Consider the following 70,739-nt stretch of genomic DNA (forward strand, 5'->3'; position numbering starts at 1 on the left):
TCTTGGGAGATGCAAGACGATCCTGCATTCAAGTCAGTGCAGGGATATCCGGCCTGATTTCGAGTCAGGGCATCGCGGTGTCCATTCCACTTGAGGCCGCAAACTCAGGGTCCCTCTCACATACCTAGAGCTGAGAGAAGCCTCCTCTTGAGGTGCTTGTGGTAAGGTGGTATTCCTCTGGAGTCGAAGTCAGGGACTAAACTCTCATCTCGTGTTGATTTTTGGTCCACGGAGCTCTTTCGTGTTGCTACAGTGACCTCAGTTTCCCTCTAGCCTTGAAACAGTGTTCTTGGGGTTTCTCTGGTGTGCCATCAAGGAAATCAAGGCTCCTTTCATGTGTGATGTGCAACACGGAATTGCTCTGCACGCAGTGCAGGGGAATTGGGCCTCATGTCGCGGCGAGGGGGAAGTCTCATGGTTTTTCTCGAGTTGCGGCGGGAACCTGGGATATATTCTCGAGTTACGACGGGGATGGCCCGTCCACCCACGTGTTTCTTCAGCGACGTCAGGACTCCTGCATAGTTGCGACGGACAACTCGGAATACTCCTCGAAGCTTGACAGGACAAGTGGGACGCCTCTCCAGCTGAGGTGGGAGACCAAGGGTCCCTTTCCACGTGCCACAGGAATCCTGGGACTCCTATCAAGTTTCACGAGGAGTCAGGGATCGTCTCCTTTGGAGGAAATGATCTCCGCGTACCTCTGGAGTTTGCAAAGGATGTGAGGCCTCCGGTCGCGATGAGGTGGGGAACTAGGTCTTACTCTGTGGTCTCCACAGGGGATTCAGACATCCTTTCGTCTTGGGAGATGCAAGACGAGCCTGCATTCAAGTCACTGCAGGGATATCCGGCCTTATTTCGCGTCAGGGCATCGCGGTGTCCATTCCAGTTGAGGCCGCAAACTCAGGGTCCCTCTCACATACCTAGAGCTGAGAGAAGCCTCCTCTTGAGGTGCTTGTGGTAAGGTGGTATTCCTCTGGATTCGAAGCCAGGGACTAACCTCTCATCTCGAGTTGATTTTTGGTCCACGGAGCTCTTTCGTGTTGCTACAGTGACCTCAGGATCTCTCTAGCCTTGAAACAGTGTTCTTGGGGTTTCTCTGGAGTGCCATCAAGGAAATCAAGGCTCCTTTCATGTGTGATGTGCAACATGGAATTGCTATGCACGCAGTGCTGGGGAATCAGGCCTCATCTCGCGGCGAGGGGGAAGTCTCATGGTTTTTCTCGAGTTGCGGCGGGAACCTGGGGTATATTCTCGAGTTACGACGGGGATGGCCCTTCCACCCACGTGTTTGTTCAGCGACGGCAGGGCTCCTGCCTAGTTGCGAGGGACAACTCGGGATTCTCCTCGAGGCTTGGCAGGGCAATTGGGACGCCTCTCCAGCCTAGGCGGGAGACCAAGAGTCCCTTTCCACGTGCCACAGGAATCCTGGGACTCCTATCAAGTTTCACGAGGAGTCAGGCATCGTCTCCTTTGGAGGCACTGATCTCCACGTACCTCTGGAGTTTTCAAAGGATGTGAGGCCTCCGGTCGCGATGAGATGGATAATTTGTTCTTTCTCTGTGGTCTCCATAGGGGATTCAGACATCCTTTCGTCTTGGGAGATGCAAGACGAGACTGCATTCAAGTCACTGCAGGGATATCCGGCCTTATTTCGAGTCATAGTATCGCGGTGTCCATTCCACTTGAGGCCGCAAACCCAGGGTCCCTCTCACATACCTAGAGCTGAGAGAAGCCTCCTCTTGAGGTGCTTGTGGTAAGGTGGTATTCCTCTGGAGTCGAAGCCAGGGACTAACCTCTCATCTCGAGTTGATTTTTGGTCCACGGAGCACTTTCGTGTTGCTACAGTGACCTCAGGATCCTTCTAGCCTTGAAACACTGTTCCTGGGGTTTCTCTGGAGTGCCATCAAGGAAATCAAGGCTTCTTTCATGTGTGATGTGCAACACGGAATTGCTCTGCACGTAGTGCAGGGGAATCGTGCCTCATCTCTTGGCGAGGGGGAAGTCTCATGGTTTTTCTCGAGTTGCGGCGGGAACCTGGGGTATATTCTCGAGTTACGACGGGGATGGCCCTTCCACCCACGTGTTTGTTCAGCGACGTCAGGACTCCTGCCTAGTTGCGAGGGACAACTCGGGATTCTCCTCGAGGCTTGGCAGGGCAACTGGGACGCCTCTCCAGCTGAGGCGGGAGACCAAGGGTCCCTTTCCACGTGCCACAGGAATCCTGGGACTCCTATCAAGTTTCACGAGGAGTCAGGCATCGTCTCCTTTGGAGGCACTGATCTCCGCGTACCTCTGGAGTTTTCAAAGGATGTGAGGCCTCCGGTCGCGATGAGGTGGGGAACTAGGTCTTTCTCTGAGGTCTCCACAGGGGATTCAGACATCCTTTCGTCTTGGGAGATGCAAGACGAGCCTGCATTCAAGTCACTGCAGGGATATCCGGCCTTATTTCGCGTCAGGGCATCACGGTGTCCATTCCACTTGAGGCCGCAAACTCAGGGTCCCTCTCACATACCTAGAGCTGAGAGAAGCCTCCTCTTGAGGTGCTTGTGGTAAGGTGGTATTCCTTGGAGTCGAAGCCAGGGACTAACCTCTCATCTCGAGTTGATTTTTGGTCCACGGAGCTCTTTCGTGTTGCTACAGTGACCTCAGGATCTTTCTAGCCTTGAAACAGTGTTCTTGGGGTTTCTCTGGTGTGCCATCAAGGAAATCAAGGCTCCTTTCATGTGTGATGTGCAACACGGAATTGCTCTGCACGCAGTGCAGGGGAATTGGGCCTCATGTCGCGGCGAGGGGGAAGTCTCATGGTTTTTCTCGAGTTGCGGCGGGAACCTGGGATATATTCTCGAGTTACGACGGGGATGGCCCGTCCACCCACGTGTTTCTTCAGCGACGTCAGGACTCCTGCATAGTTGCGACGGACAACTCGGAATACTCCTCGAAGCTTGACAGGACAAGTGGGACGCCTCTCCAGCTGAGGTGGGAGACCAAGGGTCCCTTTCCACGTGCCACAGGAATCCTGGGACTCCTATCAAGTTTCACGAGGAGTCAGGGATCGTCTCCTTTGGAGGAAATGATCTCCGCGTACCTCTGGAGTTTGCAAAGGATGTGAGGCCTCCGGTCGCGATGAGGTGGGGAACTAGGTCTTTCTCTGTGGTCTCCACAGGGGATTCAGACATCCTTTCGTCTTGGGAGATGCAAGACGAGCCTGCATTCAAGTCACTGCAGGGATATCCGGCCTTATTTCGCGTCAGGGCATCGCGGTGTCCATTCCAGTTGAGGCCGCAAACTCAGGGTCCCTCTCACATACCTAGAGCTGAGAGAAGCCTCCTCTTGAGGTGCTTGTGGTAAGGTGGTATTCCTCTGGATTCGAAGCCAGGGACTAACCTCTCATCTCGAGTTGATTTTTGGTCCACGGAGCTCTTTCGTGTTGCTACAGTGACCTCAGGATCTCTCTAGCCTTGAAACAGTGTTCTTGGGGTTTCTCTGGAGTGCCATCAAGGAAATCAAGGCTCCTTTCATGTGTGATGTGCAACATGGAATTGCTATGCACGCAGTGCTGGGGAATCAGGCCTCATCTCGCGGCGAGGGGGAAGTCTCATGGTTTTTCTCGAGTTGCGGCGGGAACCTGGGGTATATTCTCGAGTTACGACGGGGATGGCCCTTCCACCCACGTGTTTGTTCAGCGACGGCAGGGCTCCTGCCTAGTTGCGAGGGACAACTCGGGATTCTCCTCGAGGCTTGGCAGGGCAATTGGGACGCCTCTCCAGCCTAGGCGGGAGACCAAGAGTCCCTTTCCACGTGCCACAGGAATCCTGGGACTCCTATCAAGTTTCACGAGGAGTCAGGCATCGTCTCCTTTGGAGGCACTGATCTCCACGTACCTCTGGAGTTTTCAAAGGATGTGAGGCCTCCGGTCGCGATGAGATGGATAATTTGTTCTTTCTCTGTGGTCTCCATAGGGGATTCAGACATCCTTTCGTCTTGGGAGATGCAAGACGAGACTGCATTCAAGTCACTGCAGGGATATCCGGCCTTATTTCGAGTCATAGTATCGCGGTGTCCATTCCACTTGAGGCCGCAAACCCAGGGTCCCTCTCACATACCTAGAGCTGAGAGAAGCCTCCTCTTGAGGTGCTTGTGGTAAGGTGGTATTCCTCTGGAGTCGAAGCCAGGGACTAACCTCTCATCTCGAGTTGATTTTTGGTCCACGGAGCACTTTCGTGTTGCTACAGTGACCTCAGGATCCTTCTAGCCTTGAAACACTGTTCCTGGGGTTTCTCTGGAGTGCCATCAAGGAAATCAAGGCTTCTTTCATGTGTGATGTGCAACACGGAATTGCTCTGCACGTAGTGCAGGGGAATCGTGCCTCATCTCTTGGCGAGGGGGAAGTCTCATGGTTTTTCTCGAGTTGCGGCGGGAACCTGGGGTATATTCTCGAGTTACGACGGGGATGGCCCTTCCACCCACGTGTTTGTTCAGCGACGTCAGGACTCCTGCCTAGTTGCGAGGGACAACTCGGGATTCTCCTCGAGGCTTGGCAGGGCAACTGGGACGCCTCTCCAGCTGAGGCGGGAGACCAAGGGTCCCTTTCCACGTGCCACAGGAATCCTGGGACTCCTATCAAGTTTCACGAGGAGTCAGGCATCGTCTCCTTTGGAGGCACTGATCTTCGCGTACCTCTGGAGTTTTCAAAGGATGTGAGGCCTCCGGTCGCGATGAGGTGGGGAACTAGGTCTTTCTCTGTGGTCTCCACAGGGGATTCAGACATCCTTTCGTCTTGGGAGATGCAAGACGAGCCTGCATTCAAGTCACTGCAGGGATATCCGGCCTTATTTCGCGTCAGGGCATCACGGTGTCCATTCCACTTGAGGCCGCAAACTCAGGGTCCCTCTCACATACCTAGAGCTGAGAGAAGCCTCCTCTTGAGGTGCTTGTGGTAAGGTGGTATTCCTTGGAGTCGAAGCCAGGGACTAACCTCTCATCTCGAGTTGATTTTTGGTCCACGGAGCTCTTTCGTGTTGCTACAGTGACCTCAGGATCTTTCTAGCCTTGAAACAGTGTTCTTGGGGTTTCTCTGGAGTGCCATCAAGGAAATCAAGGCTCCTTTCATGTGTGATGTGCAACATGGAATTGCTCTGCACGCAGTGCAGGGGAATCGGGCCTCATCTCGCGGCGAGGGGGAAGTCTCATGGTTTTTCTCGAGTTGCGGCGGGAACCTGGGGTATATTCTCGAGTTACGACGGGGATGGCCCTTCCACCCACGTGTTTGTTCAGCGACGGCAGGACTCCTGCCTAGTTGCGAGGGAAAACTCGGGATTCTCCTCGATGCTTGGCTGGGCAATTGGGACACCTCTCCAGCTGAGGCGGGAGACCAAGGGTCCCTTTCCACGTGCCACAGGAATCCTGGGACTCCTATCAAGTTTCACGAGGAGTCAGGCATCATCTCCTTTGGAGGCACTGATCTCCACGTACGTCTAGAGTTTTCAAAGGATGTGAGGTCTCCGGTCGCGATGAGATGGATAACTTGTTCTTTCTCTGTGGTCTCCATAGGGGATTCAGACATCTTTTCGTCTTGGGAGATGCAAGACGAGCCTGCATTCAAGTCAATGCAGGGATTTCCGGCGTTATTTCGTGTCAGGGCATCGCAGTGTCCATTCCACTTGAGGCCGCAAACTCAGGGTCCCTCTCACATACCTAGAGCTGAGAGAAGCCTCCTCTTGAGGTGCTTGTGGTTAGGTGGTATTCCTCTGGTGTTGAAGGCAGGGACTAACCTCTCATCTCGAGTTGATTTTTGGTCCACGGAGCTCTTTCGTGTTGCTACTGTGACCTCAGGATCCCTCTAGCCTTGAAACACTGTTCTTGGGGTTTCTCTGGAGTGCCATCAAGGAAATCAAGGCTCCTTTCATGTCTGATGTGCAACACGGAATTGCTTTGAATGCAGTGCAGGGGAATCGGGCCTCATCTTGCGGCGAGGGGAAAGTCTCATGGTTTTTCTCGAGTTGCGGTGGGAACCTGGGGTATATTCTCGAGTTACGACGGGGATGGCCCTGCCACACACGTGTTTGTTCAGCAACGTCAGGACTCCTGCCTAGTTGCGAGGGACAACTAGGGATTCTCCTCGAGGCTTGGCAGGGCAATTGGGACGCCTCTCCAGCTGAGGCGGGAGACCAAGGGTCCCTTTCCACGTGCCACAGGAATCCTGGGACTCCTACCAAGTTTCACGAGGAGTCAGGCATCATCTCCTTTGGAGGCACTGATCTCAGTGTACCTCTGGAATTTTCAAAGTATGTGAGGACTCCAGTCGCGATGAGGTGGGGAACTAGGTCTTTCTCTCTGGTCTCCACAGGGGATTCAGACATCCTTTCGTATTGGGAAATGCAAGCCGAGCCTGCATTCAAGTCACTGCAGGGATATCCGGCCTTATTTCGAGTCAGGGCATCGCGGTGTCCATTCCACTTGAGGCCGCAAACTCAGGGTCCCTCTCACATTCCTAGAGCTGAGAGAAGCCTCCTCTTGAGGTGCTTGTGGTAAGGTGGTATTCCTCTGGAGTCGAAGCCAGGGACTACCCTCTCATCTCGAGTTGATTTTTGGGCCACGGAGCTCTTTCGTGTTGCTACAGTGACCTCAGAATCCCTCAGGCCTTGAAACAGTGTTCTTGGGGTTTCTCTGGAGTGCCATCAAGGAAATCAAGGCTCCTTTCATGTGTGATATGCAACACGAAATTGCTCTGCACACAGTGCAGGGGAATCGGGCCTCATCTCGCGGCGAGGGGGAAGTCTCATGGTTTTTCTCGAGTTGCGGCGGGAACCTGGGGTATATTCTCGAGTTACGATGGGGATGGCCCTTCCACACACGTGTTTGTTCAGCGACGTCAGGACTCCTGCCTAGTTGCGAGGGACAACTCGGGATTCTCCTCGAGGCTTGGCAGGGCAATTGGGAAGCCTCTCCAGCTGAGGCGGGAGACCAAGGGTCCCTATCCACGTGCCACAGGAATCCTGGGACTCCTATCAAGTTTCACGAGGAGTCAGGCATCGTCTCCTTTGGAGGCACTGATCTCCGCGTACCTCTGGAGTTTTCCAAGGATGTGAGGCCTCCGGTCGCGATGAGGTGGGGAACTAGGTCTTTCTCTGTGGTCTCCACAGGGGATTCAGACATCCTTTCGTCTTGGGAGATACAAGACGAGCCTGCATTCAAGTCATTGTAGGGATATCCGGTCTTATTTCGAGTCAGGGCATCGCGGTGTCCATTCCACTTGAGGCCGCAAACTCAGGGTCCCTCTCACATACCTAGAGCTGAGAGAAGCCTCCTCTTGAGGTGCTTGTGGTAAGGTGGTATTCCTCTGGAGTCGAAGCCAGGGACTAACCTCTCATCTCGAGTTGATTTTTGGTCCACGGAGCTCTTTCGTGTTGCTACAGTGACCTCAGGATCCCTCTAGCCTTGAAACAGTGTTCTTGGGGTTTCTCTGGAGTGCCATCAAGGAAATCAAGGCTCCTTTCATGTGTGATGTGCAACACGGAATTGCTCTGCACGCATTGCAGGCGAATCGGGCCTCATCTCGCGGCGAGGGGGAATTCTCATGGTTTTTCTCGAGTTGCGGCGGGAACCTGGGGTATATTCTCGAGTTACGACGGGGATGGCCCTTCCACACACGTGTTTCTTCAGCGACTTCAGGACTCCTGCCTAGTTGCGAGGGACAACTCGGGATTCTCCTCGAGGCTTGGCAGGGCAATTGGGACGCCTCTCCAGCTGAGGCGGGAGACCAAGAGTCCCTTTCCACGTGCCACAGGAATCCTGGGACTCCTATCAAGTTTCCCGAGGAGTCAGGCATCGTCTCCTTTGGAGGCACTGATCTCCGCGTACCTCTGGAGTTTTCAAAGGATGTAAGGCATCCGGTCGCGATTAGGTGGGGAACTAGGTCTTTCTCTGTGGTCTCCACAGGGGATTCAGACAACCTTTCGTCTTGGGAGATGCAAGACGAGCCTGCATTCAATTCACTGCAGGGATATCCGGCCTTATTTCGAGTCAGGGCATCGCGGTGTCCATTCCAGTTGAGGCCGCAAACTCAGGGTCCCTCTCACATACCTAGAGCTGAGAGAAGCCTCCTCTTGAGGTGCTTGTGGTAAGGTGGTATTCCTCTGGAGTCGAAGCCAGGGACTAACCTCTCATCTCGAGTTGATATTTGGTCCACGGAGCTCTTTCGTGTTGCTACAGTGACGTCAGGATCCCTCTAGCCTTGAAACAGTGTTCTTGGGGTTTCTCTGGAGTGCCATCAAGGAAATCAAGGCTCCTTTCATGTGTGATGTGCAACACGATATTGCTCTGCATGCAGTGCAGGGGAATCGGGCCTCATCTCGTGGCGAGGGGGAAGTCTCATGGTTTTTCTCCAGTTGCGGCGGGAACCTGGGGTATATTCTCGAGTTACGACGGGGATGGCCCTTCCACCCACATGTTTGTTCAGCGACGTCAGGACTCCTGCCTAGTTGCGAGGGACAACTCGGGATTCTCCTCGAGGCTTGGCAGGGCAATTGCAACACCTCTCCAGCTGAGGCGGGAGACCCAGGGTCCCTTTCCACGTGCCACAGGAATCCTGGGACTCCTATCAAGTTTCACGAGGAGTCAGGCATCGTCTCCTTTGGAGGCACTGATCTCCGCGTACCTCTGGAGTTTTCAAAGGATGTGAGGCCTCCGGTCGCGATGAGGTGGGGAACTAGGTCTTTCTCTGTGGTCTCCACAGGGGATTCAGACATCCTTTCGTCTTGGGAGATGCAAGACGAGCCTGCATTCAAGTCAATGCAGGGATATCCGGCCTTATTTCGAGTCAGAGCATCGCGGTGTCCATTCCAGTTGAGGCCGCAAACTCAGGGTCCCTCTCACATACCTAGAGCTGAGAGAAGCCTCCTCTTGAGGTGCTTGTGGTTAGGTGGTATTCCTCTGGAGTCGAAGCCAGGGACTATCCTCTCATCTCGAGTTGATTTTTGGTCCACGGAGCTCTTTCGTGTTGCTACAGTGACCTCAGGATCCCTCTAGCCTTGAAACAGTGTTCTTGGGGTTTCTCTGGAGTGCCATCAAGGAAATCAAGGCTCCTTTCATGTGTGATGTGCAACACGGAATTGCTCTGCACGCAGTGCAGGGGAATCGGGCCTCATCCCGCGGCGAGGGGGAAGTCTCATGGTTTTTCTCGAGTTGCGGCGGGAACCTGCTTTATATTCTCGAGTTACGACGGGGATGGCCCTTCCACACACGTGTTTGTTCAGCGACGGCAGGACTCCTGCCTAGTTGCGAGGGACAACTCGGGATTCTCCTCGAGGCTTGGCAGGGCAATTGGGACGCCTCTCCAGGTGAGGCGGGAGACCAATGGTCCCTTTCCACGTGCCACAGGAATCCTGGGACTCCTATCAAGTTTCACGAGGAGTCAGGCTTCGTCTCCTTTGGAGGCACTGATCTCCGCGTACCTCTGGAGTTTTCAAAGGATGTGAGGCCTCCGGTCGCGATGAGGTGGGGAACTAGATCTTTCTCTGTGTTCTTCACAGGGGATTCAGATATCCTTTCGTCTTGGGAGATGCAAGACGAGCCTGCATTCAAGTCAATGCAGGGATTTCCGGCGTTATTTCGCGTCAGGTCATCGCAGTGTCCATTCCACTTGAGGCCGCAAACTCAGGGTCCCTCTCACATACCTAGAGCTGAGAGAAGCCTCCTCTTGAGGTGCTTGTGGTTAGGTGGTATTCCTCTGGTGTTGAAGGCAGGGACTAACCTCTCATCTCGAGTTGATTTTTGGTCCACGGAGCTCTTTCGTGTTGCTACTGTGACCTCAGGATCCCTCTAGCCTTGAAACACTGTTCTTGGGGTTTCTCTGGAGTGCCATCAAGGAAATCAAGGCTCCTTTCATGTCTGATGTGCAACACGGAATTGCTTTGAATGCAGTGCAGGGGAATCGGGCCTCATCTTGCGGCGAGGGGAAAGTCTCATGGTTTTTCTCGAGTTGCGGTGGGAACCTGGGGTATATTCTCGAGTTACGACGGGGATGGCCCTGCCACACACGTGTTTGTTCAGCAACGTCAGGACTCCTGCCTAGTTGCGAGGGACAACTCGGGATTCTCCTCGAGGCTTGGCAGGGCAATTGGGACGCCTCTCCAGCTGAGGCGGGAGACCAAGGGTCCCTTTCCACGTGCCACAGGAATCCTGGGACTCCTACCAAGTTTCACGAGGAGTCAGGCATCGTCTCCTTTGGAGGCACTGATCTCAGTGTACCTCTGGAATTTTCAAAGTATGTGAGGACTCCGGTCGCGATGAGGTGGGGAACTAGGTCTTTCTCTCTGGTCTCCACAGGGGATTCAGACATCCTTTCGTATTGGGAAATGCAAGCCGAGCCTGCATTCAAGTCACTGCAGGGATATCCGGCCTTATTTCGAGTCAGGGCATCACGGTGTCCATTCCACTTGAGGCCGCAAACTCAGGGTCCTTCTCACATTCCTAGAACTGAGAGAAGCCTCCTCTTGAGGTGCTTGTGGTAAGGTGGTATTCCTCTGGAGTCGAAGCCAGGGACTACCCTCTCATCTCGAGTTGATTTTTGGGCCACGGAGCTCTTTCGTGTTGCTACAGTGACCTCAGAATCCCTCAGGCCTTGAAACAGTGTTCTTGGGGTTTCTCTGGAGTGCCATCAAGGAAATCAAGGCTCCTTTCATGTGTGATATGCAACACGAAATTGCTCTGCACACAGTGCAGGGGAATCGGGCCTCATCTCGCGGCGAGGGGGAAGTCTCATGGTTTTTCTCGAGTTGCGGCGGGAACCTGGGGTATATTCTCGAGTTACGATGGGGATGGCCCTTCCACACACGTGTTTGTTCAGCGACGTCAGGACTCCTGCCTAGTTGCGAGGGACAACTCGGGATTCTCCTCGAGGCTTGGCAGGGCAATTGGGAAGCCTCTCCAGCTGAGGCGGGAGACCAAGGGTCCCTATCCACGTGCCACAGGAATCCTGGGACTCCTATCAAGTTTCACGAGGAGTCAGGCATCGTCTCCTTTGGAGGCACTGATCTGCGCGTATCTCTGGAGTTTGCAAAGGATGTGAGGCCTCCGGTCGCGATGAGGTGGGGAACTAGTTCTTTCTCTGTGGTCTCCACAGGGGATTCAGACATTCTTTCATCTTGGGAGATGCAAGACGAGCCTGCATTCAAGTCACTGCAGGGATATCCAGCCTTATTTCCCGTCAGGGCATCGCAGTGTCCATTCCACTTGAGGCCGCAAACTCAGGGTCCCTCTCACATAAATAGAGCTGAGAGAAGCCTCCTCTTGAGGTGCTTGTGGTAAGGTGGTATGCCTCTGTAGTCGAAGCCAGAGACTAACCTCTCATCTCGAGTTGATTTTTGGTCCACGGAGTTCTTTCGTGTTGCTACAGTGACCTCAGGATCCCTCTAGCCTTGAAACAGTGTTCTTGGGGTTTCTCTCGAGTGCCACCAAGGAAATCAAGGCTCCTTTCATGTGTGATGTGCAACACGGAATTGCTCTGCATGCAGTGCAGGAGAATCGAGCCTCATCTCGCGGCGAGGGGGAAGTCTCATGGTTTTTCTCGAGTTGCGGTGGGAACCTGGGGTATATGCTCGAGTTACGACGGGGATGGCCCTTCCACCCACGTGTTTTTTCAGCGACGACAGGACTCATGCCTAGTTGCGAGGGACAACTCGGGATTCTCCTCGAGGCTTGGCAGGGCAATTGGGACGCCTCTCCAGCTGAGGCGGGAGACCAAGGGTCCCTTTCCATGTGCCACAGGAATCCTGGGACTCCTATCAAGTTTCACGAGGAGTCAGGCATCGTCTCCTTTGGAGGCACTGATCTCCGCGTACCTCTGGAGTTTTCCAAGGATGTGAGGCCTCCGGTCGCGATGAGGTGGGGAACTAGGTCTTTCTCTGTGGTCTCCACAGGGGATTCAGACATCCTTTCGTCTTGGGAAATACAAGACGAGCCTGCATTCAAGTCATTGTAGGGATATCCGGTCTTATTTCGAGTCAGGGCATCGCGGTGTCCATTCCACTTGAGGCCGCAAACTCAGGGTCCCTCTCACATACCTAGAGCTGAGAGAAGCCTCCTCTTGAGGTGCTTGTGGTAAGGTGGTATTCCTCTGGAGTCGAAGCCAGGGACTAACCTCTCATCTCGAGTTGATTTTTGGTCCACGGAGCTCTTTCGTGTTGCTACAGTGACCTCAGGATCCCTCTAGCCTTGAAACAGTGTTCTTGGGGTTTCTCTGGAGTGCCATCAAGGAAATCAAGGCTCCTTTCATGTGTGATGTGCAACACGGAATTGCTCTGCACGCATTGCAGGCGAATCGGGCCTCATCTCGCGGCGAGGGGGAAGTCTCATGGTTTTTCTCGAGTTGCGGCGGGATCCTGGGGTATATTCTCGAGTTACGACGGGGATGGCCCTTCCACACACGTGTTTCTTCAGCGACTTCAGGACTCCTGCCTAGTTGCGAGGGACAACTCGGGATTCTCCTCGAGGCTTGGCAGGGCAATTGGGACGCCTCTCCAGCTGAGGCGGGAGACCAAGAGTCCCTTTCCACGTGCCACAGGAATCCTGGGACTCCTATCAAGTTTCCCGAGGAGTCAGGCATCGTCTCCTTTGGAGGCACTGATCTCCGCGTACCTCTGGAGTTTTCAAAGGATGTAAGGCATCCGGTCGCGATTAGGTGGGGAACTAGGTCTTTCTCTGTGGTCTCCACAGGGGATTCAGACAACCTTTCGTCTTGGGAGATGCAAGACGAGCCTGCATTCAATTCACTGCAGGGATATCCGGCCTTATTTCGAGTCAGGGCATCGCGGTGTCCATTCCAGTTGAGGCCGCAAACTCAGGGTCCCTCTCACATACCTAGAGCTGAGAGAAGCCTCCTCTTGAGGTGCTTGTGGTAAGGTGGTATTCCTCTGGAGTCGAAGCCAGGGACTAACCTCTCATCTCGAGTTGATATTTGGTCCACGGAGCTCTTTCGTGTTGCTACAGTGACGTCAGGATCCCTCTAGCCTTGAAACAGTGTTCTTGGGGTTTCTCTGGAGTGCCATCAAGGAAATCAAGGCTCCTTTCATGTGTGATGTGCAACACGATATTGCTCTGCATGCAGTGCAGGGGAATCGGGCCTCATCTCGTGGCGAGGGGAAAGTCTCATGGTTTTTCTCGAGTTGCGGCGGGAACCTGGGGTATATTCTCGAGTTACGACGGGGATGGCCCTTCCACCCACATGTTTGTTCAGCGACGTCAGGACTCCTGCCTAGTTGCGAGGGACAACTCGGGATTCTCCTCGAGGCTTGGCAGGGCAATTGCAACACCTCTCCAGCTGAGGCGGGAGACCCAGGGTCCCTTTCCACGTGCCACAGGAATCCTGGGACTCCTATCAAGTTTCACGAGGAGTCAGGCATCGTCTCCTTTGGAGGCACTGATCTCCGCGTACCTCTGGAGTTTTCAAAGGATGTGAGGCCTCCGGTCGCGATGAGGTGGGGAACTAGGTCTTTCTCTGTGGTCTCCACAGGGGATTCAGACATCCTTTCGTCTTGGGAGATGCAAGACGAGCCTGCATTCAAGTCAATGCAGGGATATCCGGCCTTATTTCGAGTCAGAGCATCGCGGTGTCCATTCCAGTTGAGGCCGCAAACTCAGGGTCCCTCTCACATACCTAGAGCTGAGAGAAGCCTCCTCTTGAGGTGCTTGTGGTTAGGTGGTATTCCTCTGGAGTCGAAGCCAGGGACTATCCTCTCATCTCGAGTTGATTTTTGGTCCACGGAGCTCTTTCGTGTTGCTACAGTGACCTCAGGATCCCTCTAGCCTTGAAACAGTGTTCTTGGGGTTTCTCTGGAGTGCCATCAAGGAAATCAAGGCTCCTTTCATGTGTGATGTGCAACACGGAATTGCTCTGCACGCAGTGCAGGGGAATCGGGCCTCATCCCGCGGCGAGGGGGAAGTCTCATGGTTTTTCTCGAGTTGCGGCGGGAACCTGCTTTATATTCTCGAGTTACGACGGGGATGGCCCTTCCACACACGTGTTTGTTCAGCGACGTCAGGACTCCTGCCTAGTTGCGAGGGACAACTCGGGATTCTCCTCGAGGCTTGGCAGGGCAATTGGGACGCCTCTCCAGGTGAGGCGGGAGACCAAGGGTCCCTTTCCACGTGCCACAGGAATCCTGGGACTCCTATCAAGTTTCACGAGGAGTCAGGCATCGTCTCCTTTGGAGGCACTGATCTCCGCGTACCTCTGGAGTTTTCAAAGGATGTGAGGCCTCCGGTCGCGATGAGGTGGGGAACTAGATCTTTCTCTGTGTTCTTCACAGGGGATTCAGATATCCTTTCGTCTTGGGAGATGCAAGACGAGCCTGCATTCAAGTCAATGCAGGGATTTCCGGCGTTATTTCGCGTCAGGTCATCGCAGTGTCCATTCCACTTGAGGCCGCAAACTCAGGGTCCCTCTCACATACCTAGAGCTGAGAGAAGCCTCCTCTTGAGGTGCTTGTGGTTAGGTGGTATTCCTCTGGTGTTGAAGGCAGGGACTAACCTCTCATCTCGAGTTGATTTTTGGTCCACGGAGCTCTTTCGTGTTGCTACTGTGACCTCAGGATCCCTCTAGCCTTGAAACACTGTTCTTGGGGTTTCTCTGGAGTGCCATCAAGGAAATCAAGGCTCCTTTCATGTCTGATGTGCAACACGGAATTGCTTTGAATGCAGTGCAGGGGAATCGGGCCTCATCTTGCGGCGAGGGGAAAGTCTCATGGTTTTTCTCGAGTTGCGGTGGGAACCTGGGGTATATTCTCGAGTTACGACGGGGATGGCCCTGCCACACACGTGTTTGTTCAGCAACGTCAGGACTCCTGCCTAGTTGCGAGGGACAACTCGGGATTCTCCTCGAGGCTTGGCAGGGCAATTGGGACGCCTCTCCAGCTGAGGCGGGAGACCAAGGGTCCCTTTCCACGTGCCACAGGAATCCTGGGACTCCTACCAAGTTTCACGAGGAGTCAGGCATCGTCTCCTTTGGAGGCACTGATCTCAGTGTACCTCTGGAATTTTCAAAGTATGTGAGGACTCCGGTCGCGATGAGGTGGGGAACTAGGTCTTTCTCTCTGGTCTCCACAGGGGATTCAGACATCCTTTCGTATTGGGAAATGCAAGCCGAGCCTGCATTCAAGTCACTGCAGGGATATCCGGCCTTATTTCGAGTCAGGGCATCGCGGTGTCCATTCCACTTGAGGCCGCAAACTCAGGGTCCCTCTCACATTCCTAGAGCTGAGAGAAGCCTCCTCTTGAGGTGCTTGTGGTAAGGTGGTATTCCTCTGGAGTCGAAGCCAGGGACTACCCTCTCATCTCGAGTTGATTTTTGGGCCACGGAGCTCTTTCGTGTTGCTACAGTGACCTCAGGATCCCTCTAGCCTTGAAACAGTGTTCTTGGGGTTTCTCTGGAGTGCCATCAAGGAAATCAAGGCTCCTTTCATGTGTGATGTGCAACACGGAATTGCTCTGCACGCAGTGCAGGGGAATCGGGCCTCATGTCGCGGCGAGGGGGAAGTCTCATGGTTTTTCTCGAGTTGCGGCGGGAACCTGGGATATATTCTCGAGTTACTACGGGGATGGCCCGTCCACCCACGTGTTTCTTCAGCGACGTCAGGACTCCTGCATAGTTGCGACGGACAACTCGGAATACTCCTCGAGGCTTGGCAGGGCAATTGGGACGCCTCTCCAGCTGAGGCGGGAGACCAAGGGTCCCTTTCCACGTGCCACAGGAATCCTGGGACTCCTATCAAGTTTCCCGAGCAGTCAGGCATCGTCTCCTTTGGAGGCACTGATCTCCGCGTATCTCTGGAGTTTTCAAAGGATGTGAGGCCTCTGGTCGCGATGAGGTGGGGAACTAGGTCTTTCTCTGTGGTCTCCACAGGGGATTCAGATATCCTTTCGTCTTGGGAGATGCAAGACGAGCATGCATTCCAGTCACTGCAGGGATATCCGGCCTTATTTCGAGTCAGGGCATCACGGTGTCCATTCCACTTGAGGCCGCAAACTCAGAGTCCCTCTCAAATACCTAGAGCTGAGAGAAGCCTCCTCTTGGGGTGCTTGTGGTAAGGTGGTATTCCTCTGGAGTCGAAGCCAGGGACTAACCTCTCATCTCGAGTTGATTGTTGGTCCACGGAGCTCTTTCGTGTTGCTACAGTGACCTCAGGAACCCTCTAGCCTTGAAACAGTGTTCTTGGGGTTTCTCTGGAGTGCCATCAAGGAAATCAAGGCTCCTTTCATGTGTGATGTGCAACACGGAATTGCTCTGCACGCAGTGCAGGGGAATCAGGCCTCATCTCGCGGCGAGGGGGAAGTCTCATGGTTTTTCTCGACTTGCGGCGGGAACCTGGGGTATATTCTCGAGTTACGACGGGGATGGCCCTTCCACCCACGTGTTTGTTCAGCGACGGCAGGACTCCTGCCTAGTTGCGAGGGACAACTTGGGATTCTCCTCGAGGCTTGGCAGGGCAATTGGGAAGCCTCCCCAGGTGAGGCGGGAGACCAAGGGTCCCTTTCCACGTGCCACAGGAATCCTGGGACTCCTATCAAGTTTCATGAGGAGTCAGGCATCGTCTCCTTTGGAGGCACTGATCTCCGCGTACCTCTGGAGTTTTCAAAGGATGTGAGGCCTCCGGTCGCGATGAGGTGGGAAACTAGGTCTTTCTCTGTGGTCTCCACTGGGGATTCAGACATCCTTTCATCTTGGGAGATGCAAGACGAGCCTGCATTCAAGTCACTGCAGGGATATCCGGCCTTATTTCACATCAGGGCATCGCAGTGTCCATTCCACTTGAGTCTGCAAAATCAGGGTCCCTCTCAAATACCTAGAGCTGAGAGAAGCCTCCTCTTGAGGTGCTTGTGGTAAGGTGGTATTCCTCTGGAGTCGAAGCCAGGGACTAACCTCTCATCTCGAGTTGATTTTTGGTCCACGGAGCTCTTTCGTGTTGCTACAGTGACCTCAGGATCCCTCTAGCCTTGAAACAGTGTTCTAGGGGTTTCTCTGGAGTGCCATCAAGGAAATCAAGTCTCCTTTCATGTGTGATGTGCAACACGGAATTGCTCTGCACGCAGTGCAGGGGAATCGGGCCTCATCTCGCGGCGAGGGGGAAGTCTCATGGTTTTTCTCGAGTTGCGGCGGGAACCTGGGGTATATTCTCGAGTTACGACGGGGATGTCCATTCCACCCACGTGTTTGTTCAGCGACGTCAGGACTCCTGCCTATTGGCGAGGGACAACTCGAGATTCTCCTCGAGGCTTGGCAGGGCAATTGGGACGCCTCTCCAGCTGAGGCGGGAGACCAAGGGTCCCTTTCCACGTGCACAGGAATTCTGGGACTCCTATCAAGTTTCACGAGGAGTCAGGCATCGCCTCCTTTGGAGGCACTGACCTCCGCGTACCTCTGGAGTTTTCAAAGGATGTGAGGCCTCCGGTCGCGATGAGGTGGGGAACTAGGTCTTTCTCTGTGGTCTCCACAGGGGATTCAGACATCTTTTCGTCTTGGGAGATGAAAGACGAGCCTGCATTCAAGTCACTGCAGGGATATTCGGCCTTATTTCGAGTCAGGGTATCGCGGTGTCCATTCCACTTGAGGCCGCAAACTCAGGGTCCCTCTCACATACCTAGAGCTGAGAGAAGCCTCCTCTTGAGGTGCTTGTGGTAAGGTGGTATTCCTCTGGAGTCGAAGCCAGGGACTAACCTCTCATCTCGAGTTGATTTTTGGTCCACGGAGCTCTTTCGTGTTGCTACAGTGACCTCAGGATCCCTCTAGCCTTGAAACAGTGTTCTTGGGGTTTCTCTGGAGTGCCATCAAGGAAATCAAGGCTCCTTTCATGTGTGATGTGCAACACAGAATTGCTCTGCACGCAGTGCAGGGGAATCGGGCCTCATCTCGCGGCGAGGGGGAAGTCTCATGGTTTTTCTCGAGTTGCGGCGGGAACCTGGGGTATATTCTCGAGTTACGACGGGGATGTCCCTTCCACCCACGTGTTTGTTCAGCGACGTCAGGACTCCTGCCTAGTTGCGAGGGACAACTCGGGATTCCCCTCGAGGCTTGGCAGGGCAATTGGGATGCCTCTCCAGCTGAGGCGGGAGACCAAGGGTCCCTTACACGTGCCACAGGAGTCCTGGGACTCCTATCAAGTTTCACGAGGAGTCAGGCATCGTCTCCTTTGGAGGCAGTGATCTCCGCGTACCTCTGGAGTTTTCAAAGGATGTGAGGCCTCCGGTCGCGATGAGGTGGGGAACTAGGTCTTTCTCTGTGGTCTCCACAGGGGATTCAGACATCCTTTCGTCTTGGGAGATCCAAGACGAGCCTGCATTCAAGTCACTGCAGGGATATCCGGCCTTATTTCGCGTCAGGGCATCGCAGTGTCCATTCCACTTGAGGCCGCAAAATCAGAGTCCCTCAGACATACCTAGAGCTGAGAGAAGCCTCCTCTTGAGGTGCTTGTGGTAAGGTGGTATTCTTCTGGAGTCGAAGCCAGGGACTAACCTCTCATCTGGAGTTGATTTTTGGTCCACGGAACTCTTTCGTGTTACTACAGTGACCTCAGGTTCCCTCTAGCCTTGAAAGAGTGTTCTTGGGGTTTCTCTGGAGTGCCATCAAGGAAATCAAGTCTCCTTTCATGTGTGATGTGCAACACGGAATTGCTCTGCACGCAGTGCAAGGGAATCGGGCCTCATCTCGCGGCGAGGGGGAAGTCTCATGGTTTTTCTCGAGTTGCCGCAGGAACCTGGGGTATATTCTCGAGTTATGACGGGGATGGCCCTCCACCCACGTGTTTGTTCAGCGACGTCAGGACTCCTGCCTAGTTGCGAGGGACAACTCGGGATTCTCCTCGAGGCTTGGCAGGGCAATTGGGACGCCTCTCCAGGTGAGGCGGGAGACCAAGGGTCCCTTTCCACGTGCCACAGGAATCCTGGGACTCCTATCAAGTTTCACGAGGAGTCAGGCATCGTCTCCTTTGGAGGCACTGATCTCTGCGTACCTCTGGAGTTTTCAAATGATGTGAGGCCTCCGTTCGCGATGAGGTGGGAAACTAGGTCTTTCTCTGTGGTCTCAACAGGGGATTCAGACATCCTTTCATCTTGGGAGATGCAAGACGAGCCTGCATTCAAGTCACTGCAGGGATATCCGGCCTTATTTCGCGTCAGGGCATCGCAGTGTCCATTCCACTTAAGGCCGCAAACTCAGGGTCCCTCTCACATACCTAGAGCTGAGAGAAGCCTCCTCTTGAGGTGCCTGTGGTAAGGTGGTATTCCTCTGGAGTCGAAGTTAAGGACTAACCTCTCATCTCGAGTTGATTTTTGGTCCATGGAGCTCCTTCGTGTTGCTACAGTGACCTCAGGATCCCTCTAGCCTTGAAACAGTGTTCTTGGGGTTTCTCTGGAGTGCCATCAAGGAAATCAAGGCTCCTTTCATGTGTGATGTGCAACACGGAATTGCTCTGCACGCAGTGCAGGGGAATCGGGCCTCATCTCGCGGCGAGGGGAAGTCTCATGGTTTTTCTCGAGTTGCGGCGGGAACCTGGGGTATATTCTCGAGTTACGACGGGGATGGCCCTTCCACCCACGTGTTTGTTCAGCGACGTCAGGACTCCTGCCTAGTTGCGAGGGACAACTCGGGATTCTCCTCGAGGATTGTCAGGGCAATTGGGACGCTTCTCCAGCTGAGGCGGGAGACCAAGGGTCCCTTCCCACGTGCCACAGGAATCCTGGGATTCCTATAAAGTTTCACGAGGAGTCAGGCATCGTCTCCTTTGGAGGCACTGATCTCCGCGTACCTCTGGAGTTTTCAAAGGATTAGAGGCCTCCGGTCGCGATGAGGTGGGGAACTAGGTCTTTCTCTGTGGTCTCCACAGGGGTTTAAGATATCCTTTCGTCTTGGGAGATGCAAGACGAGCCTGCATTCAAGTCACTGCAGGGATATCCGGCCTTATTTCGAGCCAGGGCATCGCGGTGTCCATTCCACTTGAGGCCGCAAACTCAGGGTCCCTCTCACATACCTAGAGCTGAGAGAAGCCTCCTCTTGAGGTGCTTGTGGTAAGGTGGTATTCCTCTGGAGTCGAAGCCAGGGACTAACCTCTCATCTCGAGTTGATTTTTGGTCCACGGAGCTCTTTCGTGTTGCTACAGTCACCTCAGGATCCCTCTAGCCTGGAAACAGTGTTCTTGGGGTTTCTCTGGAGTGCCATCAAGGAAATCAAGGCTCCTTTCATGTGTGATGTTCAACACGGAATTGCTCTGCACGCAGTGCAGGGGAATCGGGCCTCATCTCGCGGCGAGGGGGAAGTCTCATGGTTTATCTCGAGTTGCGGCGGGAACCTGGGGTATATTCTCGAGTTACGACGGGGATGGCCCTTCCACCCACGTGTTTGTTCAGCGACGTCAGGACTCCTGCCTAGTTGCGAGGGACAACTCGGGATTCTCCTCGAAGCTTGGCAGGGCAATAGGGACGCCTCTCCAGCTGAGGCGGGAGACCAAGGGTCTCTTTCCACGTGCCACAGGAATCCTGGGACTCCTATCAAGTTTCACGAGGAGTCAGGCATCGTCTCCTTTGGAGGCACTGATCTCCGCATACCTCTGGAGTTTTCAAAGGATGTGAGGCCTCCGGTCGCGATGAGGTGGGGAACTACGTCTTTCTCTGTGGTCTCCAAAGGGGATTCAGACATCCTTTCGTCTTGGGAGATGCAAGACGAGCCTGCATTCAAGTCACTGCGGGGATATCCGGCCTTATTTCGAGTCAGGGCATCACAGTGTCCATTCCACTTGAGGCTGCAAACTCAGGTTCCATCTCACATACCTAGAGCTGAGAGAAGCCTCCTCTTGAGGTGCTTGTGGTAAGGTGGTATTCCTCTGGAGTCGAAGCCAGGGACTAACCTCTCATCTGGAGTTGATTCTTGGTCCACGGAGCTCTTTCGTGTTGCTACAGTGACCTCAGGTTCCCTCTAGCCTTGAAACAGTGTTCTTGGGGTTTCTCTGCAGTGCCATCAAGGAAATCAAGGCTCCTTTCATGTCTGATGTGCAACACGGAATTGCTCTGCACGCAGTGCAGGGGAATCGGGCCTCATCTCGCGGCGAGGGGGAAGTCTCATGGTTTTTCTCGAGTTGCGTCGGGAACCTGGGGTATATTCTCGAGTTACGACAGGGATGGCCCTTCCACCCACGTGTTTGTTCAGCGACGTCAGGACTCCTGCCTAGTTGCGAGGGACAACTCGGGATTCTCCTCGAGGCTTGGCAGGGCAATTGGGATGCCTCTCCAGCTGAGTCTGGAGACCAAGGGTCCCTTTCCACGTGCCACAGGAATCCTGGGACTCCTATCAAGTTTCACGAGGAGTCAGGCATCGTCTCCTTTGGAGGCACTGATCTCCGCATACCTCTGGAGTTTTCAAAGGATGTGAGGCCTCAGGTCGCCATGAGGTGGGGAACTAGGTCTTTCTCTGTGGTCTCCACAGGGGATTCAGACATCGTTTCGTCCTGGGAGATGCAAGACGAGCCTGCATTCAAGTCACTGCAGGGATATCCGGCCTTATTTCGAGTCAGGGCATCGCGGTGTCCATTCCACTTGAGGCCGCAAACTCAGGGTCCCTCTCACATAGCTAGAGCTGAGAGAAGCCTCCTCTTGAGGTGCTTGTGGTAAGGTGGTATTCCTCTGGAGTCGAAGCCAGGGACTAACCTCTAATCTCGAGTTGATTCTTGGTCCACGGAGCTCGTTCGTGTTGCTACAGTGACCTCAGGATCCCTCTAGCCTTGAAACAGTGTTCTTGGGGTTTCTCTGGAGTGCCATCAAGGAAATCAAGGCTCCTTTCATGTGTGATGTGCAACACGGAATTTCTCTGCACGCAGTGCAGGGGAATCAGGCCTCATCTCGAGGCAAGGGGGAAGTCTCATGGTTTTTCTCGAGTTGCGGCGGGAACCTGGGGTATATTCTCGAGTTACGACGGGGATGTCCCTTCCACAAACGTGTTTGTTCAGCGACGTCAGGACTCCTGCCTAGTTGCGAGGGACAACTCGGGATTCTCCTCGAGGCTTGGCAGGGCAATTGGGACGCCTCTCCAGCTGAGGCGGGAGACCAAGTGTCCCTTTTCACGTGCCACAGGAATCCTGGGACTCCTATCAAGTTTCACGAGGAGTCAGGCATCGTCTCCTTTGGAGGCACTGATCTCCGCGTACCTCTGGAGTTTTCAAAGGATGTGAGGCCTCCGGTCGCGATGAGGTGGGGAAATAGGTCTTTCTCTGTGGTCTCCACAGGGGATTCAGACATCCTTTCGTCTTGGGAGATGCAAGACGAGCCTGCATTCAAGTCACTGCAGGGATATCCCGCCTTATTTCGAGTCAGGGCATCGCGGTGTCCATTGAACTTGAGGCCGCATACTCAGGGTCCATCTCACATACCTAGAGCTGAGAAAAGCCTCCTCTTGAGGTGCTTGTGGTAACGTGGTATTCCTCTGGAGTCGAAGACAGGGACTAACCGGTCATCTCGAGTTGATTTTTGGTCCATGGAGCTCTTTCGTGTTGCTACAGTGAGCTCAGGATCCCTCTAGCCTTGAAACAGTGTTCTTGGGGTTTCTCTGGAGTGCCATTAAGGAAATCAAGGCTCCTTTCATGTGTGATGTGCAACACGGAATTGCTCTGCACGCAGTGCAGGGGAATCGGGCCTCATCTCGCGGCGAGGGGGAAGTCTCATGGTTTTTCTCGAGCTGCGGCGGGAACCTGGGGTATATTCTCGAGTTACGACGGGGATGGCCCTTCCACCCACATGTTTGTTCAGCGACGTCAGGACTCCTGCCTAGTTGCGAGGGACAACTCGGGATTCTCCTCGAGGCTTGGCAGGGCAATTGGGACGCCTCTCCAGCTGAGGCGGGAGAACAAGGGTCCCTTTCCACGTGCCACAGGAATCCTGGGACTCCTATCAAGTTTCACGAGGAGTCAGGCATCGTCTCCTTTGGAGGCACTGATCTCCGCGTACCTCTGGAGTTTTCAAAGGATGTGAGGCCTCCGGTCGCGATGAGGTGGGGAACTAGGTCTTTCTCTGTGGTCTCCACAGGGGATTCAGACATCCTTTCGTCTTGGGAGATGCAAGACAAGCCTGGATTCAACTCACTGCAGGGATATCCGGCCTTATGTCGAGTCAGGGCATCGCGGTGTCCATTCCAGTTGAGGCCGCAAACTCAGGGTCCCTCTCACATACCTAGAGCTGAGAGAAGCCTCCTCTTGAGGTGCTTGTGGTAAGGTGGTATTCCTCTGGAGTCGAAGCCAGGGACTAACCTCTCATCTCGAGTTGATATTTGGTCCACGGAGCTCTTTCGTGTTGCTACAGTGACGTCAGGATCCCTCTAGCCTTGAAACAGTGTTCTTGTTGTTTCTCTGGAGTGCCATCAAGGAAATCAAGGCTCTTTTCATGTGTGATGTGCAACACGGAATTGCTCTGCACGCAGTGCAGGGGAATCGGGCCTCATCTCGTGGTGAGGGGGAAGTCTCATGGTTTTTCTCGAGTTGCGACGGGAACCTGGGGTATATTCTCGAGTTACGACGGGGATGGCCCTTCCACCCACATGTTTGTTCAGCGACGGCAGGACTCGTGCCTAGTTGCGAGGGACAACTCGGGATTCTCCTCGAGGCTTGGCAGGGCAATTGGGACTCCTCTCCACCTGAGGCGGGAGACCAATGGTCCCTTTCCACGTGCCACAGGAATCCTGGGACTCCTATCAAGTTTCAGGAGGAGTCAGGCATCTTCTCCTTTGGAGGCACTGATCTCCGCGTACCTCTGGAGTTTTCAAAGGATGTGAGGCCTCCGGTCGCGATGAGCTGGAGAACTAGGTCTTTCTCTGTGGTCTGCACAGGGGATTCAGACATCCTTTCGTCTTGGGCGATGCAAGACGAGCCTGTGTTCAAGTCAATGCAGGGATATCCGGCTTTATGTCGAGTCAGGGCATCGCGGTGTCCATTCCACTTGAGGCCGCAAACTCAGGGTCCCTCTCACATAGCTAGAGCTGAGAGAAGCCTCCTCTTGAGGTGCTTGTGGTAAGGTGGTATTCCTCTGGAGTCGAAGCCAGGGACTAACCTCTCATCTCGAGTTGATTTTTGGTCCACGGGGCTCTTTCGTGTTGCTACAGTGACGTCAGGATCCCTCTAGCCTTGAAACAGTGTTCTTGGGGTTTCTCTGGAGTGCCATCAAGGAAATCAAGGCTCCTTTCATGTGTGATGTGCAACACGGAATTGCTCTGCACGCAGTGCAGGGGAATCGGGCCTCATCTCGCGGCGAGGGGGAAGTCTCATGGTTTTTCTCGAGTTGCGGCGGGAACCTGGGGTATATTCTCGAGTTACGACGGGAATGGCCCTTCCACACACGTGTTTCTTCAGCGACGTCAGGACTCCTGCCTAGTTGCGAGGGACAACTCGGGATTCTCCTCGAGACTTGGCAGGGCAATTGGGACGCCTCTCCAGCTGAGGCGGGAGACCAAGGGTCCCTTTCCACGTGCCACAGGAATCCTGGGACTCCTATCAAGTTTCACGAGGAGTCAGGCATCGTCTCCTTTGGAGGCACTGAACTCCACGTACGTTTGGAGTTTTCCAAGGATGTGAGGCCTCCGGTCGCGATGAGGTGGGGAACTAGGTCTTTCTCTGTGGTCTCCACAGGGGATTCAGACATCCTTTCGTCTTGGGAGATGCAAGACAAGCCTGCATTCAAGTCACTGCAGGGATATCCGGCCTTATGTCGAGTCAGGGCATCGCGGTGTCCATTCCACTTGAGGCCGCAAACTCAGGGTCCCTCTCACATACCTAGAGCTGAGAGAAGCCTCCTCTTGAGGTGCTTGTGGTAAGGTGGTATTCCTCTGGAGTCGAAGCCAGGGACTAACCTCTCATCGCGAGTTGATATTTGGTCCACGGAGCTCTTTCGTGTTGCTACAGTGACGTCAGGATCCCTCTAGCCTTGAAACAGTGTTCTTGTTGTTTCTCTGGAGTGCCATCAAGGAAATCAAGGCTCTTTTCATGTGTGATGTGCAACACGGAATTGCTCTGCACGCAGTGCATGGGAATCGGGCCTCATCTCGTGGTGAGGGGGAAGTCTCATGGTTTTTCTCGAGTTGCGGCGGGAACCTGGGGTATATTCTCGAGTTACGACGGGGATGGCCCTTCCACCCACATGTTTGTTCAGCGACGGCAGGACTCGTGCCTAGTTGCGAGGGACAACTCGGGATTCTCCTCGAGGCTTGGCAGGGCAATTGGGACTCCTCTCCACCTGAGGCGGGAGACCAATGGTCCCTTTCCACGTGCCACAGGAATCCTGGGACTCCTATCAAGTTTCAGGAGGAGTCAGGCATCTTCTCCTTTGGAGGCACTGATCTCCGCGTACCTCTGGAGTTTTCAAAGGATGTGAGGCCTCCGGTCGCGATGAGCTGGAGAACTAGGTCTTTCTCTGTGGTCTGCACAGGGGATTCAGACATCCTTTCGTCTTGGGCGATGCAAGACGAGCCTGTGTTCAAGTCAATGCAGGGATATCCGGCTTTATGTCGAGTCAGGGCATCGCGGTGTCCATTCCACTTGAGGCCGCAAACTCAGGGTCCCTCTCACATAGCTAGAGCTGAGAGAAGCCTCCTCTTGAGGTGCTTGTGGTAAGGTGGTATTCCTCTGGAGTCGAAGCCAGGGACTAACCTCTCATCTCGAGTTGATTTTTGGTCCACGGGGCTCTTTCGTGTTGCTACAGTGACGTCAGGATCCCTCTAGCCTTGAAACAGTGTTCTTGGGGTTTCTCTGGAGTGCCATCAAGGAAATCAAGGCTCCTTTCATGTGTGATGTGCAACACGGAATTGCTCTGCACGCAGTGCAGGGGAATCGGGCCTCATCTCGCGGCGAGAGGGAAGTCTCATGGTTTTTCTCGAGTTGCGGCGGGAACCTGGGGTATATTCTCGAGTTACGACGGGAATGGCCCTTCCACACACGTGTTTCTTCAGCGACGTCAGGACTCCTGCCTAGTTGCGAGGGACAACTCGGGATTCTCCTCGAGACTTGGCAGGGCAATTGGGACGCCTCTCCAGCTGAGGCGGGAGACCAAGGGTCCCTTTCCACGTGCCACAGGAATCCTGGGACTCCTATCAAGTTTCACGAGGAGTCAGGCATCGTCTCCTTTGGAGGCACTGAACTCCACGTACGTTTGGAGTTTTCCAAGGATGTGAGGCCTCCGGTCGCGATGAGGTGGGGAACTAGGTCTTTCTCTGTGGTCTCCACAGGGGATTCAGACATCCTTTCGTCTTGGGAGATGCAAGACAAGCCTGCATTCAAGTCACTGCAGGGATATCCGGCCTTATGTCGAGTCAGGGCATCGCGGTGTCCATTCCACTTGAGGCCGCAAACTCAGGGTCCCTCTCACATACCTAGAGCTGAGATTAGCCTCCTCTTGAGGTGCTTGTGGTAAGGTGGTATTCCTCTGGAGTCGAAGCCAGGGACTAACCTCTCATCGCGAGTTGATATTTGGTCCACGGAGCTCTTTCGTGTTGCTACAGTGACGTCAGGATCCCTCTAGCCTTGAAACAGTGTTCTTGTTGTTTCTCTGGAGTGCCATCAAGGAAATCAAGGCTCTTTTCATGTGTGATGTGCAACACGGAATTGCTCTGCACGCAGTGCATGGGAATCGGGCCTCATCTCGTGGTGAGGGGGAAGTCTCATGGTTTTTCTCGAGTTGCGGCGGGAACCTGGGGTATATTCTCGAGTTACGACGGGGATGGCCCTTCCACCCACATGTTTGTTCAGCGACGTCAGGACTCCTGCCTAGTTGCGAGGGACAACTCGGGATTCTCCTCGAGGCTTGGCAAGGCAATTGGGACGCCTCTCCAGCTGAGGCGGGAGACCAAGGGTCCCTTTCCACGTGCCACAGGAATCCTGGGACTCCTATCAAGTTTCATGAGGAGTCAGGCATCGTCTCCTTTGGAGGCACTGATCTCCGCGTACCTCTGGAGTTTTCAAAGGATGTGAGGCCTCCGGTCGCGATGAGGTGGGGAAATAGGTCTTTCTCTGTGGTCTCCACAGGGGATTCAGACATCCTTTCGTCTTGGGAGATGCAAGACGAGCCTGCATTCAAGTCACTGCAGGGATATCCCGCCTTATTTCGAGTCAGGGCATCGCGGTGTCCATTGAACTTGAGGCCGCATACTCAGGGTCCATCTCACATACCTAGAGCTGAGAAAAGCCTCCTCTTGAGGTGCTTGTGGTAACGTGGTATTCCTCTGGAGTCGAAGACAGGGACTAACCGGTCATCTCGAGTTGATTTTTGGTCCATGGAGCTCTTTCGTGTTGCTACAGTGAGCTCAGGATCCCTCTAGCCTTGAAACAGTGTTCTTGGGGTTTCTCTGGAGTGCCATTAAGGAAATCAAGGCTCCTTTCATGTGTGATGTGCAACACGGAATTGCTCTGCACGCAGTGCAGGGGAATCGGGCCTCATCTCGCGGCGAGGGGGAAGTCTCATGGTTTTTCTCGAGCTGCGGCGGGAACCTGGGGTATATTCTCGAGTTACGACGGGGATGGCCCTTCCACCCACATGTTTGTTCAGCGACGTCAGGACTCCTGCCTAGTTGCGAGGGACAACTCGGGATTCTCCTCGAGGCTTGGCAGGGCAATTGGGACGCCTCTCCAGCTGAGGCGGGAGAACAAGGGTCCCTTTCCACGTGCCACAGGAATCCTGGGACTCCTATCAAGTTTCACGAGGAGTCAGGCATCGTCTCCTTTGGAGGCACTGATCTCCGCGTACCTCTGGAGTTTTCAAAGGATGTGAGGCCTCCGGTCGCGATGAGGTGGGGAACTAGGTCTTTCTCTGTGGTCTCCACAGGGGATTCAGACATCCTTTCGTCTTGGGAGATGCAAGACAAGCCTGGATTCAACTCACTGCAGGGATATCCGGCCTTATGTCGAGTCAGGGCATCGCGGTGTCCATTCCAGTTGAGGCCGCAAACTCAGGGTCCCTCTCACATACCTAGAGCTGAGAGAAGCCTCCTCTTGAGGTGCTTGTGGTAAGGTGGTATTCCTCTGGAGTCGAAGCCAGGGACTAACCTCTCATCTCGAGTTGATATTTGGTCCACGGAGCTCTTTCGTGTTGCTACAGTGACGTCAGGATCCCTCTAGCCTTGAAACAGTGTTCTTGTTGTTTCTCTGGAGTGCCATCAAGGAAATCAAGGCTCTTTTCATGTGTGATGTGCAACACGGAATTGCTCTGCACGCAGTGCAGGGGAATCGGGCCTCATCTCGTGGTGAGGGGGAAGTCTCATGGTTTTTCTCGAGTTGCGACGGGAACCTGGGGTATATTCTCGAGTTACGACGGGGATGGCCCTTCCACCCACATGTTTGTTCAGCGACGGCAGGACTCGTGCCTAGTTGCGAGGGACAACTCGGGATTCTCCTCGAGGCTTGGCAGGGCAATTGGGACTCCTCTCCACCTGAGGCGGGAGACCAATGGTCCCTTTCCACGTGCCACAGGAATCCTGGGACTCCTATCAAGTTTCAGGAGGAGTCAGGCATCTTCTCCTTTGGAGGCACTGATCTCCGCGTACCTCTGGAGTTTTCAAAGGATGTGAGGCCTCCGGTCGCGATGAGCTGGAGAACTAGGTCTTTCTCTGTGGTCTGCACAGGGGATTCAGACATCCTTTCGTCTTGGGCGATGCAAGACGAGCCTGTGTTCAAGTCAATGCAGGGATATCCGGCTTTATGTCGAGTCAGGGCATCGCGGTGTCCATTCCACTTGAGGCCGCAAACTCAGGGTCCCTCTCACATAGCTAGAGCTGAGAGAAGCCTCCTCTTGAGGTGCTTGTGGTAAGGTGGTATTCCTCTGGAGTCGAAGCCAGGGACTAACCTCTCATCTCGAGTTGATTTTTGGTCCACGGGGCTCTTTCGTGTTGCTACAGTGACGTCAGGATCCCTCTAGCCTTGAAACAGTGTTCTTGGGGTTTCTCTGGAGTGCCATCAAGGAAATCAAGGCTCCTTTCATGTGTGATGTGCAACACGGAATTGCTCTGCACGCAGTGCAGGGGAATCGGGCCTCATCTCGCGGCGAGGGGGAAGTCTCATGGTTTTTCTCGAGTTGCGGCGGGAACCTGGGGTATATTCTCGAGTTACGACGGGAATGGCCCTTCCACACACGTGTTTCTTCAGCGACGTCAGGACTCCTGCCTAGTTGCGAGGGACAACTCGGGATTCTCCTCGAGACTTGGCAGGGCAATTGGGACGCCTCTCCAGCTGAGGCGGGAGACCAAGGGTCCCTTTCCACGTGCCACAGGAATCCTGGGACTCCTATCAAGTTTCACGAGGAGTCAGGCATCGTCTCCTTTGGAGGCACTGAACTCCACGTACGTTTGGAGTTTTCCAAGGATGTGAGGCCTCCGGTCGCGATGAGGTGGGGAACTAGGTCTTTCTCTGTGGTCTCCACAGGGGATTCAGACATCCTTTCGTCTTGGGAGATGCAAGACAAGCCTGCATTCAAGTCACTGCAGGGATATCCGGCCTTATGTCGAGTCAGGGCATCGCGGTGTCCATTCCACTTGAGGCCGCAAACTCAGGGTCCCTCTCACATACCTAGAGCTGAGAGAAGCCTCCTCTTGAGGTGCTTGTGGTAAGGTGGTATTCCTCTGGAGTCGAAGCCAGGGACTAACCTCTCATCGCGAGTTGATATTTGGTCCACGGAGCTCTTTCGTGTTGCTACAGTGACGTCAGGATCCCTCTAGCCTTGAAACAGTGTTCTTGTTGTTTCTCTGGAGTGCCATCAAGGAAATCAAGGCTCTTTTCATGTGTGATGTGCAACACGGAATTGCTCTGCACGCAGTGCATGGGAATCGGGCCTCATCTCGTGGTGAGGGGGAAGTCTCATGGTTTTTCTCGAGTTGCGGCGGGAACCTGGGGTATATTCTCGAGTTACGACGGGGATGGCCCTTCCACCCACATGTTTGTTCAGCGACGGCAGGACTCGTGCCTAGTTGCGAGGGACAACTCGGGATTCTCCTCGAGGCTTGGCAGGGCAATTGGGACTCCTCTCCACCTGAGGCGGGAGACCAATGGTCCCTTTCCACGTGCCACAGGAATCCTGGGACTCCTATCAAGTTTCAGGAGGAGTCAGGCATCTTCTCCTTTGGAGGCACTGATCTCCGCGTACCTCTGGAGTTTTCAAAGGATGTGAGGCCTCCGGTCGCGATGAGCTGGAGAACTAGGTCTTTCTCTGTGGTCTGCACAGGGGATTCAGACATCCTTTCGTCTTGGGCGATGCAAGACGAGCCTGTGTTCAAGTCAATGCAGGGATATCCGGCTTTATGTCGAGTCAGGGCATCGCGGTGTCCATTCCACTTGAGGCCGCAAACTCAGGGTCCCTCTCACATAGCTAGAGCTGAGAGAAGCCTCCTCTTGAGGTGCTTGTGGTAAGGTGGTATTCCTCTGGAGTCGAAGCCAGGGACTAACCTCTCATCTCGAGTTGATTTTTGGTCCACGGGGCTCTTTCGTGTTGCTACAGTGACGTCAGGATCCCTCTAGCCTTGAAACAGTGTTCTTGGGGTTTCTCTGGAGTGCCATCAAGGAAATCAAGGCTCCTTTCATGTGTGATGTGCAACACGGAATTGCTCTGCACGCAGTGCAGGGGAATCGGGCCTCATCTCGCGGCAAGAGGGAAGTCTCATGGTTTTTCTCGAGTTGCGGCGGGAACCTGGGGTATATTCTCGAGTTACGACGGGAATGGCCCTTCCACACACGTGTTTCTTCAGCGACGTCAGGACTCCTGCCTAGTTGCGAGGGACAACTCGGGATTCTCCTCGAGACTTGGCAGGGCAATTGGGACGCCTCTCCAGCTGAGGCGGGAGACCAAGGGTCCCTTTCCACGTGCCACAGGAATCCTGGGACTCCTATCAAGTTTCACGAGGAGTCAGGCATCGTCTCCTTTGGAGGCACTGAACTCCACGTACGTTTGGAGTTTTCCAAGGATGTGAGGCCTCCGGTCGCGATGAGGTGGGGAACTAGGTCTTTCTCTGTGGTCTCCACAGGGGATTCAGACATCCTTTCGTCTTGGGAGATGCAAGACAAGCCTGCATTCAAGTCACTGCAGGGATATCCGGCCTTATGTCGAGTCAGGGCATCGCGGTGTCCATTCCACTTGAGGCCGCAAACTCAGGGTCCCTCTCACATACCTAGAGCTGAGAGAAGCCTCCTCTTGAGGTGCTTGTGGTAAGGTGGTATTCCTCTGGAGTCGAAGCCAGGGACTAACCTCTCATCGCGAGTTGATATTTGGTCCACGGAGCTCTTTCGTGTTGCTACAGTGACGTCAGGATCCCTCTAGCCTTGAAACAGTGTTCTTGTTGTTTCTCTGGAGTGCCATCAAGGAAATCAAGGCTCTTTTCATGTGTGATGTGCAACACGGAATTGCTCTGCACGCAGTGCATGGGAATCGGGCCTCATCTCGTGGTGAGGGGGAAGTCTCATGGTTTTTCTCGAGTTGCGGCGGGAACCTGGGGTATATTCTCGAGTTACGACGGGGATGGCCCTTCCACCCACATGTTTGTTCAGCGACGGCAGGACTCGTGCCTAGTTGCGAGGGACAACTCGGGATTCTCCTCGAGGCTTGGCAGGGCAATTGGGACTCCTCTCCACCTGAGGCGGGAGACCAATGGTCCCTTTCCACGTGCCACAGGAATCCTGGGACTCCTATCAAGTTTCAGGAGGAGTCAGGCATCTTCTCCTTTGGAGGCACTGATCTCCGCGTACCTCTGGAGTTTTCAAAGGATGTGAGGCCTCCGGTCGCGATGAGCTGGAGAACTAGGTCTTTCTCTGTGGTCTGCACAGGGGATTCAGACATCCTTTCGTCTTGGGCGATGCAAGACGAGCCTGTGTTCAAGTCAATGCAGGGATATCCGGCTTTATGTCGAGTCAGGGCATCGCGGTGTCCATTCCACTTGAGGCCGCAAACTCAGGGTCCCTCTCACATAGCTAGAGCTGAGAGAAGCCTCCTCTTGAGGTGCTTGTGGTAAGGTGGTATTCCTCTGGAGTCGAAGCCAGGGACTAACCTCTCATCTCGAGTTGATTTTTGGTCCACGGGGCTCTTTCGTGTTGCTACAGTGACGTCAGGATCCCTCTAGCCTTGAAACAGTGTTCTTGGGGTTTCTCTGGAGTGCCATCAAGGAAATCAAGGCTCCTTTCATGTGTGATGTGCAACACGGAATTGCTCTGCACGCAGTGCAGGGGAATCGGGCCTCATCTCGCGGCGAGGGGGAAGTCTCATGGTTTTTCTCGAGTTGCGGCGGGAACCTGGGGTATATTCTCGAGTTACGACGGGAATGGCCCTTCCACACACGTGTTTCTTCAGCGACGTCAGGACTCCTGCCTAGTTGCGAGGGACAACTCGGGATTCTCCTCGAGACTTGGCAGGGCAATTGGGACGCCTCTCCAGCTGAGGCGGGAGACCAAGGGTCCCTTTCCACGTGCCACAGGAATCCTGGGACTCCTATCAAGTTTCACGAGGAGTCAGGCATCGTCTCCTTTGGAGGCACTGAACTCCACGTACGTTTGGAGTTTTCCAAGGATGTGAGGCCTCCGGTCGCGATGAGGTGGGGAACTAGGTCTTTCTCTGTGGTCTCCACAGGGGATTCAGACATCCTTTCGTCTTGGGAGATGCAAGACAAGCCTGCATTCAAGTCACTGCAGGGATATCCGGCCTTATGTCGAGTCAGGGCATCGCGGTGTCCATTCCACTTGAGGCCGCAAACTCAGGGTCCCTCTCACATACCTAGAGCTGAGAGAAGCCTCCTCTTGAGGTGCTTGTGGTAAGGTGGTATTCCTCTGGAGTCGAAGCCAGGGACTAACCTCTCATCGCGAGTTGATATTTGGTCCACGGAGCTCTTTCGTGTTGCTACAGTGACGTCAGGATCCCTCTAGCCTTGAAACAGTGTTCTTGTTGTTTCTCTGGAGTGCCATCAAGGAAATCAAGGCTCTTTTCATGTCTGATGTGCAACACGGAATTGCTCTGCACGCAGTGCATGGGAATCGGGCCTCATCTCGTGGTGAGGGGGAAGTCTCATGGTTTTTCTCGAGTTGCGGCGGGAACCTGGGGTATATTCTCGAGTTACGACGGGGATGGCCCTTCCACCCACATGTTTGTTCAGCGACGGCAGGACTCGTGCCTAGTTGCGAGGGACAACTCGGGATTCTCCTCGAGGCTTGGCAGGGCAATTGGGACTCCTCTCCACCTGAGGCGGGAGACCAAGGGTCCCTTTCCACGTGCCACAGGAATCCTGGGACTCCTATCAAGTTTCAGGAGGAGTCAGGCATCGTCTCCTTTGGAGGCACTGATCTCCGCGTACCTCTGGAGTTTTCAAAGGATGTGAGGCCTCCGGTCGCGATGAGCTGGGGAACTAGGTCTTTCTCTGTGGTCTGCACAGGGGATTCAGACATCCTTTCGTCTTGGGAGATGCAAGACGAGCCTGCATTCAAGTCAATGCAGGGATATCCGGCGTTATGTCAAGTCAGGGCATCGCGGTGTCCATTCCACTTGAGGCCGCAAACTCAGGGTCCCTCTCACATAGCTAGAGCTGAGAGAAGCCTCCTCTTGAGGTGATTGTGGTAAGGTGGTATTCCTCTGGAGTCGAAGCCAGGAACTAACCTCTCATCTCGAGTTGATTTTTGGTCCACGGAGCTCTTTCGTTTTGCTACAGTGACCTCAGGATCCCTTTAGCCTTGAAACAGTGTTCTTGGGGTTTCTCTGGAGTGCCATCAAGGAAATCAAGGCTCCTTTCATGTGTGATGTGCAACACGGAATTGCTCTGCACGCAGTGCAGGGGAATCGGGCCTCATCTCGCGGCGAGGGGGAAGTCTCATGGTTTTTCTCGAGTTGCGGCGGGAACCTGGGCTATATTCTCGAGTTACGACGGGGATGGCCCTTCCACACACGTATTTGTTCAGCGACGTCAGGACTCCTGCCTAGTTGCGAGGGACAACTCGGGATTCTCCTCGAGGCTTGGCAGGGCAATTGGGACGCCTCTCCAGCTGAGTCGGGAGACCAAGGGTCCCTTTCCACGTGCCACAGGAATCCTGGGACTCCTATCAAGGTTCATGAGGAGTCAGGCATCGTCTCCTTTGGAGGCACTGATCTCCGCGTACCTCTGGAGTTTTCAAAGGATGTGAGGCCTCCGGTCGCGATGAGGTGGGGAACTAGGTCTTTCTCTGTGGTCTCCACAGGGGATTCAGACATCCTTTCATCTTGGGAGATGCAAGACGAGCCTGCATTCAAGTCACTGCAGGTATATCCGGCCTTATTTCGCGTCAGGGCATCTCAGTGTCCATTCCACTTGAGGCCGCAAAATTAGGGTCCCTCTCACATACCTAGAGCTGAAAGAAGCCTCCTCTTGAGGTGCTTGTGGTAAGGTGGTATTCCTCTGGAGTCGAAGCCAGAGACAAACCTCTCATCTCGAGTTGATTTTTGGTCCACGGAGCTCTTTCGTGTTGCTACAGTGACCTCAGGATCCCTCTAGACTTGAAACCGTGTTCTTGGGGTTTCTCTGGAGTGCCATCAAGGAAATCAAGGCTCCTTTCATATGTAATGTGCAACACGGAATTGCTCTGCACGCAGTGCAGGGGAATCGGGCCTCATCTCGCGGTGAAGGGGAAGTCTCATGGTTTTTCTCGAGTTGCGGCGGGAACCTGGGGTATATTCTCGAGTTACGACGGGAATGGCCCTTCCACCGACGTGTTTGTTCAGCGACCTCAGGACTCCTGCCTAGTTGCGAGGGACAACTCGGGATTCTCCTCGAGGCTTGGCAGGGCAATTGGGACGCCTCTCCAGGTGAGGCGGGAGACCAAGTGTCCCTTTCCACGTGCCACAGGAATCCTGGGACTCCTATCAAGTTTCACGAGGAGTCAGGCATCGTCTCCTTTGGAGGCACTGATCTCCGCATACCTCTGGAGTTTTCAAAGGATGTGAGGCCTCCGGTCGCGATGAGGTGGGGAACGAGGTCTTTCTCTGTGGTCTCCACAGGGGATTCAGACAGCCTTTCGTCTTGGGAGATGCAAGACGAGCCTGCATTCAAGTCACTGCAGGGATATCCGGCCTTATTTCGAGTCAGGGCATCGCGGTGTCCATTCCACTTGAGGCTGCAAACTCAGGGTCCCTCTCACATACCTAGAGCTGAGAGAAGCCTCCTCTTGAGGTGCTTGTGGTAAGGTGGTATTCCTCTGGAGTCGATGCCAGGGACTATCCTCTCATCTCGAGTTGATTTGTGGTCCACGGAGCTCTTTTGTGTTGCTACAGTGACCTCAGGATCCCTCTACCCTTAAAACAGTGTTCTTGGGGTTTCTCTGGAGTGCCATCAAGAAAATCAAGGCTCCTTTCATGTGTGATGTGCAACACGGAATTGCTCTGCACGCAGTGCAGGGGAATCGGGCCTCATCTCGCGGCGAGGGGGAAGTCTCATGGTTTTTCTCGAGTTGCGGCGGGAACCTGGGGTATATTCTCGAGTTACGACGGGGATGGCCCTTCCACCCACGTGTTTGTTCAGCGACGTCAGGACTCCTGCCTATTTGCGAGGGACAACTCGGGATTCTCCTCGAGGCTTGGCAAGGCAATTGGGACGCCTCTCCAGCTGAGGCGGGAGACCAAGGGTCCCTTTCCACGTGCCACAGGAATCCTGGGACTCCTATCAAGTTTCACGAGGAGTCAGGCATCGTCTCCTTTGGAGGCACTGATCTCCGCGTACCTCTGGAGTTTTCAAAGGATGTGAGGCCTCCGGTCGCCATGAGGTGGGGATCTAGGTCTTTCTCTGTGGTCTCCACAGGGGATTCAGACATCCTTTCGTCTTGGGAGATGCAAGACGAGCCTGCATTCAAGTCACTGCAGGGATATCCGGCCTTATTTCGAGTCAGGGCATCGCAGTGTCCATTCCACTTGAGGCCCCAAAGTCAGGGTCCCTCTCACATACCTAGAGCTGAGAGAAGCCTCCTCTTGAGGTGCTTGTGGTAAGGTGGTATTCCTCTGGAGTCGAAGCCAGGGACTAACCTCTCATCTCGAGTTGATTTTCGTTCCACGGAGCTCTTTCGTGTTGCTACAGTGACCTCAGGATCCCGCTAGCCTTGAAACAGTGTTCTTGGGTTTTCTCTGGAGTGCCATCAACGAAATCAAGGCTCCTTTCATGTGTGATGTGCAACACGGAATTGCTCTGCACGCAGTGCAGGGGAATCGGGCCTCATCTCGCGGCGAGGGGGAAGTCTCATGGTTTTTCTCGAGTTGCGGTGGGAACCTGGGGTATTTTCTCGAGTTACGACGGGGATGGCCCTTCCACACACGTGTTTGTTCAGCGACGTCAAGACTCCTGCCTAGTTGCGAGGGACAACTCGTGATTCTCCTCGAGGCTTGGCAGGGCAATTGGGACGCCTCTCCGGCTGAGGCGGGAGACCAAGGGTCCCTTTACATGTGCCACAGGAATCCTGGGACTCCTATCAAGTTTCACGAGGAGTCAGGCATCGTCTCCTTTGGAGGCACTGATCTCCGCGTACCTCTGGAGTTTTCAAAGGATGTGAGGCCTCCGGTCGCGATGAGGTGGGGAACTAGGTGTTTCTCTGTGGTCTCCACAGGGGATTCAGACATCCTTTCGTCTTGGGAGATGCAAGACGAGCTTGCATTCAAGTCACTGCAGGGATATCCGGCCTTATTTCGAGTCAGGGCATCGCGGTGTCCATTCCACTTGAGGCCGCAAACTCAGGGTCCCTCTCACATACCTAGAGCTGAGAGAAGCCTCCTCTTGAGGTGCTTGTGGTAAGGTGGTTTTCCTCTGGAGTCGAAGCCAGGGATTAACCTCTCATCTCGAGTTGATTTTTGGTCCATGGAGCTCTTTCGTGTTGCTACAGTGACCTCAGGATCCCTCTAGCCTTGAAACAGTGTTCTTGGGGTTTCTCTGCAGTGCCATCAAGGAAATCAAGGCTCCTTTCATGTGTGATGTGCAACACGGAATTGCTCTGCACGCAGTGCAGGGGAATCGGGCCTCATCTCGCGGCGAGGGGGAAGTCTCATGGTTTTTCTCGAGTTGCGGCGGGAACCTGGGGTATATTCTCGAGTTACGACGGGGATGGCCCTTCCACCCACGTGTTTGTTCAGCGACGTCAGGACTCCTGCCTAGTTGCGAGGGACAACTCGAGATTCTCCTCGAGGCTTGGCAGGGCAATTGGGACGCCTCTCCAGCTGAGGCGGGAGACCAAGGGTCCCTTTCCACATGCCACAGGAATCCTGGGACTCCTATCAAGTTTCACGAGGAGTGAGACATCGTCTCCTTTGGAGGCACTGATCTCCGCGTACCTCTGAAGTTTTCAAAGGATATGAGGCCTCCGGTCGCGATGAGGTGGGGAACTAGGTTTTTCTCTGTGTCTCCACAGGGCAATCAGACATCCTTTCATCTTGGGAGATGTAAGACAAGCCTGCATTCAAGTCACTGCAGGATATCCGGCCTTATTTCGAGTCAGGGCATCGCGGTGTCCATTCCACTTGAGGCCGCAAACTCAGGGTCCCTCTCACATACCTAGAGCTGAGAGAAGCCTCCTCTTGAGGTGCTTGTGGTAAGGTGGTATTCCTCTGGAATCGAAGCCAGGGACTAACCTCTCATCTCGAGTTGATTTTTGGTCCACGGAGCTCTTTCGTGTTGCTACAGTGACCTCAGGATCCCTCTAGCCTTGAAACAGTGTTCTTGGGGTTTCTCTGGAGTGCCATCAAGGAAATCAAGGCTCCTTTCATGTGTGATGTGCAAGACGGAATTGCTCTGCACGCTGTGCAGGGGAATCAGGCCTCATCTCTTGGCGAGGGGGAAGTCCCATGGTTTTTCTCGAGTTGCGGCGGGAACCTGGGGTATATTCTCGAGTTATGTCGGGGATGGCCCTTCCAGACACGTGTTTGTTCAGCGACGTCCGGACTCCTGCCTAGTTGCGAGGGACAACTCGGGATTCTCCTCGAGGCTTGGCAAGGCAATTGGGATGCCTCTCCAGCTGAGGCGGGAGACCAAGGGTCCCTTTCCACGAGCCACAGGAATCCTGGGACTCCTATCAAGTTTCACGAGGAGTCAGGCATCGTCTCCTTTGGAGGCACTGATCTCTGCGTACCTCTGGAGTTTTCAAAGGATGTGAGGCCTCCGGTCGCCATGAGGTGGGGATCTAGGTCTTTCTCTGTGGTCTCCACAGGGGATTCAGACATCCTTTCATCTTGGGAGATGCAAGACGAGCCTGCATTCAAGTCACTGCAGGGATATCCGGCCTTATTTCGAGTCAGGGCATCGCAGTGTCCATTCCACTTGAGGCCGCAAAGTCAGGGTCCCTCTCACATACCTAGAGCTGAGAGAAGCCTCCTCTTGAGGTGCTTGTGGTAAGGTGGTATTCCTCTGGAGTCGAAGCCAGGGACTAACCTCTCATCTCGAGGTGATTTTTGGTCCACGGAGCTCTTTCGTGTTGCTACAGTGACCTCAGGATCCCTCTAGCCTTGAAACAGTGTTCTTGGGGTTTCTCTGGAGTGCCACCAAGGAAATCAAGGCACCTTTCATGTGTGATGTGCAACACGGAATTGCTCTGCACGCAGTGCAGGGGAATCGGGCCTCATCTCGCGGCGAGGGGGAAGTCTCATGGTTTTTCTCGAGTTGCGGCGGGAACCTGGGGTATATTCTCGAGTTACGACGGGGATGGCACTTCCACACACGTGTTTGTTCAGCGACGTCAGGACTCCTGCCTAGTTGCGAGGGACAACTCGGGATTCTCCTCGAGGCTTGGCAGGGCAATTGGGACGCCTCTCCAGCTGAGGCGGGAGACCAAGGGTCCCTTTCCATGTGCAACAGGAATCCTGGGACTCCTATCAAGTTTCACGAGGAGTCAGGCATCGTCTCCTTTGGAGGCACTGATCTCCGCGTACCTCTGGAGTTTTCAAAGGATGTGAGGCCTCCGGTCGCCATGAGGTGGGGAACTAGGTCTTTCTCTGTGGTCTGCACAGGGGATTCAGACATCCTTTCATTTTGGGAGATGCAAGACGAGCCTGCATTCAAGTCACTGCAGGGATATCCGGCCTTATTTTACGTCAGGGCATCGCGGTGTCCATTCCACTTGAGGCCGCAAACTCAGGGTCCCTCTCACATACCTAGAGCTGAGAGAAGCCTCCTCTTGAGGTGCTTGTGGTAAGGTGGTATTCCTCTGGAGTCGAAGCCAGGGACTAACCTCTCATCTCGAGTTGATTTTTGGTCCACGGAGCTCTTTCGTGTTGCTACAGTGACCTCAGGATCCCTCTAGCCTTGAAACAGTGTTCTTGGGGTTTCTCTGGTGTTCCATCAAGGAAATCAAGGCTCCTTTCATGTGTGATGTGCAACACGGAATTGCTCTGCATGCAGTGCAGGGGAATCGGGCCTCATCTCGCGGCGAGGGGGAAGTCTCATGGTTTTTCTCGAGTTGCGGCGGGAACCTGGGGTATATTCTCGAGTTACGACGGGGATGGCCCTTCCCCACACGTGTTTCTTCAGCGACGTCAGGACTCCTGCCTAGTTGCGAGGGACAACTCGGGATTCTCCTCGAGGCTTGGCAGGGCATTTGGGACGCCTCTCCAGCTGAGGCGGGAGACCAAGGGTCGCTTTCCACGTGCCACAGGAATCCTGGGACTCCTATCAAGTTTCACGAGGAGTCAGGCATCGTCTCCTTTGGAGGCACTGATCTCCGTGTACCTCTGGAGTTTTCAAAGGATGTGAGGCCTCCGGTCGCCGTGAGGTGGGGAACTAGGTCTTTCTCTGTGGTCTCCACAGGTGATTCAGACATCCTTTCATCTTGGGAGATGCAAGACGAGCCTGCATTCAAGTCACTGCAGGGATATTCGGCCTTATTTCGCGACAGGGCATCGCAGTGTCCATTCCACTTGAGGCCGCAAACTCAGGATCCCTCTCACATACCTAGAGCTGAGAGAAGCCTCCTCTTGAGGTGCTTGTGGTAAGGTGGTATTCCTCTGGAGTCGAAGCCAGGGACTAACCTCTCATCTCGAGTTGATATTTGGGCCACGGAGCTCTTTTGTGTTGCTACAGTGACCTCAGAATCCCTCTAGCCTTGAAACAGTGTTCTTGGGGTTTCTCTGGAGTGCCATCAAGGAAACCAAGGCTCCTTTCATGTTTGATGTGCAACACGGAATTGCTCTGCACGCAGTGCAGGGGAATCGGGCCTCATCTCGCGGCGAGGGGGAAGTCTCATGGTTTTTCTCCAGTTGCGGCGGGAACCTGGGGTATATTCTCGAGTTACGACGGGGATGGCCCTTCCACCCACGTGTTTGTTCAGCGAAGTCAGGACTCCTGCCTAGTTGTGAGGACAACTTGGGATTCTCCTCGAGGCTTGGCAGGGCAATTGGGACGCCTCTCCAGTTGAGGCGGGAGACCAGCGGTCCCTTTCCAAGTGCCACAGGAATCCTGGAACTCCTATCAAGTTTCACGAGGAGTCAGGCATCGTCTCCTTTGGAGGAACTGATCTCCGCGTACCTCTGGAGTTTGCAAAGGATGTGAGGCCTCCGGTCCTGATGAGGTGGGGAACTAGGTCTTTCTCTGTGGTCTCCACAGGGGATTCAGACATCCTTTCGTCTTGGGAGATGCAAGACGAGTCTGCATGCAAGTCACTGCAGGGATATCCGGCCTTATTTCGAGTCAGGGCATCGCGGTGTCCATTCCAATTGAGGCCGCAAACTCAGGGTCCCTCTCACATACCTAGAGCTGAGAGAAGCCTCCTCTTGAGGTGCTTGTGGTAAGGTGGTATTCCTCTGCAGTCGAAGCCAGGGACTAACCTCTCATCTCGAGTTGATTTTTGGTCCACGGAGCGCTTTCGTGTTGCTACATTGACCTCAGGATCCCTCTAGCCTTGAAACAGTGTTCTTGGGGTTTCTCTGCAGTGCCATCAAGGAAATCAAGGCTCCTTTCATGTATGATGTGCAACACGGAATTGCTCTGCACGCAGTGCAGGGCAATCGGGCCTCAACTCGAGGCGAGGGGGAAGTCTCATGGTTTTTCTCGAGTTGCTGCGGGAACCTGGGGTATATTCTCGAGTTACGACGGGGATGGCCCTTCCACCCACGTGTTTGTTCAGCGACGTCAGGACTCCTGCCTAGTTGCGAGGGACAACTCGAGATTCTCCTCGAGGCTTGGCAGGGCAATTGGGACGCCTCTCCAGCTGAGGCGGGAGACCAAGGGTCCCTTTCAACGTGCCACAGGAATCCTGGGACTCCTATCAAGTTTCACGAGGAGTCAGGCATCGTCTCCTTTGGAGGCACTGATCTCCGCGTACCTCTGAAGTTTTCAAAGGATGTGTCGCCTCCGGTCGCGATGAGGTGGGGAACTAGGTCTTTCTCTGTGGTCTCCACAGGGCAATCAGACATCCTTTCATTTTGGGAGATGCAAGACGAGCCTGCATTGAAGTCACTGCAGGATATCCGGCCTTATTTCGAGTCAGGGCATCGCGGTGTCCATTCCACTTGAGGCCGCAAACTCAGGGTCCCTCTCACATACCTAGAGCTGAGAGAAGCCTCCTCTTGAGGTGCTTGTGGTAAGGTGGTATTCCTCTGGAATCGAAGCCAGGGACTAACCTCTCATCTCAAGTTGATTTTTGGTCCACGGAGCTCTTTCGTGTTGCTACAGTGACCTCAGGATCCCTCTAGCCTTGAAACAGTGTTCTTGGAGTTTCTCTGGAGTGCCATCAAGGAAATCAAGGCTCCTTTCATGTGTGATGTGCAACACGGAATTGCTCTGCACGCTGTGCAGGGGAATCAGGCCTCATCTCTTGGCGAGGGGAAAGTCTCATGGTTTTTCTCGAGTTGCGGCGGGAACCTGGGGTATATTCTCGAGTTACGTCGGGGATGGCCCTTCCAGAGACGTGTTTGTTCAGCGACGTCAGGAATCCTGCCTATTTGCGAGGGACAACTCGGGATTCTCCTCGAGGCTTGGCAGGGCAATTGGGATGCCTCTCCAGCCGAGGCGGGAGACCAAGGGTCCCTTTCCACGTGCCACAGGAATCCTGGGACTCGTATCAATTTTCACGAGGAGTCAGGCATCGTCTCCTTTGAAGGCACTGATCTCCGCGTACCTCTGGAGTTTTCAAAGGATGTGAGGCCTCCGGTCGCGATGAGGTGGGGAACTACGTCTTTCTCTGTGGTCTCCACAGGGGATTCAGACATCCTTTCATCTTGGGAGATGCAAGACGAGCCTGCATTCAAGTCACTGCAGGGATATCCGGCCTTATTTCGAGTCAGGGCATCGCAGTGTCCATTCCACTTGAGGCCGCAAACTCAGGGTCCCTCTCACATTCCTAGAGCTGAGAGAAGCCTCCTCTTGAGGTGCTTGTGGTAAGGTGGTATTCCTCTGGAGTCGAAGCCAGGGACTAACCTCTCATCTCGAGTTGATTTTTGGTCCACGGAGCTCTTTCGTGTTGCTACAGTGACCTCAGGATCCCTCTAGCCTTGAAACAGTGTTCTTGGGGTTTCTCTGGTGTGCCATCAAGGAAATCAAGGCTCCTTTCATGTGTGATGTGCAACACGGAATTGCTCTGCATGCAGGGCAGGGGAATCGGGCCTCATCTCGCGGCGAGTGGGAAGTCTCATGGTTTTTCTCGAGTTGCGGCGGGAACCTGGGGTATATTCTCGAGTTACGACGGGGATGGCCCTTCCACACACGTGTTTCTTCAGTGAAGTCAGGACTCCTGCCTAGTTGTGAGGGACAACTTGGGATTCTCCTCGAGGCTTGGCAGGGCAATTGGGACGCCTCTCCAGTTGAGGCGGAAGACCAAGGGTCCCTTTCCAAGTGCCACAGGAATCCTGGAACTCCTATCAAGTTTCACGAGGAGTCAGGCATCGTCTCCTTTGGAGGAAGTGATCTCCGCGTACCTCTGGAGTTTGCAAAGGATGTGAGGCCTCCGGTCCTGATGAGGTGGCGAACTAGGTCTTTCTCTGTGGTCTCCACAGGGGATTCAGACATCCTTTTCTCTTGGGAGATGCAAGACGAGTCTGCATGCAAGTCACTGCAGGGATATCCGGCCTTATTTCGAGTCAGGGCATCGCGGTCTCCATTCCACTTGAGGCCGCAAAATCAGGGTCCCTCTCACATACCTAGAGCTGAGAGAAGCCTCCTCTTGAGGTGCTTGTGGTAAGGTGGTATTACTCTGCAGTCGAAGCCAGGGACTAACCTCTCATCTCGAGTTGATTTTTGGTCCACGGAGCTCTTTCGTGTTGCTACATTGACCTCAGGATCCCTCTAGCCTTGAAACAGTGTTCTTGGGGTTTCTCTGCAGTGCCATCAAGGAAATCAAGGCTCCTTTCATGTGTGATGTGCAACACGGAATTGCTCTGCACGCAGTGCAGGGGAATCGGGCCTCAACTCGAGGCGAGGGGGAAGTCTCATGGTTTTTCTCGAGTTGCTGCGGGAACCTGGGGTATATTCTCGAGTTACGACGGGGATGGCCCTTCCACCCACGTGTTTGTTCAGCGACGTCAGGACTCCTGCCTAGTTGCGAGGGACAACTCGAGATTCTCCTCGAGGCTTGGCAGGGCAATTGGGACGCCTCTCCAGCTGAGGCGGGAGACCAAGGGTCCCTTTCCACGTGCCACAGGAATCCTGGGACTCCTATCAAGTTTCACGAGGAGTCAGGCATCGTCTCCTTTGGAGGCACTGATCTCCGCGTACCTCTGAAGTTTTCAAAGGATGTGTCGCCTCCGGTCGCGATGAGGTGGGGAACTAGGTCTTTCTCTGTGGTCTCCACAGGGCAATCAGAGATCCTTTCATTTTGGGAGATGCAAGACGAGCCTGCATTGAAGTCACTGCAGGATATCCAGCCTTATTTCGAGTCAGGGCATCGCGGTGTCCATTCCACTTGAGGCCGCAAACTCAGGGTCCCTCTCACATACCTAGAGCTGAGAGAAGCCTCCTCTTGAGGTGCTTGTGGTAAGGTGGTATTCCTCTGGAATCGAAGCCAGGGACTAACCTGTCATCTCGAGTTGATTTTTGGTCCACGGAGCTCTTTCGTGTTGCTACAGTGACCTCAGGATCCCTCTAGCCTTGAAACAGTGTTCTTGGGGTTTCTCTGGAGTGCCATCAAGGAAATCAAGGCTCCTTTCATGTGTGATGTGCAACACGGAATTGCTCTGCACGCTGTGCAGGGGAATCAGGCCTCATCTCTTGGCGAGGGGAAAGTCTCATGGTTTTTCTCGAGTTGCAGCGGGAACCTGGGGTATATTCTCGAGTTACGTCGGGGATGGCCCTTCCAGACACGTGTTTGTTCAGCGACGTCAGGAATCCTGCCTATTTGCGAGGGACAACTCGGGATTCTCCTTGAGGCCTGGCAGGGCAATTGGGACGCCTGTCCAGCTGAGGCCTAGACCAAGGGTCCCTTTTCACGTGCACAGGAATTCTGGGACTCCTATCAAGGTTCACGAGGAGTGAGGCATCGTCTCCTTTGGAGGCACTGATCTCGGCGTACCTCTGGAGTTTTCAAAGGATGTGAGGCCTCCAGTCGCGATGAGGTGGGGAACTAGGTCTTTCTCTGTGGTCTCCACAGGGGATTCAGACATCCTTTCGTCTTGGGAGATGCAAGACGAGCCTGCATTCAAGTCACTGCAGGGATATCCGGCCTTATTTCGAGTCACGGCATCACGGTGTCCATTCCACTTGAGGACGCAAATTCAGGGTCCCTCTCACATACCTAGAACTGAGAGAAGCCTCCTCTTGAGGTGCTTGTGGTAAGGTGGTATTCCTCTGGAGTCGAAGCCAGGGACTAACCTCTCATCTTGAGTTGATTTTTGGTCCACGGAGCTCTTTCGTGTTGCTACAGTAACCTCAGTATCCCGCTAGCCTTGAAACAGTGTTCTTGGGGTTTCTCTGGAGTGGCATCAAGGAAATCAAGTCTCCTTTCATGTGTGATGTGCAACACGGAATTGCTCTGCACGCAGTGCAGGGGAATCGGGCCTCATCTCGCGGCGAGGGGAAGGCTCATGGTTTTTCTCGAGTTGCGGCGGGAACCTGGGGTATATTCTCGAGTTACGACGGGGATGGCCCTTCCAACCACGTGTTTGTTCAGCGACGTCAGGACTCCTGCCTAGTTGCGAGGGACAACTCGGGATTCTCCTCGAGGCCTGGCAGGGCAATTGGGACGCCTGTCCAGCTGAGGCGGAGACCAAGGGTCCCTTTCCCCGTACACAGGAATTCTGGGATTCCTATCAAGGTTCACGAGGAGTCAGGCATCGTCTCCTTTGGAGGCACTGATCTCCGCGTACCTCTGGAGTTTTCAAAGGATGTGAGGCCTCCAGTCGCGATGAGGTGGGGAACTAGGTCTTTCTCTGTGGTCTCCACAGGGGATTGAGACATGCTTTCGTTTTGGAAGATGCAAGACGAGCCTGCATTCAAGTCACTGCAGGGATATCCGGCCTTATTTCGCGTCAGGGCATCGCGGTGTTCATTCCATTTGAGGCCGCAAACTCAGGGTCCCTCTCAAATACCTAGAGCTGAGAGAAGCCTCCTCTTGAGGTGCTTGTGCAATGTGGTATTCCTCTGGTGTCGAAGCCAGGGACTAACCTCTCATCTCGAGTTGATTTTTGTTCCACGGAGCTCTGTCGTGTTGCTACAGTGACCTCAGGATCCCTCTAGCCTTGAAACAGTGTTCTTGGGGTTTCTCTGGAGTGCCATCAAGGAAATCAAGGCTCCTTTCATGTGTGATGTGCAACACGGAATTGCTCTGCACGCAGTGCAGGGGAATCGGGCCTTATCTCGCGGCGAAGGGGAAGTCTCATGGTTTTTCTCGAGTTGCGGCGGGAACCTGGGGTATATTCTCGAGTTACAACGGGGATGGCCCTTCCACCCACGTGTTAGTTCAGCGACGGCAGGACTCCTGCCTAGTTGCGAGGGACAACTCGGGATTCTCCTCGAGGCTTGGCAGGGCAATTGGGACGCCTCTCCAGCTGAGGCGGGAGACCAAGGGTCCCTTTCCACGTGCCACAGGAATCCTGGGACTCCTATCAAGTTTCAGGAGGAGTCAGGCATCGTCTCCTTTGGAGGCACTGATCTCCGCGTACTTCTAGAGTTTTCAAAGGATGTGAGGCCTCCGGTCGCGATGAGGTGGGGAACTAGGTCTTTCTCTGTGGTCTCCACAGGGGATTCAGACATCCTTTCATCTTGGGAGATGCAAGACGAGCCTGCATTCAAGTCACTGCAGGGATATCCGGCCTTATTTTGCGTCAGGGCATCGCAGTGTCCATTCCAGTTGAGGCCGCAAAATCAGGGTCCCTCTCACATACCTAGAGCTGAGAGAAGCCTCCTCTTGAGGTGCTTGTGGTAAGGTGGTATTCCTCTGGAGTCAAAGCCAGGGACTAACCTCTCATCTCGAGTTGATTTTTGGTCCACGGTGCTGATTCGTGTTGCTACAGTGACCTCAGGATCCCTCTAGCCTTGAAACAGTGTTCTTGGAGTTTCTCTGGAGTGCCATCAAGGAAATCAAGGCTCCTTTCATGTGTGATGTGCAACACGGAATTGCTCTGCACGCAGTGCAGGGGAATCAGGCCTCATCTCGCGGCGAGGGGGAAGTCTCATGGTTTTTCTCGAGTTGCGGCGGGAACCTGGGGTATATTCTCGAGTTACGACGGGGATGGCCCTTCCACCCACGTGTTTGTTCAGCGACGTCAGGACTCCTGCCTAGTTGCGAGGGACAATTCGGGATTCTCCTCGAGGCTTGGCAGGGCAATTGGGACGCCTCTCCAGCTGAGGCGGGAGACCAAGGGTCCCTTTCCACGTACCACAGGAATCCTGGGAATCCTATCAAGTTTCACGAGGAGTCAGGCATCGTCTCCTTTGGAGGCACTGATCTCCGCGTACCTCTGGAGTTTTCAAAGGATGTGAGGCCTCCGGTCGCGATGAGGTGGGGAACTAGGTCTTTCTCTGTGGTCTCCATAGGGGATTCAGACATCCTTTCGTCTTGGGAGATGCAAGACGAGCCTGCATTCAAGTCACTGCAGGGATATCCGGCCTTATTTCAAGTCAGGGCATCGCGGTGTCCATTCCACGTGAGGCCGCAAACTCAGGGTCCCTCTCACATACCTAGAGCTGAGAGAAGCCTCCTCTTGAGGTGCTTGTGGTAAGGTGGTATTCCTCTGGAATCGAAGCCAGGGACTAACCTCTCATCTCGAGTTGATTTTTGGTCCACGGAGCACTTTCGTTTTGCTACCTTGATCTCAGTATCCCTCTAGACTTGAAACAGTGTTCTTGGGGTTTCTCTGGAGTGCCATCAAGGAAATCAAGGCTCCTTTCATGTGTGATGTGCAACACGGAATTGCTCTTCATGCAGTGCAGGGGAATCGGGCCTCATCTCGCGGCGACGAGGAAGTCTCATGGGTTTTCTCGAGTTGCGGCGGGAACCTGGGGTATATTCTCGAGTTACGACAGGGATGGCCCTTCCACACACGTGTTAGTTCAGCGACGTCAGGACTCCTGCCTAGTTGCGAGGGACAACTCGGGATTCTCCTCGAGGCTTGGCAGGGCAATTGGGACGCCTCTCCAGCTGAGGCGGGAGACCAAGTGTCCCTTTCCACGTGCCACAGGAATCCTGGGACTCCTTTCAACTTTCACGAGGAGTCAGGCATCGTCTCCTTTGGAGGCACTGATCTCCGCATACCTCTGGAGTTTTCAAGGGATGTGAGGCCTCCAGTCGCGATGAGGTGGGGATGTAGGTCTTTCTCTGTGGTCTCCACAGGGGATTCAGACATCCTTTCGTCTTGGGAGATGCAAGACGAGACTGCATTCAAGTCACTGCAGGGATATCCGGCCTTATTTCGAGTCAGGGCATCGCGGTGTCCATTCCAGTTGAGGCCGCAAACTCAGGGCCCCTCTCACATAGCTAGAGCTGAGAGAAGCCTCCTCTTGAGGTGCTTGTGGTAAGGTGGTATTCCTCTGGAGTCGAAGCCAGGGACTAACCTCTCATCTCGAGTTGATTTTTGGTCCACAGAGCTCTTTTGTGTTGCTACAGTGACCTCGGGATCCCTCTAGCCTTGAAACAGTGTTTTTGGGGTTTCTCTGGAGTGCCATCAAGGAAATCAAGGCTCCTTTCATGTGTGATGTGCAACACGGAAATGCTCTGCACGCAGTGCAGCGGAATCGGGCCTCATCTCGCGGCGAGGGGGAAGTCTCATGGTTTTTCTCGAGTTGCGGCGGGAACCTGGGGTATATTCTCGAGTTACGACGGGGATGGCTCTTCCACACACGTGTTTCTTCAGCGACGTCAGGACTCCTGCCTAGTTGCGAGGGACAACTCGGGATTCTCCTCGAGGCTTGGCAGGGCAATTGGGACGCCTCTCCAGCTGATGCGGGAGACCAAGTGTCCCTTTCCACGTGCCACAGGAATCCTGGGACTCCTATCAAGTTTCACGAGAAGTCAGGCATCGTCTCCTTTGGAGGCACTGATCTCCGCGTACCTCTGAAGTTTTCAAAGGATGTGAGCCCTCCGGTCGCGATGAGGTGGGGAACTTGGTCTTTCTCTGTGGTCTCCACAGGGGATTCAGACATCCTTTCGTCTTGGAAGATGCAAGACGAGCCTGCAATCAAGTCACTGCAGGGATATCCGGCCTTATTTCGCGTCAGGGCATCGCGGTGTCCATTCCACGTGAGGCCGCAAACTCAGGGTCCCTCTCACATACCTAGAGCTGAGAGAAGCCTCCTCTTGAGGTGCTTCTGCAAGGTGGTATTTCTCTGGAGTCAAAGCCAGGGACTAACCTCTCATCTCGAGTTGATTTTTGGTCCACGGAGCTCTTTCGTGTTGCTACAGTGACCTCAGGATCCCTCTAGCCTTGAAACAGTGTTCTTGGGGTTTCTATGGAGTGCCATCAAGGAAATCAAGGCTCCTTTCATGTGTGATGTGCAACACGGAATTGCTCTGCACGCAGTGCAGGGGAATCGGGCCTCATCTCGCGGCAAGGGGGAAATCTCATGGTTTTTCTCGAGTTGCGGTGGGAACCTGGGGTATATTCTCGAGTTACGACGGGGATGGCCCTTCCACCCACGTGTTAGTTCAGCGACGGCAGGACTCCTGCCTAGTTGCGAGGGACAACTCGGGATTCTCCTCGAGGCTTGGCAGGGCAATTGGGACGCCTCTCCAGCTCAGGCGGGAGACCAAGGGTCCCTTTCCTTGTGCCACAGGAATCCTGGGACTCCTATCAAGTTTCACGAGGAGTCAGGCATCGTCTCCTTTGGAGGCACTGATCTCCGCGTACTTCTAGAGTTTTCAAAGGATGTGAGGCCTCCGGTCGCGATGAGGTGGGGAACTAGGTCTTTCTCTGTGGTCTCCACAGGGGATTCAGACATCCTTTCATCTTGGGAGATGCAAGACGAGCCTGCATTCAAGTCACTGCAGGGATATCCGGCCTTATTTTGCGTCAGGGCATCGCAGTGTCCATTCAGTTGAGGCCGCAAACTCAGGGTCCCTCTCACATAGCTAGAGCTGAGAGAAGCCTCCTCTTGAGGTGCTTGTGGTAAGGTGGTATTCCTCTGGAGTCGAAGCCAGGGAGAAACCTCTCTTCTCGAGTTGATTTTTGGTCCACGGAGCTCTTTTGTGTTGCTACAGTGACCTCGGGATCCCTCTAGCCTTGAAACAGTGTTCTTGGGGTTTCTCTGGAGTGCCATCAAGGAAATCAAGGCTCCTTTCATGTGTGATGTGCAACACGGAATTGCTCTGCACGCAGTGCAGGGGAATCGGGCCTCATCTCGCGGCGAGGGGGAAGTCTCATGGTTTTTCTCGAGTTGCGGCTGGAACCTGGGGTATATTCTCGAGTTACGACGGAGATGGCCCTTCCACACACGTGTTTCTTCAGCGACGTCAGGACTCCTGCCTAGTTGCGAGGGACAACTCGGGATTCTCCTCGAGGCTTGGCAGGGCAATTGGGACGCCTCTCCAGCTGAGGCGGGAGACCAAGGGTCCCTTTCCACGTGCCACAGGAATCCTGGGACTCCTATCAAGTTTCACGAGGAGTCAGGCATCGTCTCCTTTGGAGGCACTGATCTCCGCATACCTCTAGAGTTTTCAAAGGATGTGAGGCCTCCGGTCGCGATGAGGTGGGGAACTAGGTCTTTCTCTGTGGTCTCCACAGGGGATTCAGACATCCTTTCATCTTGGGAGATGCAAGACGAGCCTGCATTCAAGTCACTGCAGGGATATCCGGCCTTATTTTGCGTCAGGGAATCGCAGTGTCCATTCCAGTTGAGGCCGCAAAATCAGGGTCCCTCTCACATACCTAGAGCTGAGAGAAGCCTCCTCTTGAGGTGCTTGTGGTAAGGTGGTATTCCTCTGGAGTCGAAGCCAGGGACTAACCTCTCATCTCGAGTTGATTTTTGGTCCACGGAGCTCTTTCGTGTTGCTACAGTGACCTCAGGATCCCTCTAGCCTTGAAACAGTGTTCTTGGGGTTTCTCTGGAGTGTCATCAAGGAAATCAAGGCTTCTTTCATGTGTGATGTGCAACACGGAATTGCTCTGCATGCAGTGCAGGGGAATCAGGCCTCATCTCGCGGCGAGGGGGAAATCTCATGGTTTTTCTCGAGTTGCGGCGGGAACCTGGGGTCTATTCTCGAGTTACGACGGGGATGGCCCTTCCACACACGTGTTAGTTCAGCGACGGCAGGACTCCTGCCTAGTTGCGAGGGACAACTCGGGATTCTCCTCGAGGCTTGGCAGGGCAATTGGGACGCCTCTCCAGCTCAGGCGGGAGACCAAGGGTCCCTTTCCTTGTGCCACAGGAATCCTGGGACTCCTATCAAGTTTCACGAGGAGTCAGGCATCGTCTCCTTTGGAGGCACTGATCTCCGCGTACTTCTAGAGTTTTCAAAGGATGTGAGGCCTCCGGTCGCGATGAGGTGGGGAACTAGGTCTTTCTCTGTGGTCTCCACAGGGGATTCAGACATCCTTTCATCTTGGGAGATGCAAGACGAGCCTGCATTCAAGTCACTGCAGGGATATCCGGCCTTATTTTGCGTCAGGGCATCGCAGTGTCCATTCAGTTGAGGCCGCAAACTCAGGGTCCCTCTCACATAGCTAGAGCTGAGAGAAGCCTCCTCTTGAGGTGCTTGTGGTAAGGTGGTATTCCTCTGGAGTCGAAGCCAGGGAGAAACCTCTCTTCTCGAGTTGATTTTTGGTCCACGGAGCTCTTTTGTGTTGCTACAGTGACCTCGGGATCCCTCTAGCCTTGAAACAGTGTTCTTGGGGTTTCTCTGGAGTGGCATCAAGGAAATCAAGTCTCCTTTCATGTGTGATGTGCAACACGGAATTGCTCTGCACGCAGTGCAGGGGAATCGGGCCTCATCTCGCGGCGAGGGGAAGGCTCATGGTTTTTCTCGAGTTGCGGCGGGAACCTGGGGTATATTCTCGAGTTACGACGGGGATGGCCCTTCCAACCACGTGTTTGTTCAGCGACGTCAGGACTCCTGCCTAGTTGCGAGGGACAACTCGGGATTCTCCTCGAGGCCTGGCAGGGCAATTGGGACGCCTGTCCAGCTGAGGCGGAGACCAAGGGTCCCTTTCCCCGTACACAGGAATTCTGGGATTCCTATCAAGGTTCACGAGGAGTCAGGCATCGTCTCCTTTGGAGGCACTGATCTCCGCGTACCTCTGGAGTTTTCAAAGGATGTGAGGCCTCCAGTCGCGATGAGGTGGGGAACTAGGTCTTTCTCTGTGGTCTCCACAGGGGATTGAGACATGCTTTCGTTTTGGAAGATGCAAGACGAGCCTGCATTCAAGTCACTGCAGGGATATCCGGCCTTATTTCGCGTCAGGGCATCGCGGTGTTCATTCCATTTGAGGCCACAAACTCAGGGTCCCTCTCAAATACCTAGAGCTGAGAGAAGCCTCCTCTTGAGGTGCTTGTGCAATGTGGTATTCCTCTGGTGTCGAAGCCAGGGACTAACCTCTCATCTTGAGTTGATTTTTGTTCCACGGAGCTCTTTCGTGTTGCTACAGTGACCTCAGGATCCCTCTAGCCTTGAAACAGTGTTCTTGGGGTTTCTCTGGAGTGCCATCAAGGAAATCAAGGCTCCTTTCATGTGTGATGTGCAACACGGAATTGCTCTGCACGCAGTGCAGGGGAATCGGGCCTTATCTCGCGGCGAAGGGGAAGTCTCATGGTTTTTCTCGAGTTGCGGCGGGAACCTGGGGTATATTCTCGAGTTACAACGGGGATGGCCCTTCCACCCACGTGTTAGTTCAGCGACGGCAGGACTCCTGCCTAGTTGCGAGGGACAACTCGGGATTCTCCTCGAGGCTTGGCAGGGCAATTGGGACGCCTCTCCAGCTGAGGCGGGAGACCAAGGGTCCCTTTCCACGTGCCACAGGAATCCTGGGACTCCTATCAAGTTTCAGGAGGAGTCAGGCATCGTCTCCTTTGGAGGCACTGATCTCCGCGTACTTCTAGAGTTTTCAAAGGATGTGAGGCCTCCGGTCGCGATGAGGTGGGGAACTAGGTCTTTCTCTGTGGTCTCCACAGGGGATTCAGACATCCTTTCATCTTGGGAGATGCAAGACGAGCCTGCATTCAAGTCACTGCAGGGATATCCGGCCTTATTTTGCGTCAGGGCATCGCAGTGTCCATTCCAGTTGAGGCCGCAAAATCAGGGTCCCTCTCACATACCTAGAGCTGAGAGAAGCCTCCTCTTGAGGTGCTTGTGGTAAGGTGGTATTCCTCTGGAGTCAAAGCCAGGGACTAACCTCTCATCTCGAGTTGATTTTTGGTCCACGGTGCTGATTCGTGTTGCTACAGTGACCTCAGGATCCCTCTAGCCTTGAAACAGTGTTCTTGGAGTTTCTCTGGAGTGCCATCAAGGAAATCAAGGCTCCTTTCATGTGTGATGTGCAACACGGAATTGCTCTGCACGCAGTGCAGGGGAATCAGGCCTCATCTCGCGGCGAGGGGGAAGTCTCATGGTTTTTCTCGAGTTGCGGCGGGAACCTGGGGTATATTCTCGAGTTACGACGGGGATGGCCCTTCCACCCACGTGTTTGTTCAGCGACGTCAGGACTCCTGCCTAGTTGCGAGGGACAATTCGGGATTCTCCTCGAGGCTTGGCAGGGCAATTGGGACGCCTCTCCAGCTGAGGCGGGAGACCAAGGGTCCCTTTCCACGTACCACAGGAATCCTGGGAATCCTATCAAGTTTCACGAGGAGTCAGGCATCGTCTCCTTTGGAGGCACTGATCTCCGCGTACCTCTGGAGTTTTCAAAGGATGTGAGGCCTCCGGTCGCGATGAGGTGGGGAACTAGGTCTTTCTCTGTGGTCTCCATAGGGGATTCAGACATCCTTTCGTCTTGGGAGATGCAAGACGAGCCTGCATTCAAGTCACTGCAGGGATATCCGGCCTTATTTCAAGTCAGGGCATCGCGGTGTCCATTCCACGTGAGGCCGCAAACTCAGGGTCCCTCTCACATACCTAGAGCTGAGAGAAGCCTCCTCTTGAGGTGCTTGTGGTAAGGTGGTATTCCTCTGGAATCGAAGCCAGGGACTAACCTCTCATCTCGAGTTGATTTTTGGTCCACGGAGCACTTTCGTTTTGCTACCTTGATCTCAGTATCCCTCTAGACTTGAAACAGTGTTCTTGGGGTTTCTCTGGAGTGCCATCAAGGAAATCAAGGCTCCTTTCATGTGTGATGTGCAACACGGAATTGCTCTTCATGCAGTGCAGGGGAATCGGGCCTCATCTCGCGGCGACGAGGAAGTCTCATGGGTTTTCTCGAGTTGCGGCGGGAACCTGGGGTATATTCTCGAGTTACGACAGGGATGGCCCTTCCACACACGTGTTAGTTCAGCGACGTCAGGACTCCTGCCTAGTTGCGAGGGACAACTCGGGATTCTCCTCGAGGCTTGGCAGGGCAATTGGGACGCCTCTCCAGCTGAGGCGGGAGACCAAGTGTCCCTTTCCACGTGCCACAGGAATCCTGGGACTCCTTTCAACTTTCACGAGGAGTCAGGCATCGTCTCCTTTGGAGGCACTGATCTCCGCATACCTCTGGAGTTTTCAAGGGATGTGAGGCCTCCAGTCGCGATGAGGTGGGGATGTAGGTCTTTCTCTGTGGTCTCCACAGGGGATTCAGACATCCTTTCGTCTTGGGAGATGCAAGACGAGACTGCATTCAAGTCACTGCAGGGATATCCGGCCTTATTTCGAGTCAGGGCATCGCGGTGTCCATTCCAGTTGAGGCCGCAAACTCAGGGCCCCTCTCACATAGCTAGAGCTGAGAGAAGCCTCCTCTTGAGGTGCTTGTGGTAAGGTGGTATTCCTCTGGAGTCGAAGCCAGGGACTAACCTCTCATCTCGAGTTGATTTTTGGTCCACAGAGCTCTTTTGTGTTGCTACAGTGACCTCGGGATCCCTCTAGCCTTGAAACAGTGTTCTTGGGGTTTCTCTGGAGTGCCATCAAGGAAATCAAGGCTCCTTTCATGTGTGATGTGCAACACGGAAATGCTCTGCACGCAGTGCAGCGGAATCGGGCCTCATCTCGCGGCGAGGGGGAAGTCTCATGGTTTTTCTCGAGTTGCGGCGGGAACCTGGGGTATATTCTCGAGTTACGACGGGGATGGCTCTTCCACACACGTGTTTCTTCAGCGACGTCAGGACTCCTGCCTAGTTGCGAGGGACAACTCGGGATTCTCCTCGAGGCTTGGCAGGGCAATTGGGACGCCTCTCCAGCTGATGCGGGAGACCAAGTGTCCCTTTCCACGTGCCACAGGAATCCTGGGACTCCTATCAAGTTTCACGAGAAGTCAGGCATCGTCTCCTTTGGAGGCACTGATCTCCGCGTACCTCTGAAGTTTTCAAAGGATGTGAGCCCTCCGGTCGCGATGAGGTGGGGAACTTGGTCTTTCTCTGTGGTCTCCACAGGGGATTCAGACATCCTTTCGTCTTGGAAGATGCAAGACGAGCCTGCAATCAAGTCACTGCAGGGATATCCGGCCTTATTTCGCGTCAGGGCATCGCGGTGTCCATTCCACGTGAGGCCGCAAACTCAGGGTCCCTCTCACATACCTAGAGCTGAGAGAAGCCTCCTCTTGAGGTGCTTCTGCAAGGTGGTATTTCTCTGGAGTCAAAGCCAGGGACTAACCTCTCATCTCGAGTTGATTTTTGGTCCACGGAGCTCTTTCGTGTTGCTACAGTGACCTCAGGATCCCTCTAGCCTTGAAACAGTGTTCTTGGGGTTTCTATGGAGTGCCATCAAGGAAATCAAGGCTCCTTTCATGTGTGATGTGCAACACGGAATTGCTCTGCACGCAGTGCAGGGGAATCGGGCCTCATCTCGCGGCAAGGGGGAAATCTCATGGTTTTTCTCGAGTTGCGGTGGGAACCTGGGGTATATTCTCGAGTTACGACGGGGATGGCCCTTCCACCCACGTGTTAGTTCAGCGACGGCAGGACTCCTGCCTAGTTGCGAGGGACAACTCGGGATTCTCCTCGAGGCTTGGCAGGGCAATTGGGACGCCTCTCCAGCTCAGGCGGGAGACCAAGGGTCCCTTTCCTTGTGCCACAGGAATCCTGGGACTCCTATCAAGTTTCACGAGGAGTCAGGCATCGTCTCCTTTGGAGGCACTGATCTCCGCGTACTTCTAGAGTTTTCAAAGGATGTGAGGCCTCCGGTCGCGATGAGGTGGGGAACTAGGTCTTTCTCTGTGGTCTCCACAGGGGATTCAGACATCCTTTCATCTTGGGAGATGCAAGACGAGCCTGCATTCAAGTCACTGCAGGGATATCCGGCCTTATTTTGCGTCAGGGCATCGCAGTGTCCATTCAGTTGAGGCCGCAAACTCAGGGTCCCTCTCACATAGCTAGAGCTGAGAGAAGCCTCCTCTTGAGGTGCTTGTGGTAAGGTGGTATTCCTCTGGAGTCGAAGCCAGGGAGAAACCTCTCTTCTCGAGTTGATTTTTGGTCCACGGAGCTCTTTTGTGTTGCTACAGTGACCTCGGGATCCCTCTAGCCTTGAAACAGTGTTCTTGGGGTTTCTCTGGAGTGCCATCAAGGAAATCAAGGCTCCTTTCATGTGTGATGTGCAACACGGAATTGCTCTGCACGCAGTGCAGGGGAATCGGGCCTCATCTCGCGGCGAGGGGGAAGTCTCATGGTTTTTCTCGAGTTGCGGCTGGAACCTGGGGTATATTCTCGAGTTACGACGGAGATGGCCCTTCCACACACGTGTTTCTTCAGCGACGTCAGGACTCCTGCCTAGTTGCGAGGGACAACTCGGGATTCTCCTCGAGGCTTGGCAGGGCAATTGGGACGCCTCTCCAGCTGAGGCGGGAGACCAAGGGTCCCTTTCCACGTGCCACAGGAATCCTGGGACTCCTATCAAGTTTCACGAGGAGTCAGGCATCGTCTCCTTTGGAGGCACTGATCTCCGCGTACCTCTAGAGTTTTCAAAGGATGTGAGGCCTCCGGTCGCGATGAGGTGGGGAACTAGGTCTTTCTCTGTGGTCTCCACAGGGGATTCAGACATCCTTTCATCTTGGGAGATGCAAGACGAGCCTGCATTCAAGTCACTGCAGGGATATCCGGCCTTATTTTGCGTCAGGGAATCGCAGTGTCCATTCCAGTTGAGGCCGCAAAATCAGGGTCCCTCTCACATACCTAGAGCTGAGAGAAGCCTCCTCTTGAGGTGCTTGTGGTAAGGTGGTATTCCTCTGGAGTCGAAGCCAGGGACTAACCTCTCATCTCGAGTTGATTTTTGGTCCACGGAGCTCTTTCGTGTTGCTACAGTGACCTCAGGATCCCTCTAGCCTTGAAACAGTGTTCTTGGGGTTTCTCTGGAGTGTCATCAAGGAAATCAAGGCTTCTTTCATGTGTGATGTGCAACACGGAATTGCTCTGCACGCAGTGCAGGGGAATCAGGCCTCATCTCGCGGCGAGGGGGAAATCTCATGGTTTTTCTCGAGTTGCGGCGGGAACCTGGGGTCTATTCTCGAGTTACGACGGGGATGGCCCTTCCACACACGTGTTAGTTCAGCGACGGCAGGACTCCTGCCTAGTTGCGAGGGACAACTCGGGATTCTCCTCGAGGCTTGGCAGGGCAATTGGGACGCCTCTCCAGCTCAGGCGGGAGACCAAGGGTCCCTTTCCTTGTGCCACAGGAATCCTGGGACTCCTATCAAGTTTCACGAGGAGTCAGGCATCGTCTCCTTTGGAGGCACTGATCTCCGCGTACTTCTAGAGTTTTCAAAGGATGTGAGGCCTCCGGTCGCGATGAGGTGGGGAACTAGGTCTTTCTCTGTGGTCTCCACAGGGGATTCAGACATCCTTTCATCTTGGGAGATGCAAGACGAGCCTGCATTCAAGTCACTGCAGGGATATCCGGCCTTATTTTGCGTCAGGGCATCGCAGTGTCCATTCAGTTGAGGCCGCAAACTCAGGGTCCCTCTCACATAGCTAGAGCTGAGAGAAGCCTCCTCTTGAGGTGCTTGTGGTAAGGTGGTATTCCTCTGGAGTCGAAGCCAGGGAGAAACCTCTCTTCTCGAGTTGATTTTTGGTCCACGGAGCTCTTTTGTGTTGCTACAGTGACCTCGGGATCCCTCTAGCCTTGAAACAGTGTTCTTGGGGTTTCTCTGGAGTGGCATCAAGGAAATCAAGTCTCCTTTCATGTGTGATGTGCAACACGGAATTGCTCTGCACGCAGTGCAGGGGAATCGGGCCTCATCTCGCGGCGAGGGGAAGGCTCATGGTTTTTCTCGAGTTGCGGCGGGAACCTGGGGTATATTCTCGAGTTACGACGGGGATGGCCCTTCCAACCACGTGTTTGTTCAGCGACGTCAGGACTCCTGCCTAGTTGCGAGGGACAACTCGGGATTCTCCTCGAGGCCTGGCAGGGCAATTGGGACGCCTGTCCAGCTGAGGCGGAGACCAAGGGTCCCTTTCCCCGTACACAGGAATTCTGGGATTCCTATCAAGGTTCACGAGGAGTCAGGCATCGTCTCCTTTGGAGGCACTGATCTCCGCGTACCTCTGGAGTTTTCAAAGGATGTGAGGCCTCCAGTCGCGATGAGGTGGGGAACTAGGTCTTTCTCTGTGGTCTCCACAGGGGATTGAGACATGCTTTCGTTTTGGAAGATGCAAGACGAGCCTGCATTCAAGTCACTGCAGGGATATCCGGCCTTATTTCGCGTCAGGGCATCGCGGTGTTCATTCCATTTGAGGCCGCAAACTCAGGGTCCCTCTCAAATACCTAGAGCTGAGAGAAGCCTCCTCTTGAGGTGCTTGTGCAATGTGGTATTCCTCTGGTGTCGAAGCCAGGGACTAACCTCTCATCTCGAGTTGATTTTTGTTCCACGGAGCTCTTTCGTGTTGCTACAGTGACCTCAGGATCCCTCTAGCCTTGAAACAGTGTTCTTGGGGTTTCTCTGGAGTGCCATCAAGGAAATCAAGGCTCCTTTCATGTGTGATGTGCAACACGGAATTGCTCTGCACGCAGTGCAGGGGAATCGGGCCTTATCTCGCGGCGAAGGGGAAGTCTCATGGTTTTTCTCGAGTTGCGGCGGGAACCTGGGGTATATTCTCGAGTTACAACGGGGATGGCCCTTCCACCCACGTGTTAGTTCAGCGACGGCAGGACTCCTGCCTAGTTGCGAGGGACAACTCGGGATTCTCCTCGAGGCTTGGCAGGGCAATTGGGACGCCTCTCCAGCTGAGGCGGGAGACCAAGGGTCCCTTTCCACGTGCCACAGGAATCCTGGGACTCCTATCAAGTTTCAGGAGGAGTCAGGCATCGTCTCCTTTGGAGGCACTGATCTCCGCGTACTTCTAGAGTTTTCAAAGGATGTGAGGCCTCCGGTCGCGATGAGGTGGGGAACTAGGTCTTTCTCTGTGGTCTCCACAGGGGATTCAGACATCCTTTCATCTTGGGAGATGCAAGACGAGCCTGCATTCAAGTCACTGCAGGGATATCCGGCCTTATTTTGCGTCAGGGCATCGCAGTGTCCATTCCAGTTGAGGCCGCAAAATCAGGGTCCCTCTCACATACCTAGAGCTGAGAGAAGCCTCCTCTTGAGGTGCTTGTGGTAAGGTGGTATTCCTCTGGAGTCAAAGCCAGGGACTAACCTCTCATCTCGAGTTGATTTTTGGTCCACGGTGCTGATTCGTGTTGCTACAGTGACCTCAGGATCCCTCTAGCCTTGAAACAGTGTTCTTGGAGTTTCTCTGGAGTGCCATCAAGGAAATCAAGGCTCCTTTCATGTGTGATGTGCAACACGGAATTGCTCTGCACGCAGTGCAGGGGAATCAGGCCTCATCTCGCGGCGAGGGGGAAGTCTCATGGTTTTTCTCGAGTTGCGGCGGGAACCTGGGGTATATTCTCGAGTTACGACGGGGATGGCCCTTCCACCCACGTGTTTGTTCAGCGACGTCAGGACTCCTGCCTAGTTGCGAGGGACAATTCGGGATTCTCCTCGAGGCTTGGCAGGGCAATTGGGACGCCTCTCCAGCTGAGGCGGGAGACCAAGGGTCCCTTTCCACGTACCACAGGAATCCTGGGAATCCTATCAAGTTTCACGAGGAGTCAGGCATCGTCTCCTTTGGAGGCACTGATCTCCGCGTACCTCTGGAGTTTTCAAAGGATGTGAGGCCTCCGGTCGCGATGAGGTGGGGAACTAGGTCTTTCTCTGTGGTCTCCATAGGGGATTCAGACATCCTTTCGTCTTGGGAGATGCAAGACGAGCCTGCATTCAAGTCACTGCAGGGATATCCGGCCTTATTTCAAGTCAGGGCATCGCGGTGTCCATTCCACGTGAGGCCGCAAACTCAGGGTCCCTCTCACATACCTAGAGCTGAGAGAAGCCTCCTCTTGAGGTGCTTGTGGTAAGGTGGTATTCCTCTGGAATCGAAGCCAGGGACTAACCTCTCATCTCGAGTTGATTTTTGGTCCACGGAGCACTTTCGTTTTGCTACCTTGATCTCAGTATCCCTCTAGACTTGAAACAGTGTTCTTGGGGTTTCTCTGGAGTGCCATCAAGGAAATCAAGGCTCCTTTCATGTGTGATGTGCAACACGGAATTGCTCTTCATGCAGTGCAGGGGAATCGGGCCTCATCTCGCGGCGACGAGGAAGTCTCATGGGTTTTCTCGAGTTGCGGCGGGAACCTGGGGTATATTCTCGAGTTACGACTGGGATGGCCCTTCCACACACGTGTTAGTTCAGCGACGTCAGGACTCCTGCCTAGTTGCGAGGGACAACTCGGGATTCTCCTCGAGGCTTGGCAGGGCAATTGGGACGCCTCTCCAGCTGAGGCGGGAGACCAAGTGTCCCTTTCCACGTGCCACAGGAATCCTGGGACTCCTTTCAACTTTCACGAGGAGTCAGGCATCGTCTCCTTTGGAGGCACTGATCTCCGCATACCTCTGGAGTTTTCAAGGGATGTGAGGCCTCCAGTCGCGATGAGGTGGGGATGTAGGTCTTTCTCTGTGGTCTCCACAGGGGATTCAGACATCCTTTCGTCTTGGGAGATGCAAGACGAGCCTGCATTCAAGTCACTGCAGGGATATCCGGCCTTATTTCGAGTCAGGGCATCGCGGTGTCCATTCCAGTTGAGGCCGCAAACTCAGGGCCCCTCTCACATAGCTAGAGCTGAGAGAAGCCTCCTCTTGAGGTGCTTGTGGTAAGGTGGTATTCCTCTGGAGTCGAAGCCAGGGACTAACCTCTCATCTCGAGTTGATTTTTGGTCCACAGAGCTCTTTTGTGTTGCTACAGTGACCTCGGGATCCCTCTAGCCTTGAAACAGTGTTCTTGGGGTTTCTCTGGAGTGCCATCAAGGAAATCAAGGCTCCTTTCATGTGTGATGTGCAACACGGAAATGCTCTGCACGCAGTGCAGCGGAATCGGGCCTCATCTCGCGGCGAGGGGGAAGTCTCATGGTTTTTCTCGAGTTGCGGCGGGAACCTGGGGTATATTCTCGAGTTACGACGGGGATGGCTCTTCCACACACGTGTTTCTTCAGCGACGTCAGGACTCCTGCCTAGTTGCGAGGGACAACTCGGGATTCTCCTCGAGGCTTGGCAGGGCAATTGGGACGCCTCTCCAGCTGATGCGGGAGACCAAGTGTCCCTTTCCACGTGCCACAGGAATCCTGGGACTCCTATCAAGTTTCACGAGAAGTCAGGCATCGTCTCCTTTGGAGGCACTGATCTCCGCGTACCTCTGAAGTTTTCAAAGGATGTGAGCCCTCCGGTCGCGATGAGGTGGGGAACTTGGTCTTTCTCTGTGGTCTCCACAGGGGATTCAGACATCCTTTCGTCTTGGAAGATGCAAGACGAGCCTGCAATCAAGTCACTGCAGGGATATCCGGCCTTATTTCGCGTCAGGGCATCGCGGTGTCCATTCCACGTGAGGCCGCAAACTCAGGGTCCCTCTCACATACCTAGAGCTGAGAGAAGCCTCCTCTTGAGGTGCTTCTGCAAGGTGGTATTTCTCTGGAGTCAAAGCCAGGGACTAACCTCTCATCTCGAGTTGATTTTTGGTCCACGGAGCTCTTTCGTGTTGCTACAGTGACCTCAGGATCCCTCTAGCCTTGAAACAGTGTTCTTGGGGTTTCTCTGGAGTGCCATCAAGGAAATCAAGGCTCCTTTCATGTGTGATGTGCAACACGGAATTGCTCTGCACGCAGTGCAGGGGAATCGGGCCTCATTCGCGGCGAGGGGGAGTCTCATGGTTTTTCTCGAGTTGCGGCGGGAACCTGGGGTATATTCTCGAGTTACGACGGGGATGGCCCTTCCACCCACGTGTTTCTTCAGCGACGTCAGGACTCCTGCCTAGTTGCGAGGGACAACTCTGGATTCTCCTCGAGGCTTGGCAGGGCAATTGGGACGCCTCTTCAGCTGAGGCGGGAGACCAAGTGTCCCTTTCCAAGTGCCACAGGAATCCTGGGACTCCTATCAAGTTTCACGAGGAGTCAGGCATCGTCTCCTTTGCAGGCACTGATCTCCGCGTACCTCTGGAGTTTTAAAAGGATGTGAGGCCTCCGGTCACGATGAGGTGGGGAACTAGGTCTTTCTCTGTGGTCTCCACAGGGGATTCAGACATCCTTTCTTCTTGGGAGATGCAAGACGAGCCTGCATTCAAGTCACTGCAGGGATATCCGGCCTTATTTCGAGTCAGGGCATCGCGGTGTCCATTCCACTTGAGGCCGCAAACTCAGGGTTCCTCTCACACACCTAGAGCAGAGAGAGCCTCCTCTTGAGGTGCTTGTGGTAAGGTGGTATTCCTCAGGAGTCGAAGCCAGGGACTAACCTCTCATCTCGTGTTGATTCTTGGTCCACGGAGCTCTTTCATGTTGCTACAGTGACCTCAGGATCCCTCTAGCCTTGAAACAGTTTTCTTGGGTTTTCTCTGGAGTGCCATCAAGGAAATCAAGGCTCCTTTCATGTGTGATGTGCAACACGGAATTTCTCTGCACGCAGTGCAGGGGAATCGGGCCTCATCTCGCGGCGAGGGGAAGTCTCATGATTTTTCTCGAGTTGCGGCGGGAACCTGGGGTATATTCTCGAGTTACGACGGGGATGGCCCTTCCACCCACGTGTTTCTTCAGCGACGTCAGGACTCCTGCCTAGTTGCGAGGGACAACTCTGGATTCTCCTCGAGGCTTGGCAGGGCAATTGGGATGCCTCTCCAGCTGAGGCGGGAGACCAAGTGTCCCTTTCCAAGTGCCACAGGAATCCTGGGACTCCTATCAAGTTTCACGAGGAGTCAGGCATCGTCTCCTTTGGAGGCACTGATCTCCGCGTACCTCTGGAGTTTTCAAAGGATGTGAGGCTATCGGTCGCGATGAGGTGGGGAACTATGTCTTTCTCTGTGCTTTCCACAGGGGATTCAGACATCCTTTCGTCCTGGGAGATGCAAGACGAGCATGCATTGAAGTCACTGCAGGGATATCCGGCCTTATATCGAGTCAGGGCATCGCGGTGTCCATTCCAATTGAGGCCGCAAACTCAGGGTCCCTCTCACATACCTAGAGCTGAGAGAAGCCTCCTCTTGAGGTGCTTGTGGTAAGGTGGTATTCCTCTGGAGACGAATCCAGGGACTAACCTCTCTTTTCGAGTTGATTTTTGGTCCACAGAGTTCTTTCGTGTTGCTACAGTGACTTCAGGATCCCTCTATCCTTGAAACAGTGTTCTTGGGGTTTCTCTGGAGTGCCATCAAGGAAATCAAGGCTCCTTTCATGTGTGATGTGCAAGACGGAATTGCTCTGCACGCAGTACAGGGGAATCGGGCCTCATCTCGCATCGAGGGGGAAGTCTCATGGTTTTTGTCGAGTTGCGGCGGGAACCTGGGGTATATTCTCGAGTTACGACGGGGATGGCCCTTCCACCCACGTGTTTGTTCAGCCACGTCAGGACTCCTGCCTAGTTGCGAGGGACAACTCGGGATTCTCCTCGAGGCTTGGCAGGGCAATTGGGACGCCTCTCCAGCTGAGGCGGGAGACCAAGGGTCCCTTTCCACGTGCCACAGGAATCCTGGGACTCCTATCAAGTTTCACGAGGAGTCAGGCATCGTCTCCTTTGGAGGCACTGATCTCCACGTACCTCTGGAGTTTTCAAAGGATGTGAGGCCTCCGGTCGCGATGAGGTGGGGAACTAAGTCTTTCTCTGTGGTCTCCACAGGGGATTCAGACATCCTTTCATCTTGGGAGATGCAAGACGAGCCTGCATTCAAGTCACTGCAGGGATATCCAGCCTTATTTCGCGTCAGGGCATCGCGGTGTCCATTCCACTTGAGGCCGCAAATTCAGGGTCCCTCTCACATACCTAGAGCTGAGAGAAGCCTCCTCTTGAGGTGCTTGTAGTAAGGTGGTATTCCTCTGGAGTCGAAGCCAGGGACTAACCTCCCTTTTCGAGTTGATTTTTGGTCCACAGAGTTCTTTCGTGTTGCTACAGTGACCTCAGGATCCCTCTAGCCTTGAAACAGTGTTCTTGGGGTTTCTCTGGAGTGCCATCAAGGAAATCAAGGCTCCTTTCATGTGTGATGTGCAACACGGAATTGCTCTGCACGCAGTGCAGGGGAATCGGGCCTCATCTCGCGGCGAGGGGGAAGTCTCATGGTTTTTCTCGAGTTGCGGCGGGAACCTGGGGTATATTCTCGAGTTACGACGGGGATGGCCCTTCCACCCACGTGTTTCTTCAGCGAAGTCAGGACTCCTGCCTAGTTGCGAGGGACAACTCTGGATTCTCCTCGAGGCTTGGCAGGGCAATTGGGACGCCTCTCCAGCTGAGGCGGGAGACCAAGGGTCCCTTTCCAAGTGCCACAGGAATCCTGGGACTCCTATCAAGTTTCACGAGGAGTCAGGCATCGTCTCCTTTGGAGGCACTGATCTCCGCGTACCTCTGGAGTTTTCAAAGGATGTGAGGCTATCGGTCGCGATGAGGTGGGGAACTAGGTCTTTCTCTGTGGTCTCCACAGGGGATTCAGACATATTTTCTTCTTGGGAGATGCAAGACGAGCCTGCATTGAAGTCACTGCAGGGATATCCGGCCTTATTTCGAGTCAGGGCATCGCGGTGTCCATTCCACTTGAGGCCGCAAACTCAGGGTCACTCTCACATACCTGGAGCTTAGAGAAGCCTCCTCTTGAGGTGCTTGTGGTAAGGTGGTATTCCTCAGGAGTCGAAGCCAGGGACTAACCTCTCATCTCGTGTTGATTCTTGGTCCACGGAGCTCTTTCGTGTTGCTACAGTGACCTAAGGATCCCTCTAGCCTTGAAACAGTGTTCTTGGGGTTTCTCTGGAGTGCCATCAAGGAAATCAAGGCTCCTTTCATGTGTGATGTGCAAGACGGAATTGCTCTGCACGCAGTGCAGGGGAATCGGGCCTCATCTCGCGGCGAGGGGGAAGTCTCATGGTTTTTCTCGAGTTGCGGCGGGAACCTGGGGTATATTCTCGAGTTACGACGGGGATGGCCCTTCCACACACGTGTGTGTTCAGCCATGTCAGGACCCCTGCCTAGTTGCGAGGGACAACTCGGGATTCTCCTCGAGGCTTTGCAGGGCAATTGGGACGCCTCTCCAGCTGAGACGGGAGACCAAGGGTCCCTTTCCACGTGCCACAGAAATCCTGGGTCTCCTATCAAGTTTCACGAGGAGTCAGGCATCGTCTCCTTTGGAGGCACTGATCTCCGCATACCTGTGGAGTTTTCAAAGGATTTGAGGCCTCCTGTCGCGATGAGGTGGGGAACAAGGTCTTTCTCTGTGGTCTCCACAGGGGATTCAGACACCCTTTCGTCTTGGGAGATGCAAGACGAGCCTGCATTCCAGTCACTGCAGGGATATCCGGCCTTATTTCGAGTCAGGGCATCGCGGTGTCCATTACACTTGAGGCCGCAAACTCAGGGTCCCTCTCACATACCTAGAGCTGAGAGAAGCCTCCTCTTGAGGTGCTTGTGGTAAGGTGGTATTCCTCTGGAGTCGAAGCCAGGGACTAACCTCTCATCTCGAGTTGATTTTTGGCCCACGGAGCTCTTTCGTGTTGCTACAGTGACCTCAGGATCCCTCTAGCCTTGAAACAGTGTTCTTGGGGTTTCTCTGGAGTGCCATCAAGGAAATCAAGGCTCCTTTCATGTGTGATGTGCAACACTGAATTGCTCTGCACGCAGTGCAGGGGAATCGGGCCTCATCTCGCGGCGAGGGGGAAGTCTCATGGTTTTTCTCGAGTTGCGGCGGGAACCTGGGGTATATTCTCGAGTTACGACGGGGATGGCCCTTCCACCCACGTGTTTGTTCAGCCACGTCAGGACTCTTGCCTAGTTGCGAGACACAGCTCGGAATTCTCCTCGAGGCTTGGCAAGGCAATTGGGACGCCTCTCCAGCTGAGGCGGGAGACCAAGGGTCCCTTTCCACGTGCCACAGGAATCCTGGGACTCCTATCAAGTTTCACGAGGAGTCAGGCATCGTCTCCTTTGGAGGCACTGATCTCCGCGTACCTCTGGAGTTTTCAAAGGATGTGAGGCCTCCGGTCGCGATGAGGTGGGGAACTAAGTCTTTCTCTGTGGTCTCCACAGGGGATTCAGACATCCTTTCATCTTGGGAGATGCAAGACGAGCCTGCATTCAAGTCACTGCAGGGATATCCAGCCTTATTTCGCGTCAGGGCATCGCGGTGTCCATTCCACTTGAGGCCGCAAACTCAGGATCCCTCTCACATACCTAGAGCTGAGAGAAGCCTCCTCTTGAGGTGCTTGTAGTAAGGTGGTATTCCTCTGGAGTCGAAGCCAGGGACTAACCTCTCTTTTCGAGTTGATTTTTGGTCCACAGAGTTCTTTCGTGTTGCTACAGTGACCTCAGGATCCCTCTAGCCTTGAAACAGTGTTCTTGGGGTTTCTCTGGAGTGCCATCAAGGAAATCAAGGCTCCTTTCATGTGTGATGTGCAACACGGAATTGCTCTGCACGCAGTGCAGGGGAATCGGGCCTCATCTCGCGGCGAGGGGAAAGTCTCATGGTTTTTCTCGAGTTGCGGCGGGAACCTGGGGTATATTCTCGCGTTACGACGGGAATGGCCCTTCCACCCACGTGTTTCTTCAGCGACGTCAGGACTCCTGCCTAGTTGCGAGGGACAACTCTGGATTCTCCTCGAGGCTTGGCAGGGCAATTGGGACGCCTCTCCAGCTGAGGCGGGAGACCAAGTGTCCCTTTCCAAGTGCCACAGGAATCCTGGGACTCCTATCAAGTTTCACGAGGAGTCAGGCATCGTCTCCTTTGGAGGCACTGATCTCCGCGTACCTCTGGAGTTTTCAAAGGATGTGAGGCTATCGGTCGCGATGAGGTGGGGAACTAGGTCTTTCTCTGTGGTCTCCACAGGGGATTCAGACATCCTTTCTTCTTGGGAGATGCAAGACGAGCCTGCATTCCAGTCACTGCAGGGATATCCGGCCTTATTTCGAGTCAGGGCATCACGGTGTCCATTCCACTTGAGGCCGCAAACTCAGGGTCACTCTCACATACCTGGAGCTTAGAGAAGCCTACTCTTGAGGTGCTTGTGGTAAGGTGGTATTCCTCAGGAGTCGAAGCCAGGGACTAACCTCTCATCTCGTGTTGATTCTTGGTCCACGGAGCTCTTTCGTGTTGCTACAGTGACCTCAGGATCCCTCTAGCCTTGAAACAGTGTTCTTGGGGTTTCTCTGGAGTGCCATCAAGGAAATCAAGGCTCCTTTCATGTGTGATGTGCAAGACGGAATTGCTCTGCACGCAGTGCAGGGGAATCGGGCCTCATTTTGCGGCGATGGGGACGTCTCATGGTTTTTCTCGAGTTGCGGCGGGAACCTGGGGTATATTCTCGAGTTACGACGGGGATGGCCCTTCCACACACGTGTGTGTTCAGCCATGTCAGGACTCCTGCCTAGTTGCGAGGGACAACTCGGGATTCTCCCCGAGGCTTTGCAGGGCAATTGGGACGCCTCTCCAGCTGAGACGGGAGACCAAGGGTCCCTTTCCACGTGCCACAGGAATCCTGGGTCTCCTATCAAGTTTCACGAGGAGTCAGGCATCGTCTCCTTTGGAGGCACTGATCTCCGCATACCTCTGGAGTTTTCAAAGGATTTGAGGCCTCCTGTCGCGATGAGGTGGGGAACTAGGTCTTTCTCTGTGGTCTCCACAGGGGATTCAGACACCCTTTCGTCTTGGGAGATGCAAGACGAGCCTGCATTCCAGTCACTGCAGGGATATCCGGCCTTATTTCGAGTCAGGGCATCGCGGTGTCCATTCCACTTGAGGCCGCAAACTCAGGGTCCCTCTCACATACCTAGAGCTGAGAGAAGCCTCCTCTTGAGGTGCTTGTGGTAAGGTGGTATTCCTCTGGAGTCGAAGCCAGGGACTAACCTCTCATCTCGAGTTGATTTTTGGTTCACGGAGCTCTTTCGTGTTGCTACAGTGACCTCAGGATCCCTCTAGCCTTGAAACAGTGTTCTTGGGGTTTCTCTGGAGTGCCATCAAGGAAATCAAGACTCCTTTCATGTGTGATGTGCAACACGGAATTGCTCTGCACGCAGTGCAGGGGAATCGGGCCTCATCTCGCGGCGAGGGGGAAGTCTCATGGTTTTTCTCGAGTTGCGGCGGGAACCTGGGGTATATTCTCGAGTTACGACGGGGATGGCCCTTCCACCCACGTGTTTCTTCAGCGACGTCAGGACTCCTGCCTAGTTGCGAGGGACAACTCTGGATTCTCCTCGAGGATTGGCAGGGCAATTGGGACGCCTCTCCAGCTGAGGCGGGAGACCAAGTGTCCCTTTCCAAGTGCCACAGGAATCCTGGGTCTCCTATCAAGTTTCACGAGGAGTCAGGCATCGTCTCCTTTGGAGGCACTGATTTCCGCATACCTCTGGAGTTTTCAAAGGATTTGAGGCCTCCTGTCGCGATGAGGTGGGGAACTAGGTCTTTCTCTGTGGTCTCCACAGGGGATTCAGACACCCTTTCGTCTTGGGAGATGCAAGACGAGCCTGCATTCCAGTCACTGCAGGGATATCCGGCCTTATTTCGAGTCAGGGCATCGCGGTGTCCATTCCACTTAAGGCCGCAAACTCAGGGTCCCTCTCACATACCTAGAGCTGAGAGAAACCTCCTCTTGAGGTGCTTGTGGTAAGGTGGTATTCCTCTGGAGTCGAAGCCAGGGACTAACCTCTCATCTCGAGTTGATTTTTGGTCCACGGAGCTCTTTCGTGTTGCTACAGTGACCTCAGGATCCCTCTAGCCTTGAAACAGTGTTCTTGGGGTTTCTCTGGAGTGCCATGAAGGAAATCAAGGCTCCTTTCATGTGTGATGTGCAACACAGAATTGCTCTGCACGCAGTTCAGGGGAATCGGGCCTCATCTCGCGGCGAGGGGGAAGTCTCATGGTTTTTCTCGAGTTGCGGCGGGAACCTGGGGTATATTCTCGAGTTACGACGGGGATGGCCCTTCCACCCACGTGTTTGTTCAGCCACGTCAGGACTCTTGCCTAGTTGCGAGACACAACTCGGGATTCTCCTCGAGGCTTGGCAAGGCAATTGGGACGCCTCTCCCTCTGAGGCGGGAGACTAAGGGTCCCTTTCCACGTGCCACAGGAATCCTGGGACTCCTATCAAGTTTCACGAGGAGTCAGGCATCGTCTCCTTTGGAGGCACTGATCTCCGCGTACCTCTGGAGTTTTCAAAGGATGTGAGGCCTCCGGTCGCGATGAGGTGGGGAACTAGGTCTTTCTCTGTGGTCTCCACAGAGGATTCAGACATCCTTTCATCTTGGGAGATGCAAGACGAGCCTGCATTCAAGTCACTGCAGGGATATCCAGCCTTATTTCGCGTCAGGGCATCGCGGTGTCCATTCCACTTGAGGCCGCAAACTCAGGGTCCCTCTCACATACCTAGAGCTGAGAGAAGCCTCCTCTTGAGGTGCTTGTGGTAAGGTGGTATTCCTCTGGAGTCGAAGCCAGGGACTAACCTCTCATCTCGAGTTGATTTTTGGTCCACGGAGCTCTTTCGTGTTGCTACAGTGACCTCAGGATCCCTCTAGCCTTGAAACAGTGTTCTTGGGGTTTCTCTGGAGTGCCATCAAGGAAATCAAGGCTCCTTTCATGTGTGATGTGCAACACGGAATTGCTCTGCACGCAGTGCAGGGGAATCGGGCCTCATCTCGCGGCGAGGGGGAAGTCTCATGGTTTTTCTCGAGTTGCGGCGGGAACCTGGGGTATATTCTCGAGTTACGACGGGGATGGCCCTTCCACCCACGTGTGTGTTCAGCCATGTCAGGACTCTTGCCTAGTTGCGAGGGACAACTCAGGATTCTCCTTGAGGCTTTGCAGGGCAATTGGGACGCCTCTCCAGCTGAGACGGGAGACCAAGGGTCCCTTTCCACGTGCCACAGGAATCCTGGGTCTCCTATCAAGTTTCACGAGGAGTCAGGCATCGTCTCCTTTGGAGGCACTGATCTCCACATACCTCTGGAGTTTTCAAAGGATTTGAGGCCTCCTGTCGCGATGAGGTGGGGAACTAGGTCTTTCTCTGTGGTCTCCACAGGGGATTCAGACACCCTTTCGTCTTGGGAGATGCAAGACGAGCCTGCATTCCAGTCACTGCAGGGATATCCGGCCTTATTTCGAGTCAGGGCATCGCGGTGTCCATTCCACTTGAGGCCGCAAACTCAGGGTCCCTCTCACATACCTAGAGCTGAGAGAAGCCTCCTCTTGAGGTGCTTGTGGTAAGGGGGTATTCCTCTGGAGTCGAAGCCAGGGACTAACCTCTCATCTCGAGTTGATTTTTGGTCCACGGAGCTCTTTCGTGATGCTACAGTGACCTCAGGATCCCTCTAGCCTTGAAACAGTGTTCTTGGGGTTTCTCTGGAGTGCCATGAAGGAAATCAAGGCTCCTTTCATGTGTGATGTGCAACACAGAATTGCTCTGCACGCAGTGCAGGGGAATCGGGCCTCATCTCGCGGCGAGGGGGAAGTCTCATGGTTTTTCTCGAGTTGCGGCGGGAACCTGGGGTATATTCTCGAGTTACGACGGGGATGGCCCTTCCACACACGTGTTTGTTCAGCCACGTCAGGACTCTTGCCTAGTTGCGAGACACAACTCGGGATTCTCCTCGAGGCTTGGCAAGGCAATTGGGACGCCTCTCCCGCTGAGGCGAGAGACTAAGGGTCCCTTTCCACGTGCCACAGGAATCCTGGGACTCCTATCAAGTTTCACGAGGAGTCAGGCATCGTCTCCTTTGGAGGCACTGATCTCCGCGTACCTCTGGAGTTTTCAAAGGATGTGAGGCCT

The sequence above is a fragment of the Cervus elaphus genome, chromosome 20 (assembly GCF_910594005.1).
Source record: "Cervus elaphus chromosome 20, mCerEla1.1, whole genome shotgun sequence".
In the NCBI taxonomy this organism is placed as follows: Eukaryota; Metazoa; Chordata; class Mammalia; order Artiodactyla; family Cervidae; genus Cervus; species Cervus elaphus.